We start from the raw sequence: 67,500 nt of genomic DNA on the forward strand, positions 1-67,500 counted from the left end.
CTACCACATGGCTGCCGCCGAGCTGATCTGGTTCTTCGGCTCTGTCGTCTTCTACTGCGGCTTGTTTACCGATCTCCAAGAGATGGAGATGACAGGGTACTGGCTTCAAACCATGACTTACCTGGGACAGGGCTTCTTCAACGTCCTCACCTGTGTGGAGCGATACCTGGCTGTGGTTCACCCCGTCACCTACCTGGGGTTAAGAAAGGGTCTGGGGATCAGGATCAGAAACATCAGCATTGGATGTGTTTGGCTGCTGAGCTCTGGAGAGATTGTTGTCATGACTCGGCTCTTTCCTTCTTCATTGAATGTCTTAATTTTCATTACGTTGTCCATGAATTTACTTACCATAACTTTCTGCAGCTTTTCTGTTCTCTGTGTTCTGATTCGTCCGGGGCCAGGGGAAGTGGGCGGGAACAAGAGGCGAGTCGACCAGTCAAAGCAGAGGGCTTTCCACACGGTCATGGCCATAGCCGGCACGCTGTGGTTTTGTCTCGTCGGGCTCCTCATCGGTCTTGGTCTGAGCTCCTTACCGCTGATCCCTAAGGCCCTCTGTGGGATAAAGACTTTTATGCCCTTCTGTAATCTGCCCAGCAGTTCGGTGTTACCTCTGATGTTTCTACACAGGGCAGGGAAACTAGCATGTTGCCCTCATAAAAGTGGCTGAAGATTATCTCTCTGTGTACTACTTCAGTTGCTTTGACGGTCGAACAAAAACATGGATGGCTTTACATTGTAGTCCCTTGTTTGCCCGGTACGTCTCATACAGACGCTAAAGGGTTAGAATCAGACCGTGAGGCACACGGACAAAGCTTCTGTCGGAAATTGGTTTAATATTTTCCATCCATGCTGTTCATGTTCACTATATGTGTGATTGGTAGGGTTTAGGTTTCTAGAAGGGCTGCAATAAATAATGATTCTCATTGTTAATTACATTGTTTTGTCTTCAAAATGTCAGAATCTTCAAATGTCTTGTTTTACTTAACAGACCAAAACCCAAAGATATTCAGTTTCCTGCCATATAATACAAATAAATGCATAAATACTCAAATTAGTCTCCAATTATTTTTCTGTTCATTGATTAAACCATTTTTGACTATTTGTTGCAGTTTTAATAGATTTTCTTGTTTGCAGCCGTCACAGAGATAATAATACGTCGTGTTAGAATATCTAAAGTTCACATGGGGAAAATGTTTCTAAAGTAGGACAATGTGTAGAATCACCATATTGATTGATGTCAATCACACAGACGAGAACAAGAAGATTTGAATACACACAAGTCTTTGTCTATATGCATCCTCTGAATCCTGTCAAATATATACATGAACATATGAAGAAACATATTCATAGACATCGTGTCTTTTTTATTAAAAATGTACTTTAATGTTTGAGGAAACCATATTTCATTAAATGAGAGGTTCAGTATTCAAATGGAGTAATAAAAGTGATAATAATTACTCTCAATTGTGAATGTGTGTGTTTAGGTTGTGTCGTCTGGAGCAGACGGTGATGACATACTGATGCAGATAATTAATAGTTTCATAGTTTTGGGTCGCCGGCCTCTTGGTTGAACCCACCACGTTCGGGTGTTTGCGCTCTGATCTCCCTGCACAGCAACGAGGACAATACATTTTCCTATCGCAAGTCACCCGCAAAAAACCCCATCAGTTTTGCAACATGCAAAGAAGCTCGGCTCTCACTCGTTTCTGTATTACATACAAACAAAGATATGAACACGCTCAGATCATACATGCGTTATTATATATATATGTGTGAGCCAGATGGCAGTGAGTCAGTGAGCTTGGAGACGCAGAAGAAGGACGATCTCAAACAACCATCGCTGACAAGGTGGGTGTTCATTGTTAACTTAAAAGAGTAGTAGATGACATTCAGAGCATTAGTATAGTAGCAAATTACTATTACTGTATTATCTGCTATATTGTTTTTATATAAAAACTAGAATAAAGAAAGCTCTGTTTACTCTCTTTTGCACTCTTGGCACTGTTTGCTGATGCCCAACCTTTTGCAGTTTTAATGAACTTCAGTTGATATTTTTACCAATTTGGTCCTGACTGAAATATCTCAACACCTCTTTTAGATTGCAATGAAATTGAGTAGAAGCATAGAAGCATTCGAGGTCCCCAGAGGACAAACCCGAGAGATTTTGGTTATCCTTAAGGTTGATATTTTTGTTCTTTAATGAAATGTCCCAACAACTGTTGAATGGATTGTCGCCAACTTCAGTAGAGACGTTCTTGGTTACCTCAGCACGGTTAGTAGTTTTGTAAGTTTGAAATTCATTAGAAGGGTCCAACAATCAAAAGGTGTTGTGTCACTGGTTTTGTTTGATTGCCATCTTCAGAAGTAGTTTTACAGCACAGTTCCTTGTCTTTCTCTTCCTCAGGTCTCCACATACAGTCGATATGTCGGTCAACTCCTCTTCCGCCTCCAACTCCTCCATTGATTCAAAGCCTTTTGATTGCTCCCAATCCACAGCTAGTATTTCCATCAGCGTTGCCTTCAGCGTCACCAGAGTCGCCCTCCTCCTCCCGGCCTCCATCCTGGTCCTGTATCTGGGTCGCCATCGGTCGTCCGCTACGAAGAACGACTCCGACATCTTCGTCTACCACATGGCTGCCGCCGAGCTGATCTGGTTCTTCGGCTGTGTCGTCTTCTACTGCGGCTTGTTTACCGATCTCCAAGAGATGGAGATGACAGGGTTCTGGCTTCAAACCATGACTTACCTGGGACAGGCCTTCTTCCACGTCCTCACCTGTGTGGAGCGATACCTGGCTGTGGTTCACCCCGTCACCTACCTGGGGTTAAGAAAGGGTCTGGGGATCAGGATCAGAAACATCAGCATTGGATGTGTTTGGCTGCTGAGCTTTGGATGGATTGCTGTCATCACTTTGCTCTTTCCTTCTTCTTTGAATGCCTCAATTTTAATTATGTTTCCCTTCTGTTTACTTACCATAACTTTCTGCAGCTTTTCTGTTCTCTGTGTTCTGATTCGTCCGGGGCCAGTGGAAGTGGGCGGGAACAAGAGGCGAGTCGACCAGTCAAAGCAGAGGGCTTTCCACACGGTCATGGCCATAGCCGGCACGCTGTGGTTTTGGTTCATCGGGCTCCTTGTCAGCGTTACCCTGAATTCCTTGCTGCGCCTGAGCCCCAACGCCCTCTGTGTGCTAAAGACTTCTATGATCTGCTTTAATCTGCCCAGCTGTTTGGTGTTACCTCTGATGTTTCTACACAGGGCAGGGAAACTACCATGTTGCTGTCATGAAAGTGGCTAAGGATGAGCACTGGGCCACGTTTAAAGAAAGTCAGTTTGATTGGAGGGTTAAGAGTGTATTGGACTCCGTGGACAGTTTGTTTTGTCATTTAGTGGGTTGTGGTCCTATGAGATAGTTTTGATGACATACAAGACATTCACAAGATAATATCCGGTTATGTATTAGACACAGATTTGTACTGATTTTTGTGTCTGAAACAACCAAAAGCATTGGGATGGAATACTATTCCTTTGTGGGTAAACTTCAATAATTTATATAAAGCTACGTTAATTTCATGGTAGTGTGAAAGGTCTGGGAACATCTTGTTGATGTAATCCGTCAAAATGGAGATGGTGTATGGGAAAGGTGTTTTTGGTGTTGAATTGGTTGCTGGGATTATATACATGTGAACTCAGAGATGTTGTGTCCCTTTTACATGTTTAATGTATTTTCAAAATGTCTTCTGTGTTGTCCAAATGTACAGTTTCTACTCTTTGTATTCATGACACAGGTTTGCTTGTTTTTTTTATTAACTTGGTCAGGTTTGGGACAACAAAAGGTTGAGGGGAAGTTTGTTGTTTGGGTCTCACCATTCGGAGCCCTCCGGATCGCCCTCCGGATCGCCTCCGGATCGCACTCTGTCTCGCATTCCGTCTCGCACTCCGGATCACCCTCCGGATTTCCCTCCGGATCGCCCTCCGGATCGCCCTCCGGATCGCCAAATCAGGTTGAAGGCTGGACTTTATAAGAGCGTCATGAATAACAAAAGCTTTCCTCTATACCAGCTTTCCTGGTATTTCCGGTCGACCGTAAAGATAGTGCAGGTATCGCTTTCGCATGCCATTAAAAAAAAAAGGCGGGAGCAGCAAGGGGTATTGACAAGCAACCGCGGTCAAGTCGGACAGATTTCAGCTGCCTTTGAAGTACACAGGAAGTCACAGAAAACATGACTTCCTGTTAGTTCTGAAATGTAGGCTTCTTGTAGTTAATGGTATCAGCTACAGTAATAGATATGTGCATAACACTTGTAGCTATAACCAGGTGCTGTGAGTAGATTGTAGAATGTTGGCAGGTGGTTACTAGAGAGGTAGAGATAATATTTGTTGTGTGTTCATTATGGTTATTAGAGTATTTGGCTACTGAGATGTTACTTTGTTGTTTTTTTGCATTTTGGCTTTACTTGATGGTTATAAAAGTTTTTATACCAATAGTATGAATTGGAGTTCATAAGTTTATCTTTGACCTCTTTGTAATTCAGAATTTATATTCCCTCCGTATCATTTGATTCAATAAATAAACACCTGTACAAATTGAATTGTTGTTGTTTATGGTAAATTCCAGTCGTTGACAAATGACAAACAATATTCAACCAATAAACTTTTAACCATCTTTTTGTTTGACAGAACTTCATGTTCTTATTGTCATGATACTTGAGCTGAGGCTCATTTTAACACGATAATAATTAATATTTCCAAGAGCTGATCACAATTTGCCTTTGACAGTTTCCCCCAAAGGTTTGGACCGAGATGCAAAGCAGTTGTGTTTCCAGTCTGCAGGTAAAGCAGCTAGTGGCCATGCAAATGATGCGAAATGTCCTCTTTGATTTAGTGTGTGTTTCCTCATGACTCTCATACAAATACACACATTAGGTCTCGAGAATGTTGTTTTTTTAATAATTTTGCACAACACAATCTCACTGTTCCTCACAATCCAATGCAGCAACACCAGAACAATAATTTAGACTTTGTCGCGGCTAATAGTTTCTAACATCATATAGTGAGACACAAAAGCAGACACACGGCAGGTATGAAGGCAAAGGCAGGTTTCCATGAAGCCCTGCAACACAGTACACACACACACACACACACACACACACACACACACAACACACACGAACAACACAAATACCACACATACTGTGTGGTACCAGTACTTTCTCTGTAACAGAGTATTTATACCGTGTGGTATTAGTACTTTCTCTGTAACAGTAGTATCCATACCGTGTGGTATTAGTACTTTCTCTGTAACAGTAGTATCCATACTGTGTGGTATTAGTACTTTCTCTGTAACTGTAGTATTCATACTGTGTGGTATCAGCGGGAAAGGATCTGAAACCCCGGATGAACGGAAACGTTCCATGACGTGTTTCCGGTCGGACTGTTTTAGCGGCTGGACCAGCGGACCTTGAACTCCGGCAGAGTGGACGCTGCCGTTTTATTTACTTCTTTCAGCTAAATAAATACATTAACTCAAGATGTACAACTTCCCGCAGGTCCTCGGCCGCGCGCCCACCGCCGTCGGGAGGCTGTCGCGCGCCGGAAGCGCAGACAAGTGCGCGAGTCTGCGTTTAAACTGCAGGTTTGTGCGCGTGAGCTCAGGAAGCCGAGACGCCACCAGCTCCAGGTGCTACACGCGCGCTTCCGGGTCGGAGCCGGTCCGGATCGGCTGTGCTTCCGGGTTCTGGGGCGACACCGCGGACTCAGGTACCAGCGAGCCGCGCGAGCTCACGTGACGTCATCGCTGCTGTTAGAAACACACGAAGAGTAAATACAACAATCACAACAGAATTATAATTTATATAAAATATACATGTAGAATAAACCATATATATATATATATATATATATATATATATATATATATATATATATATATATATATATATATATTAATGGCTTGGCAAAGTGAAAAAAATCTAACTGAGGATGGCCTTCATCTTCAGACACATCTTCCTTTCACAACATAATTAGAAATTATGTTTAGATTTTTTTAAAATAAATTCACAACAGAATTATAATTTGAATATGTAAATAATAAATACGAAAAATAAATTTATACATATATATATACATATATATATATATATATATATATATATATATATATGTATGTATATATATATATGTATGTATGTATGTATTCTCAACCCCCGCAGTGCCTCAGCTGGTCCACGGCGGCCGGCTGGACTTCCTGGTGTTCGACTACCTGAGTGAGATCACCATGTCGCTGCTCACCGCCGCCAAGGCCAAGACGCCCGTGAGTCGCCACAGACACATGTATGTGTATTTTATATTTGTATATTTATACAGGTATACTTTTACATATGTATATATGTGTACTTCCCGTCAGGCTCTGGGCTTCGCTCCAGACTTCGTCCTCGTGGCTCTCGCTCCGTTCATCAACGACATCCACAGAAAAGGTGAGAGAGCTTTAACCTGAGAGAGGGAGTGATGTCATCGCTCTTCATCTCCTCCTCCTCCTCCTCCTCAGGTATCCGTGTGGTGAGCAATGCAGGAGGAGTGAATCCTCTCTCGTGCGCCGCGTCGATACAGGAAGTCGTGAAGAAGGCCGGTCTGGACCTCAAGGTCGCCGTGGTGACCGGGGATGACCTCATGCCCCATGTGAGGCTGTAGCATCTTCATCATCACCTTCATCACTATCATCACCTTCATCATTGTTATCATAATCATCTTCTTAATCACATGTAATGTAATCACCTATCTCCCCTTGTCTCCTCTCTCTCCTCCTCCTCCTCCTCCTCCTCCTCCTCCTCCTCCTCCTCAGAGGCGCCTCCTCTCTGAAGTAAAGATGGTGGACGGCGTCTCCAGAGAGCCGTTACCTAAATCTCTCCACAGCATGAACGCTTACCTCGGGTACCACGCTCAGCTCCTCGTTCCCTTGTTTCCTTTCCTTGCTTGATAAAAGACTAATGTTTCCTCTAGTTCCTGTTCATAAAGAAAACAGATGTATGAACTATATATATATATATATATATATATATATATATATATATATATATATATATATATATATATCTCTATCCATGCCCTCCCCTCAGGGCGCGTCCTATCCAGCGCTGTCTGGATCTCGGTGCTGACATCGTGGTGACGGGTCGCTGTGTGGACAGCGCTGTGACGCTGGGACCGCTGATGCACCAGGTACTTATACTCTGTTATGTACTTATACTCTCCTATGTACTTATACTCTATGATATACTTTATGATATACTCTGTATTCTATTCTTGAATTTGTGTTCTTCTCTGTCTCAGTTCGGGTGGGAGAGGACGGACTACGACCTGCTGGCCTCCGGGAGGTAAACAGACCCACAATGCACCCTGTTAGCTCCTCTGAGCCTTCAGGTGGACACTACAGTGTGTGTGTGTGTGTGTGTGTGTGTGTGTGTCAGCCTGGCAGGTCACCTGATCGAGTGCGGCGCTCAGAGTACTGGAGGCGTCTTCACCGACTGGCACAAAGTACCCGACTGGTAAATGTGACATTATTTTGAATACATTATAAATATAATGATATTATTATTATATTTATTGCACTAATATTAAAACCTGCAGGAGGGAATGTGGCAAATAAAATGACAAAGAAAAGAAAATACCAACAATGATTTAATAACCCGAAGAATCCTGACTTAACAACCAGTGCTAACACGCTAGAGGGCTAACGTGCTAAAGGGCTAGCGTGCTAGCGTGCCCCCTCAGGGACATCGTGCTAAAGGGCTCGCGGGCCCCTCAGGGCTGACATGCTAAAGGGCTAGCGTGCTAGCGTGCCCCCTCAGGGACATCGTGCTAAAGGGCTCGCGGGCCCCTCAGGGCTGACATGCTAAAGGGCTAACGTGCTAGCGTGACCCCTCAGGGACAACGTGGGCTTCCCGGTGGTGGAGGTGTCGGCTGACGGCTCGTTCCAGCTCTCCAAGCCGCCCGGCACCGGCGGTTTGGTTTCCTTCGGCACGGCGGCGGAGCAGCTGGTGTACGAGATCTCTGACCCGCAGAGGTACCTGCTGCCGGACGTCACCTGTGACTTCAGCCAGGTGGACATCCAGGAAGTAGCAGGTACACACACACACACACACACACACACACACACACACACACACACACACACACAGACACACACAGACACACACACACACACACACACACACACACACACACACACACACACACACACACACACACAGACACACACACACACACACACAGACACACACACACACACACACACTCTCACACACACACACACACACACACACACACACACACACAGACACACACACACACACACACACAGACACACACACACACACACACTCTCACACACACACACACACACACACACACACTCACAGCCCTTGAGGACGTGTCCTCCGGCTGAACTCGTTCCCTTAAACTCTGAACTCTTAAACTTTATCAGTTGTTTATTTTCTGATAAAAGTTGAACAGTCTGCAGCTGTCACATGACCCCTCCTCCTCTTCCTCCTCCTCTTCCTCCTCCCCCTCTTTGTCCTCTTCTTCACACACACATACGCACACATTGGAATCGTCCGCCTAACGGCTAAAGTCGTGCCCAAAGCATCATGGGAGCTGTAGTTCCTCCCGAGGCTTCAGCTCTTGACTGGATGTTAAATATCTGCTGGTTGAAGAGCTCAGAGGACGTGAACCTTTAACGTGGAAATACTTCACTCATCGCCCGGTTTCACCCAGATGACCTCCACGCTCCCATAGGGAGGAGGAGGAGGAGGAAGAGGAGGAGGAGGAGGAAGAGGAGGAGGGGAGGGTTCAGGGAAGGGTGAACTGATGAGGAAGAGGAGGAAGTTGAAGGATGAGGAGAAGAGGGGAGGTGGAGGCTGGTATTGTTGAACTGTGAATTACCAGGAAGTGAAGGGAATAAAGTGTGTGTGTGTGTGTGTGTGTGTGTGTGTGTGTGTGTGTTCAGGTGTAGATGGAGGAGCTGTCAGAGTGACGGGGGCTAAAGGTTCAGCTCCATCACACGACTACAAGGTGAACTACTAAACTACACCTTTTCTGTTCTCTGCATCGAGAAAACTTGCAGAAAAACATCTCCTCCACTTCCTCCTCCTCTTCCTCCTCCTCTTCCTCCTCCTCCTCCTCTCTCCAGGTGTGCGCTACCTTCATGGACGGTTTCAGGGCGACGGCGGTGTGTCCGGTCGGCGGCCCGCGGGCGGCGGAGAAGGCCCGAAGAACCGCAGACAGCATCATCAAGAGGTGTGAGGAGAAGCCCCGCCCACTTCCTGCTCTGCCCGCAGGGCTGGGAGTAACAGTGTGTGTGTGTGTGTGTGTGTGTGTGTGTGTGTGTGTGTGTGTGTGTGTGTGTGTGTGTGTTTAGGACGAGGCGCATGCTGCAGCAGTCCAATCTGGAGGACTTCAGCTCCGTCCACGTCCAGGTGCTCGGAGCCGAGGACTCGTACGGCCCCAACGCCCGCGACTCGGTAACGCAACTCCACTGAAACCACAGGTTTTGGTGTATATATATATATACACAGATATATATGTGTGTGTGTGTGTGTGTGTGTGTGTGTGTACTGTGGTGCAGGGCTCCAGGGAGGCCGTGGTCTGGATGGCCGCTCATCACAGGCAGAAGAAAGCTCTGGAGATCTTCTCCAGAGAAATCGCTCCTGCAGGAACCGGCATGGGTACGATTAGCAGAAACAGAAGGTTCTGCTTCAAGTTTATTCATACTTGGTCCACACACACACACACACACACACACACACTCACACACTCACTCCGATAAGGGGGCCTGTGAGCTGGTGGTCCTTGGGTTGTGTTTATGGTGAACTCCGTGTGACTCCTGGCTCAGCTGCTGCCTGACGTCCTTCCACTAAATCTCTTCCCTCTCAGCTCCCGGTCTGACCGGCATCGCGGGCGGACGACCCCGAGTGTGAGTTCAAAACTCGCTCATGCGCACGGCGGCCAATACATCAAAACAGCAGTACTTTGAGGTGATACTAGTACAGGATAATCAGAGTCCTGTCCTTTTCCAGGTCTCCGGTCCTGAAGCCCTTCTTCTTCTTGCACCCCAAGTCTCAGCTGAAGGTGAGTCCGCCTCCCAAAACAACAACAAACAAAGTGCTGTTTGTCCCACTGCCGCGAATGCCTCGTCCGCTTCCTCTCAGGTGGACCTCCACGTGGGCGGCGAGCTGGTGGAGACTCTGGAGGAGGCGGGGCCAGACGCACCTGAGCAGCAAGCCCCTCCCCCCTCGGAGCAGGACGAACCGGACGCAGGTGAACAAGCTGCACCCGAGAGGGGATTATGAACTATGAACCAACGCGGAGAGGAGGTCCCAGGGTCCTTTAAGGGGGCTTGAAAGACCTTTAGTGGGTTTCAGGGTCCTTTAAGGGGGCTTGAAAGACCTTTAGGAGGTTCCAGGGTCCTTTAAGGGGGCTTGAAAGACCTTTAGGAGGTTCCAGGGTCCTTTAAGGGGGCTTGAAAGACCTTTAGTGGGTTTCAGGGTCCTTTAAGGGGGCTTGAAAGACCTTTAGTGGGTTTCAGGGTCCTTTAAGGGGGCTTGAAAGACCTTTAGGAGGTTCCAGGGTCCTTTAAGGGGGCTTGAAAGACCTTTAGGAGGTTCCAGGGTCCTTTAAGGGGGCTTGAAAGACCTTTAGGAGGTTCCAGGGTCCTTTAAGGGGGCTTGAAAGACCTTTAGTGGGTTTCAGGGTCCTTTAAGGGGGCTTGAAAGACCTTTAGTGGGTTTCAGGGTCCTTTAAGGGGGCTTGAAAGGCCTTTAGGAGGTTCCAGGGTCCTTTAAGGGGGCTTGAAAGACCTTTAGTGGGTTTCAGGGTCCTTTAAGGGGGCTTGAAAGACCTTTAGGAGGTTCCAGGGTCCTTTAAGGGGGCTTGAAAGACCTTTAGGAGGTTCCAGGGTCCTTTAAGGGGGCTTGAAAGACCTTTAGGAGGTTCCAGGGTCCTTTAAGGGGGCTTGAAAGACCTTTAGTGGGTTTCAGGGTCCTTTAAGGGGGCTTGAAAGACCTTTAGGAGGTTCCAGAGTCCTTTAAGGGGGCTTGAAAGGCCTTTAGGAGGTTCCAGGGTCCTTGAGGAGACTCTTGATTCATATCAGTTATTGAAGACAGACTTGTTGTGTAGTTACTGATGTCTGCCTCCAGAGGGCAACGCCTTCCCTGTGTGTGTGTGTGTGTGTGTGTGTGTGTGTGTGCGTGTATGTGTGTGTGCGTGTATGTGTGTGTGCGTGTGTGTGTGTGTGTGTGTGTGTGTGTGTGTGCGTGTATGATTTCTCAAGCATCCTCTCACTCACGCTGCATTCACATGGCTCTGCACACACACACACACACACACACACACACACACACACACACACACATTCCAGGCTGGAGACAGGACGTCCTCTCTCATCACGAGAACAAACCGAGACAATAAAAAGGTTCAGATGAAGGAGACGGAGCGGCTGCTTCTCATATTTATTCACCTGGTTTTACTTTAACAAATAAATAAATAAATATTCAGCTGTGAGTTTCAGTTGAATTATTATTTTTATTGTCAGCATCTGAAACACAAGAGAAGCTTCATTGATCTCTCGTTGTTACAGGAAGTACTCAAAGAAATACACAAAGTAAATGATGAGAAACTAAAGGAGTGATATATTATGTTGTATGACAGTAATAATGAGGTACAGTGTGGATATATAGATATATATATATATATATATATATATATATATATATATATATATATATATATATATATATATCAACATGTAGTTGTGTGTTTTTACATATGCATATATAACTACATGTGTACAGTGCGTCTGTAAAGTATTCACAGCGCTACACTTTGTTATGTTACAGCCAGTTTGTTTGTTTGTCTCAGACCCCGACTGTCTGACACAAACAAACAAACAAACAAACAAACAAACAAACAAACAAACAAAGGCATGTCTTCTTCCTGGTCCTCAGGACTCCTCCCCTCCGGCGCTCACAGCTACCGTCTGGAGGAGCTGGCCTTCACCAGGAGCGGAGACAAAGGAGACTCGGCCAACATCGGTGAGGAGCTCTCCATCCACGAGATGGAGGCTCACGGGCTCACAGGTTTCAGAGGTTTCAGAGGTTTCACAGGTTTCACAGGTTTCAGAGGTTTCACAGGTTTCAGAGGTTTCACAGGTTTCAGAGGTGTCAGAGGTTTCACAGGTTTCAGAGGTTTCACAGGTTTCAGAGGCTCAGAGGTTTCACAGGTTTCACAGGTTTCAGGGGTTTCACAGGTTTCAGAGGTTTCAGAGGTTTCACAGGTTTCAGAGGTTTCAGAGGCTCAGAGGTTTCAGAGGTTTCACAGGTTTCAGAGGTTTCACAGGTTTCAGAGGCTCAGAGGTTTCACAGGTTTCACAGGTTTCAGGGGTTTCAGAGGTTTCACAGGTTTCAGAGGTTTCAGAGGTTTCACAGGTTTCAGAGGTTTCAGAGGTTTCAGGGGTTTCAGAGGTTTCACAGGTTTCAGAGGCTCAGAGGTTTCAGAGGTTTCACAGGTTTCAGAGGTTTCAGGGGTTTCAGCGGTTTCAGAGGCTCAGAGGTTTCACAGGTTTCAGGGGTTTCAGAGGTTTCAGGGGTTTCAGGGGTTTCAGAGGTTTCAGGGGTTTCAGAGGTTTCAGAGGTTTCAGGGGTTTCAGAGGTTTCAGGGGTTTCAGGGGTTTCAGAGGTTTCAGAGGTTTCAGGGGTTTCAGAGGTTTCAGGGGTTTCAGAGGTTTCAGAGGTTTCAGGGGTTTCAGGGGTTTCAGGGGTTTCAGAGGTTTCAGAGGTTTCAGGGGTTTCAGAGGCTCAGAGGTTTCAGGGGTTTCAGAGGCTCAGAGGTTTCAGGGGTTTCAGAGGTTTCAGAGGTTTCAGAGGTTTCAGAGGTTTCAGGGGTTTCAGAGGCTCAGAGGTTTCAGAGGTTTCAGAGGTTTCAGAGGCTCAGAGGTTTCAGGGGTTTCAGAGGTTTCAGAGGCTCAGAGGTTTCAGAGGTTTCAGAGGTTTCAGAGCGTCCTCACGGGTTCCTCAGATAAACCCCTGAAAATGGCAAAGGACACAAAATGGAGGACTTTCCTTTTCTTGTAAATGCCAACTTTGATTTATTAGAAATAAAAAGTCGGCCTGAAGCTGCTTGAGTTTATAGAGGAGGATCTGAAGTATGAAGCACTTACTAAAGACACATTTTTAAAGTTCTATGACTGATGCGTCTCTATTTCTCCTCTGGACTCCAGGAGTGATCGCTCGTCATCCTCTCTTCTTCCCCTACCTGAAGAAGCACCTGACTTCTTCTGTGGTGGAGGAGTACTTCTCCCACCTCATCGAGCCAGGCACCAGCGCCGCCGTCACACGGTGAGCAGAGAGCGGCTGGAATCACACCGACCACTCCTCCACTTCTGCCTGTGTGCAAGAGAGAATGACCTCGTGCGATGGAAGAGTCTCAGCATGTCAACAAAGTCAAGAAACATCTCAGCATGTCAACAAAGTCAAGAAACATCTCAGCATGTCAACAAAGTCAAGAAACATCTCAGCATGTCAACAAAGTCAAGAAACATCTCAGCATGTCAACAAAGTCAAGAAACATCTCAGCATGTCAACAAAGTGCAAAAAGTCAAAGTTTGTCAACAAAGTGCAAAAAGTCAAAGTTTGTCAAAAAAAGTGCAAAAAAGTTAAAGTTTGTCAAAAAAGTGCAAAAAAGTTAAAGTTTGTCAAAAAAGTGCAAAAAAGTCAAAGTTTGTCAACAAAGTGCAAAAAGTCAAAGTTTGTCAAAAAAAGTGCAAAAAAGTCAAAGTTTGTCAAAAAAGTGCAAAAAAGTCAAAGTTTGTCAACAAAGTGCAAAAAAGTCAAAGTTTGTCAACAAAGTGCAAAAAAGTCAAAGTTTGTCAAAAAAAGTGCAAAAAAGTCAAAGTTTGTCAACAAAGTGCAAAAAGTCAAAGTTTGTCAAAAAAAGTGCAAAAAAGTCAAAGTTTGTCAAAAAAGTGCAAAAAAGTTAAAGTTTGTCAAAAAAGTGCAAAAAAGTCAAAGTTTGTCAACAAAGTGCAAAAAAGTCAAAGTTTGTCAAAAAAAGTGCAAAAAAGTCAGTTTGTCAAAAAAAGTGCAAAAAAGTCAAAGTTTGTCAACAAAGTGCAAAAAAGTTAAAGTTTGTCAAAAAAGTGCAAAAAAGTTAAAGTTTGTCAACAAAGTGCAAAAAAGTTAAAGTTTGTCAAAAAAGTGCAAAAAAGTTAAAGTTTGTCAAAAAAAGTGCAAAAAAGTCAGTTTGTCAAAAAAAGTGCAAAAAAGTTAAAGTTTGTCAAAAAAGTGCAAAAAAGTCAAAGTTTGTCAAAAAAAGTGCAAAAAAGTCAAAGTTTGTCAAAAAAGTGCAAAAAAGTTAAAGTTTGTCAACAAAGTGCAAAAAAGTTAAAGTTTGTCAAAAAGTGCAAAAAAGTTAAAGTTTGTCAAAAAAAGTGCAAAAAAGTCAGTTTGTCAAAAAAAAGTGCAAAAAAGTCAAAGTTTGTCAAAAAAGTGCAAAAAAGTCAAAGTTTGTCAAAAAAAGTGCAAAAAAGTTAAAGTTTGTCAAAAAAGTGCAAAAAGTCAGTTTGTCAAAAAAGTCAAAGTTTGTCAACAAAGTAAATCAAAGCAATGTAAACAAGTCATAGTACGTTGAAAAAAGCCACCATAGCCTAGCTTAGCATAAAGACTGGACTTTTTTTTCTTCTTTTTTTGGTGAAGTAAAAATGCAAAAATAATAATTTTTTGAGGCGATATGAGTTTTTCAAATTGAAGCCTTTTTTTCTGTGAGTCACTCATGAAAGCTGTTCACCCCAAAGAGAGCAGCATGCAGGCTCCAGCTGTTCCTGACCTCACGGCCTGTTCTCATGTTCAAACACCGTGTCAGTGCAGAGACCCACAAACACAACGCTGACAACACTCAACACAGTGGTGACGTCACTGCGGCCAGACCGACAACCACAGACAGTCACAGACAGTCACTGACAGTCACAGACAGTCACTGACAGTCACCGACAGTCACAGACAGTCACCGACAGTCACAGACAACCACAGACAGTCACAGACAGTCACAGACAGTCACTGACAGTCACAGACAGTCACAGACAGTCACCGACAGTCACAGTCACAGACAACCACAGTCACAGACAGTCACAGACAGTCACAGACCGTCACTGACAGTCACAGACAACCACAGACAGTCACAGACAACCACAGACAGTCACAGACAACCACAGCCCAACACTGACAGTCACAGACAGTCACAGACAACCACAGTCACAGACAGTCACAGACAGTCACTGACAGTCACAGACAACCACAGACAGTCACAGACAACCACAGCCCAACACTGACAGTCACAGACCAGATACTAAGAACCTTTCCACGGTTTCTCAAAAGAAGAAATACAAATAAGAAATAAGCTCCTGTTCATACCAGGTGTGGCCACAGAGGGCGCCGTTGAGCAGAAGTCACACTTTGACACGTGAAAGCTGCGAAAAAAGAAATAATTTCTTTTGGGTTTGTTTTTATTTTGGCAGTGAAACTAAATGTCTGAGCGCTGACTCGCGTTAGCGTGTTAGCGTGTTAGCGATTAGCGTAACGACGGCGAGCCGCGGGCCGTAAAGCCTCGCTGACCCGAGACCCTGCGCTCACACCCCTGAACCACAAGCAGGCGCTTCATTAGTGAACCGCCACCGCTCGTTAAAGCTGCAGGAGACACACACACACACACACACACACACACACACACACACACACACACACACACACACACACACACATTAACATGTGCAATAAACTGCTGCACCAACACATGGTGCAAGGCTGTGCTGGCTGGCGTCTGTGTGTGTGTGTGTGTGTGTGTGTGTGTGTGTTTCACAGTGAACTGCATGTTTTTGAAGTGTGTGGCCGAAGGTGTGCGTTGCCGTGGTTACGAGTGTAATTGTGTGTGTGTGTTTCTGCAGACACACTCTGCCGGGGATCTGCGCTCTCAACTTTGTCCTGCAGAATTCACTGGGAGGGGGAGGGGTGGCATCTCTACGCAGCGACCCCCAGGTAACACACACACAGACACACACACACACACAGACAGACACACAGACACACACACACACAGACACACACACACACACAGACACACACACACAGACACACACACACACACACACACAGAACTTCCACTCAGTTTTTCTTACTTCCTCTTCCTCGTCCTTCATAGTGCAAAAAAAACAACAAAAAACAGAAATATTAAGCAGTTAATGTTTTGCTTTGAGTTACATCAAATAAAAAATATGATGTCCTTCAACCTCTCAGACTCTTCCTCCTCCTCCTCTTCCTCCTCCTCTTCCTCCTCCTCCTCCTCCTCTTCCTCCTCTTCCTCCTCTTCCTCTTCCTCCTCCTCCTCTTCCTCCTCCTCCTCTTCCTCTTCCTCCTCCTCCTCTTCCTCCTCTCCATCCTTTGTTCGAGGCACTCCTGTAAAGTTTTTTACCGCCTCGCTGGAATCCACTGCACGTCAAAGAAACACACTCGCTATGTGCCAACACACACACACACACACACGCACACACGCGCACGCACGCACGCACGCACACACACACGCACGCACACACACACACTTCACACTCAGGCTTTGACTACACTCACACACTCACACTTATGTGCAAACACACACTTTGGTGTTGTGAGAACAAGCACAGTTTTCAGTCTGGTTTTCCTTGTTTCTCAGGGAAAAGCTTACGGTCAGATGCTGCTGGACGTGAAGCTGGAAGGACTCCCTGACCTCAAGTCACTGGTGGACTGAGGGGGATAGAGAGAGAGATTTAACAACAAGAGTAGAAGTGAAGGAATCTCCTGGTGAGACTCTACAGGACAGAAACAGCCTGCAGAGACGAGGAGAAACCAGACGAAACGCAAGATCCCTGACCAGCCGCCATGTAATGTGCAATAATAATTCAATAACCTCATGAAACCGCATAAAGAGCGTGTTCTGTCTGAAGTTCCAGCTTCATTACCTCAAACCTCACATGAAACCGTCCCAGACACAAGCGTGTTGTTGTTGAAGTTCTCCAGGAAAGACTCTCCAGGTGAACAAAGTCAAATATAATAACTCATAGATGGAATCACGACACGCCAGCTGATTACTGACATTAAGATGATTATTTATTGTATTGCAATTTTTTTTGAAATGTTATGTTTAAATATGCAAACGAGGCTTTTGGTCAATTTAGGACCAAAAGCCTCGTTTGTGTTTTTTCCTCGAGTCGTGGAAGAAAACCAGAAAACCAGACACACGAGTCTGAAGCTCGAGTGTCTCCATAAACACAAGCCAGTGTTTCTGGTCCTGCAAGAAGGCGTCTGTGGGTGAAGGGAACATTTTCTTTTGGGGGAGTGTGTGTGTGTGTGTGTGTGTGTGCGTGTGTGTGCGTGTGTGTGTGTGTGTGTGTGTGTGAGAGGAGGGGGGGTGGGGGGCGGATCTGGACCTGAGCTCCAGCTTCAGGGGAGCTGACCTCTGACCTCCTTGAAAAGGAGCAGCGGTGGTTTGGGTTTCCCCTTCGGAGGCGTCAGGCCTCGGGTCGCCCCCCCATCCTCTTCTCCCCTCCTCCTCCTCCTCCCTCCTCCTCCTCCCCCCTCCTCCCTCTTCCTCCTCCCTTCCTCCCTTCCTCCCTCCTCCCCTCCTGCCGGCTCGCTCACCTCGACGCGACCCGGCTCCGATGTTCGCCGCCCCGCAGGAATGTGCGTCTCCTTCCACCAGAAGAAGTTTCCAGCTCTCTTGTTTGTCTGTAATTGCAAACAGACCGGCGCTGCTCCATGCTGCTCCATGCTGCTCCATGCTGCTCCATGCTGCTCCATGCTGCTCCATGCTGCTCCATGCTGCTCGGTGCTGCTCCATGCTGCTCCATGCTGCTCCATGCTGCTCCATGCTGCTCCATGCTGCTCCATGCTGCTCCATGCTGCTCCATGCTGCTCGGTGCTGCTCCATGCTGCTCCATGCTGCTCCGTGCTGCTCGGTGCTGCTCGGTGCTGCTCGGTGCTGCTCCATGCTGCTCCATGCTGCTCCATGCTGCCCCATGCTGCTCCATGCTGCTCCATGCTGCTCCATGCTGCTCCATGCTGCTCCATGCTGCTCCATGCTGCTCCGTGCTGCTCGGTGCTGCTCCATGCTGCTCCATGCTGCTCCATGCTGCTCGGTGCTGCTCGGTGCTGCTCGGTGCTGCTCGGTGCTGCTCGGTGCTGCTCCATGCTGCTCCATGCTGCTCCATGCTGCCCCATGCTGCTCCATGCTGCTCGGTGCTGCTCCATGCTGCTCCATGCTGCTCGGTGCTGCTCGGTGCTGCTCGGTGCTGCTCCATGCTGCTCCATGCTGCTCGGTGCTGCTCGGTGCTGCTCGGTGCTGCTCCATGCTGCTCCATGCTGCTCGGTGCTGCTCGGTGCTGCTCCATGCTGCTCTGTGCTGCTCTGTGCTGCTCGGTGCTGCTCCGTGCTGCTCCGTGCTGCTCTGTGCTGCTCTGTGCTGCTCTGTGCTGCTCGGTGCTGCTCCATGCTGCTCTGTGCTGCTCTGTGCTGCTCGGTGCTGCTCCATGCTGCTCTGTGCTGCTCTGTGCTGCTCGGTGCTGCTCCGTGCTGCTCCATGCTGCTCTGTGCTGCTCTGTGCTGCTCGGTGCTGCTCCATGCTGCTCCGTGCTGCTCCATGCTGCTCCATGCTGCTCCGTGCTGCTCCGTGCTGCTCGGTGCTGCTCCCGTCGGGCTGAACACTCGTCTCCCAGGTCGTCCCCCTCGCTCGGCTCCCCTCCAGGGGGAGACGAACCCTCTTCAGGGTCCCGGCGACCACTTTGTGAAAAATCTATAATTTTTTGTGGCCGTTGGGTTCGTGAGCCGCTGGCTGGAACCAGAGAAAGTATTTCCTGCAGTGATGGAAGAACCACATGAGACGGTCTGCCGGGAACCAGAACCCAACCACGGGCCTTCAGATCAGACGAACAAAGACATGGACGCCGTGAAACCACCGAGAAATGACAACAACACAAACCCTTCCAGACCAGAATTCAAAGCAGCATTTCAAGAAGATGAAAATCCATCACTTTTTGTTTTTGGTTAAAGGAAGAGATTGAAGTGGTCGGATCTCTTTTGGAGCGAGGTGTTGAAATCAAAGCTCACGGGGAAAACCCGTTGCTGATGATGATGATGATGATGATGATTCACATCTGTCCGCCATATTGACCCCCAGGAAATGATGGAGTTAATTAGTCAGAAAACACTTTTTTTTCCAGCTAATTCTTCAACGGCCAGAAGACATGAATCAGCCGTGATCGTTTGATGGTTTCCCAAAAACACACTGATTGTTTCGTCGTTTTGAACGCTCCCCGTTCGTTTGAAATTCCTTCAGGACATATTTCAGCCGGGCTCGCCGTGCAGCCGCTCTGGCCTCGTTAAACATTTCATTATTTGTGTTCCCGTTTCTTTACAGTAGTGCACGAGGCCTCGTTTAGAGGCAGCCCAGTCTGAGGGAGGTTCAAACGTCGGCTTCTGGTTCGGTTCAGATTATTTGATTCCTATAGAATTTATTTTCCACTTTTTACTCCGTTTGCTCAGTAGAATCCTCTCATGAAAGCGTTTTATAAGAAGCACAAATGTTTGGGCCAAATTTCATGGTGATCTTTGCAGGATTAGTTGAGATGACAGCGACTCCAGAATGGAGCCCTGAGGAACCCCCAGAACCAGCAGCAACATGACGGGCTCACGTATTTAAATACAGTTTATTTATGTGACTCTGATCTACCAAGAGGGCTTGTTTACCTCTTTAGGTGTTTTTTAACTCTCATGACCATAAACATTACAGACACGTTTCAGATATTCCATCCAGGAGTCGTTGAGATGTTTCTGTCAAATGTGTTTCTGTCAAAGGAGTCTGGTTTCCTTGGAAAGAGAAAAGATGGCGACTTCCGCCCGACAGCCAAGAGGCGAACGCATCCTGAACATAGAGGGGAACTTCCAATGATCCGTACTGTCCCTTTAAATCAGCCGACGCCACATCACGCCCGAAGGTTTCCCTCAATGTGTCTGACTGACCGGTAACGACGGAGGAAACGGCGCTTCATGTCCGCTGGTTTCATATTTAATGTCTCTGACCTCCTGACGAGGGCCTTCGGTCCGCTGGATTAGAGAAGTTATGTTCTTCTGTTGGATTAAGTTGTTTCATCACTAATTGCCTTTAAAGAGTTGATTCTGTCGATAATGAACTGAAGAGATTAATAAAGTTATTTTATGAGCAAAGCTTCTGTTAAAGTGTTGTGGTGTGTGTGTGTGTGTGTGTGTAACAGAAGGTGTTGACAACAAGAAAACAGAAACCTCAGTGTGTGTGTGTGTGTGTGTGTGTGTTGGAGCTGGTTTTACAGTCTTGTGGGGACATGAATCTGATTACAGTCACACTGGGACTTTGTTTTCTTATACAATAGAATGAAAACTTGGTTTCAGGTCAGTTTATTAGAGATTATTAGTCGTGTTAAATCTCCAGGATGTCCACAAAAGTCACAAAAATATATATAAAGAAAACCGTCTCATAGACAATTAATATATATGCAAGTAATGAAATGCATAAACAACTTTTTCTCTAAACTATTCAGTGTTTTACCTCAAACGTTATGTTTTTACATTGAGACTCTTCAACATTTGAAAAGTCGTCTTTCTGAAGTTTCTTACCGTTCGGTATCAAAACATCAACGTCTGCGAGTGTTTCACTTTCTGTAAGAAATTCAGTCCACGAAAGCGTCTGAAAGACGCTGGCGAGCGTGAAATGAAGACAGATTCCTGGTTCTGTTCACGTTTGATGGTTTTAATCTCTGAAACTTTGTTTTTTCCCACAAACTGAGGATGAAGGATCATGATTAACATTCATCACATGCAGGCGGCATGAGAACAAGTGTGTGTGTGTGTGTGTGTGTGTGTGTGTGTGTGTGTGTGTGTGTGTGTGTGTGCTCATTAATCAGTGTGAGAGCTGCATGTCTTTGTGCAACTGCTTCCAGCCTCTTGCCTCTCCGTCACGGAGGACAAAGGGAGATGAACGACGCTCAGGATTCATTATGATTCTCTTCAGTAAAGCAGTCGCTCTTTGCGTCCGTCGTTCAGATGAATGATCTTCAGACGTCTCGTGACTCTTTTCACTTTGTTTAGGTCAATAACTTTATTCATGGAGCACGTTTGATAGATGAGCTGCGATAGAAACTTTACAGTTAGATAAAAAGACATCAAATAACACCATGTGGAAGTGAAAGTAGAACAGTGAAAGAGTTAATTATGAATCTTTAGGGAGACAAAAATCTACATTTCACACAAACTGGAATTTCAAGCGCGAACAAGCTAAAATATCAGCAAAGCATTGTTGCTAATAGCTTAGCTTAGCCTTCTGCTAGCCTCCGCTAATCTTCTGCATCCAGTGCAGCATCAAAGTAAGGCGGAGCCAGCGGCTTGCTGCTACCTAAAGCTACGCGCTAGCTCCACCGTGATTTCATGCAACTGGTGACACAAAAAGATCCCAAAAAGGTCGTAGCTCATCTGGAGTTAGCGATGTTTCTTTCTTGCTAACCGGCCGCTGGTTGCAGAAAACCAGCCCAACAGCAGCTGCTGCTGCGGCTAACAGCCAGCTAGCTAGTGCTGGAGATGAGCGAGCTAGCTCGCTAACTAGCCAAACCGTGTGTTTGCATGGTTCTTAATGATGTTGAAACTGTTTAAATTTGACAAACTGTTGGCACAAAGTCAGAAGAACTCTGTATTATTTATTGTGTTCTGGTTTCACAGAGAAAATACTGTTAAATAACATTTAATTAAAAGCACAAACTTCCAAAACCTCATTATTCTGAACTGTTCACTTGTTAAAATACTTCTGCAACCGCCAAACAACACGTTTGTGTTTATTATTTAAAGTTCTGATGTTTCTGATACATTTTTACAGCAATACAACCAGAAAACAGGAAGTTTAGTTTGTTGAATTCAGGAAAAAGTCGACGACGTCGAACGTCAGCGATGAGTCGTCAGACTTCTTCTTCTGTGGTTTCACCTTAATGCTGATTCAGCTTTTGTTTGGAATGAGCTGCGGGTTTTATCCTCTAAATGATTCATCCCCAAACAGCTGGAGGCCATTAACACACACACACACACACACACACACACACACACACACACACACACACACACACACACACACACCTCGTCCTCTCACGCTGTCACTCAGCTTCTTCACCGGCTCAGTCGGGGTCACATCAACACTCATCTCGTCCTCACAGTCATTCAACACCAGTCAGGCTGCTCAGTGGGGGCTCAGTGTGTGTGTGTGTGTGTGTGTGTGTGTGTGTGTGTGTGTGTGTGTGTTTCCATAATCCAAACCCTTAATCCCCCCAAATCCTCTTCTTCTCTGTGAAGGGAAAACAAAAAAAAGAGCAGCAGGGGAACAAATGTGTGAATGAGTGAGTGACAGAAAATCAATGAATTACCCAGAATGCTCGGGGTGTGGCGTCCCTCCAGCAGCATTCAGACGTTTGGTCATTTAGCTTCCTGTTCAGAGTGAACATGTTTCACTTTTTACCTTTTTATTCCACCGATGAAACATGAAAACACGCTGAAGTGAACTTATTGTTTTTAGGGACTATTTTCAGCGGCGGATGAATCCGCGTTCAGAGGAAGATAAACCAGACTTCTGCTCTCTGACGGTTTAACCAACAGGAGCTGAGTCTGCAGTTCACTGTGTGTGTGTGTGTGTGTGTGTGTGTGTGTGTGTGTGTGTGTGTGTGTGTGTGTGTGAAGCCATTTGGTGGTTTTGGGGAAGATAAACCGCGGTGACCTCAGCATTGCTCCGTTTGAGTGTCGACCACTCGCTGCAGAATTCCCATGATGCTCCAAACTCACGTCTGTGTGAGAGTGTGTGTGTGAGTGTGTGTGTGTGAGTGTGTGTGTGTGTGTGTGTGAGTGTGTGTGTGTGTGTGTGTGTGAGCGACATTTGCTGTGGTGGAAATTCTGAGTGCATTTGGTTGGCTGTGGTTAAGTGTGTGTGTGTGTGTGTGTGTGTGTGTGTGTGTTCTGGTCCTCCTAGCGTTGTGAGGACATGTTTCTCTTGCTGTCCTGAATGTTTGGAGGAGTGTTTTCATTCATGTGTTCATAAAGTAAAGCAAGTATTTAAAACACTTCCTCACATGTATTTTACACTGTGGTATTAGTACTTTTACTGCAGTAAAGTTGTACTTGTAGAGGAGTATTTTCCACTGTGGTATTAGTACTTTTACTGCAGTAAAGTTGTACTTGTAGAGGAGTATTTTCCACTGTGGTATTAGTACTTTTACTGCAGTAAAGTTGTACTTGTAGAGGAGTATTTTCCACTGTGGTATTAGTACTTTTACTGCAGTAAAGTTGTACTTGTAGAGGAGTATTTTACACTGTGGTATTAGTACTTTAGAACAGAGCTGGAGGATTTCACAATAAAGTTCTAGTGGAATGTTTGTAAAGTATGTTTTCTGTAAACAGGAGAGATTACAGGTCAACAACATCCAGATCTCCTCCTTGTCCTTCCTCCTCTCTCTCTCCTCCTCATCCTCCAGTCCGCCATGACGTCACACGGTCCTCCTCCTGCCTCCGTCTCCAGATCTCCCTGAAGGACCCGAGACCTCCAGAGAGGAGAGCGGGGGACCAGCGCGCTCCTTCTTCTTCTCCTTCTCCTGCAGTGGTTCTCCTCTTCCTCCTCTTCGTCATGCTGGACACGCTCACCTTCCTCCTGGAGAAGCTCTTCCTCCTCGCGCACGTCAAGCTGTCCAGCCTGCTGCCGCCGCCGCTCACGAGGCGCTGCGAGCGGGACGAGGCTCCCCCGCAGCCCGCCGCCGCGGCCCCGCAGCCCGCCGCCGCGGCCCCGCAGCCCGCCGCCGCGGCCCCGCAGCCCGCCGCCGCGGCCCCGCAGCCCGCCGCCGCGGCCCCGCAGCCCGCCGCCGCGGCCCCGCAGCGCTTCCAGCGCGGGGACCTGCTGGAGGTCCCGCGGACCCTCTTCACGCACTTCGGCATCTACCTGGGCGACGGCCGCGTGGCGCACCTCATCCCGGACGTCCTGCCGGCGCTGACCGGCGCCGACGGCCGGCAGGTCCGGGAGATGGTGACCAACGCGCGGCTGCTGCTCGGCGTGCTCTCCAAGCGCGCGTCCGTACGCGTGGACTCGGTGGAGGACTTCGCGTACGGCGCCGGCATCCTGCTGAACGCCATGGACCGCGCGGCGCGCCGCCGCCCGCTGCCCGGGGAGGAGGTGGCGCGGCGGGCGGAGCGGCTCGTGGGCTCCGTGTCCTACAGCCTGCTGTGGAACAACTGCGAGCACTTCGTCACCGACTGCCGCTACGGGGCCGCGCAGAGCCTGCAGACCGACCAGGTGAGGACCGGGGGCCCGGGGGCGCGCGCGGTGGGGACACGGTGGGGACGATGGTCACGCGCGTGACTGGAGGCGCTTTGATGTCGCCGCCTCTCACAGCAGAAGCCGTGAGTTCCGGAGAGATCACAGGAGCCGCTGGTGGGGCGTTCAGGGACATGTCCTTTACTGCAGGAAAGTTGTACCTCGAGGGGAGTATTTTACACTGTGGTATTAGTACTTTTACTGCAGGAAAGTTGTACCTCGAGGGGAGTATTTTACACTGTGGTATTAGTACTTTTACTGCAGGAAAGTTGTACTTGTATAGGGGAGTATTTTACACTTATTCATATTAGATGTGACGGAGCTGTTTGTACCAGAAGGAAACATTAAAATAAAACAATACAGCAAAGCGTCAAATAACACAGAATGAAAAGAAATACATCATCTGGATGGTTGATTCATATATATATATATATATATATATATATATATATATATATATATATATATATATATATATATATATATATATATATATATATATATATATATATATATATAGTGGTCTGGAGCAGCAGATGTTTCCAGCAGCAGCGGTGAGGTGTAACTTGGTGTAACTTGGAGTAACTTGGTGTAACTTGGTGTAACTTGGAGTAACTTGGTGTAACTTGGTGTAACTTGGAGTAACTTGGTGTAACTTGGAGTAACTTGGTGTAACTTGGAGTAACTTGGAGTAACTTGGTGTAACTTGGAGTAACTTGGAGTAACTTGGTGTAACTTGGGGTAACTTGGAGTAACATGGTGTAACTTGGAGTAACTTGGAGTAACTTGGTGTAACTTGGGGTAACTTGGTGTAACTTGGTGTAACTTGGAGTAACTTGGTGTAACTTGGTGTAACTTGGTGTAACTTGTAGTAACTTGGTGTAACTTGGTGTAACTTGGGGTAACTTGGTGTAACTTGGTGTAACTTGGGGTAACTTGGTGTAACTTGGTGTAACTTGGAGTAACTTGGTGTAACTTGGTGTAACTTGTAGTAACTTGGTGTAACTTGGTGTAACTTGGGGTAACTTGGTGTAACTTGGGGTAACTTGTAGTAACTTGGTGTAACTTGGAGTAACTTGGTGTAACTTGGTGTAACTTGGTGTAACTTGGGGTAACTTGGTGTAACTTGGAGTAACTTGGTGTAACTTGGGGTAACTTGGTGTAACTTGGTGTAACTTGGAGTAACTTGGTGTAACTTGTAGTAACTTGGTGTAACTTGGTGTAACTTGGTGTAACTTGGGGTAACTTGGGGTAACTTGTAGTAACTTGGTGTAACTTGGAGTAACTTGGTGTAACTTGGTGTAACTTGGTGTAACTTGGGGTAACTTGTAGTAACTTGGTGTAACTTGGAGTAACTTGGTGTAACTTGGTGTAACTTGGGGTAACTTGGTGTAACTTGGTGTAACTTGGTGTAACTTGGGGTAACTTGGTGTAACTTGTAGTAACTTGGTGTAACTTGGGGTAACTTGGTGTAACTTGGAGTAACTTGGTGTAACTTGGTGTAACTTGGAGTAACTTGGTGTAACTTGGTGTAACTTGGGGTAACTTGGTGTAACTTGGAGTAACTTGGTGTAACTTGGTGTAACTTGTAGTAACTTGGTGTAACTTGGTGTAACTTGGAGTAACTTGGTGTAACTTGGTGTAACTTGGAGTAACTTGGTGTAACTTGGGGTAACTTGGTGTAACTTGGTGTAACTTGGAGTAACTTGGTGTAACTTGGTGTAACTTGGTGTAACTTGGTGTAACTTGGTGTAACTTGGTGTAACTTGGGGTAACTTGGGGTAACTTGTAGTAACTTGGTGTAACTTGGAGTAACTTGGTGTAACTTGGTGTAACTTGGTGTAACTTGGGGTAACTTGTAGTAACTTGGTGTAACTTGGAGTAACTTGGTGTAACTTGGAGTAACTTGGTGTAACTTGGGGTAACTTGGTGTAACTTGTAGTAACTTGGTGTAACTTGGTGTAACTTGGAGTAACTTGGTGTAACTTGGTGTAACTTGGGGTAACTTGGTGTAACTTGGAGTAACTTGGTGTAACTTGGTGTAACTTGTAGTAACTTGGTGTAACTTGGTGTAACTTGGTGTAACTTGGAGTAACTTGGTGTAACTTGGTGTAACTTGTAGTAACTTGGTGTAACTTGGTGTAACTTGGGGTAACTTGGTGTAACTTGGTGTAACTTGGTGTAACTTGTAGTAACTTGGTGTAACTTGGGGTAACTTGGTGTAACTTGGTGTAACTTGGTGTAACTTGGTGTAACTTGGGGTAACTTGGTGTAACTTGGTGTAACTTGGAGTAACTTGGTGTAACTTGGTGTAACTTGGGGTAACTTGGTGTAACTTGGAGTAACTTGGAGTAACTTGGTGTAACTTGGTGTAACTTGGTGTAACTTGGTGTAACTTGGAGTAACTTGGTGTAACTTGGTGTAACTTGGAGTAACTTGGTGTAACTTGGTGTAACTTGGGGTAACTTGGTGTAACTTGGTGTAACTTGGAGTAACTTGGAGTAACTTGGTGTAACTTGGAGTAACTTGGTGTAACTTGGTGTAACTTGTAGTAACTTGTAGTAACTTGGTGTAACTTGGAGTAACTTGGTGTAACTTGGGGTAACTTGGTGTAACTTGGAGTAACTTGGTGTAACTTGGGGTAACTTGGTGTAACTTGTAGTAACTTGGTGTAACTTGGTGTAACTTGGGGTAACTTGGTGTAACTTGGAGTAACTTGGTGTAACTTGGTGTAACTTGGTGTAACTTGGAGTAACTTGGTGTAACTTGGGGTAACTTGGTGTAACTTGACCCCCGGCTTCTTTTTCACTGGGAAGCTTTTCAGGTGTAAAAGCTGTGAAATGAAAAACAGGCTCCGCCTCCTCTGCTGCTGTTTTCCTTCTTTTAAACGAGAGGAAAATCTGGGTCGCTCTTTGGAAAAAAGAAGGAAAAAAAGCCCTGAGAACAAGAGCTGCATTGAGACCCGGAGCCGTCTGCCAGAACCCAGCACGATGAAGGTGATGATGATGATGATGATGGAGGAAGGGCGGGGGCAGTTTGTACCTCTGTTGTTCGCAGACCTTCAAGGTCCTTAAAGCTCCGGCTTTATTCCAGAATCCTTAAAAGAAGAAGAAATATGTTTTAAAAAAAGAAGTAAAACAAAAGAGTCGTTCAAATCACTTTGTTGGGATTTAAAAACGTTAAAGTATGTTTAAAATCTGTTTCTATGCAGACGATTAAAACTAAATTAAAACTCACTGATGGACACGTTTCCTGTGTTCCTTCACAATAAAAGCCTTTAATATGATGAAATACAGTTTTTATTTTCCACGTGCGACTGCGATGTTTTAAAACATGGAAGACGCTCATCTGGACGGTTCATTCATGTTTTAGTGGTTTCGGGTGTTAAAAAGGGGCGTGGCCTGTTTCTGGCCCTGCAGACTCTTCCCCGATCGAGTTTCACTTCCTGTAATCGCCAACGTAAACATCTGACCTGCAGTCTGGAAGTCTGCTTCCTAACAGGCCAACAGGAGTTCACACACACACACACACACACACACACACACACACACACACACACACACACACACACACACACACACACACACACAGTAAAATAAACAGCAGGTCATTTATATTCTGGATTCCTCTTTTTGCTCAGAGAGAAGTAGACGTTGATACGAGGAGACAAATGTTTAAGAAGCAACGATAAGGAAACGGAGGAACGATAAGGAAAGGAAAGATAAGGATAGGCAGGAAAGGAAAGGAAAGACAGGAAAAGAAAGACTGAAGGTCACAAAGGGTCGTTTCCCTTCTGCACCTCCTGGTCCCCGTGTTCAAGTAGTTCAAGTAAAAGTACAAAACCCAAATAAGTTCTCACACTTGTTATGCTAGTACTTATAGTTGTAATGCTTGTGTTATTTTATGTAATTTTGTATGCCTAATCACAATAAAACGATGCATCAGCGTTTAATAGGATTGGAAGGGTTCCTCCATTGAGTCACATTATTAAAACAATGATTGTAAAAAGTGCTTAATATTTGAAAAGGTATCAAAGTTTGGAAAAGGTTGAGTGACGGCAGGAAAGTCCTCCGTCAGGTGATTGTTTTGATAGTTGAATGTTGGTTGTAGCTGAAAGTTTGCAGAAGTTGGAAAAAGAAAATCTACTTCAAATGGATCAGTGACCAGTTATGAAGAGCTTCAGTCTAAAAACTGTCCTTCGGTTCAACAGTAGAAAAAAAAATACTTATTTTATGGCAAAACTTAGTCTGATCGGGGCTTGAAATGTTCAGGCGCTTCCACACTTGTCGAGGTTTAGCAATGCGGCCGACCAGGAAAGCTTCAGGAGTCAGAAGAGTCCGCTGGGGGAAAAAGCCGTTTTGTGTCTTTACAGGTTCTAATCCCACCAGCGTCTCTAATCTGAGTGTGTTCAGCTTTGTGTTACCGGACAGTGAGCTCGTCTGTCGACACAACAAATATCACTTTGTGTGTAACGTTTGTTTCCCGTCCTTCCAGTTCTGCGCGTGGCTGAAGTCTCTGATCCGGGACCCGCGCGGCGCGGCGCTGGCGGCGCTGCTGGGGCTGCTGGCCGTGGCGTGTTGGGGCGTGTCCCCCGGCACGGCGCTGCCCGGCCTGCTCGTGCCCTTCACGCTGTGGATGGCCAGCTAGGAGGCGGGCCGGGCGCCTCGGCATCGCCGCCGTGTTGGAAAGACCGACCGACGGACAGCGCGTCATCGTCTGCAAACGGGTTGACCTTCAAAAACACACCGCCGACTTCTCGGTGCCGCTGCGCCGGAAAGGGATGCGTCTAGAAGTATGTATGTTTGATTTGAGTGAACAGAAGAAGAAGAAGAAGAGAAAAAAAGACATTTAGAATGACACGAAAGACAAAACACACTTTGTTTGATTGACAGGTGGTGTTTTGAGCGCTTAGAAACCAAAACGCCTTAAAAGCCGTTAAACCAGGGGTGTCCAACGTCAAGGCCTCATGCTGATCTCAGGCGGCCCGCCCAGTAAAACCACGGCATAATAACGACGATGCGTGTCTGTTTAAATCATGAGTGAAGGTTTTGGACGTTTGAGGTCTTTCTGCTCCAGAAACATAAAGATGCAGAGTTCCTGGCTTTGTGCCGCTGCCTCCATGACAACGTAACTGCGACTGTGGATCAGTGGATTGCATGCGTGTCCATCAATATGAGGATCGGTGGTTCGAGCCCCTGGTTGGTTCTTTTTTCAGCAGTCCTTTTAACAGTCAGCGGGCCGTATGTTTGACACCCCGACGTTAAACGCTCCGGCGTCAAAGAGACCAAAGATCATGTAAAGAATCGCCGGGTACTTACTGAAGCTGCAGCTTTTATTTTGAAGGTGTTGTTGAGGAAATCACATTTGTGGTCTACCAGTATGGCGGCGTGCCACGACGTCACATGACACGTCGTTATTTGTCTCACAATATGATATTCAGCAGTTACAACAACATGAGTCTTGTTTTCAGACATCTTAATGTGGAAAACTGGTTATTTTTTCACAGTTCAGCTGAACTCAACTTTGAGTTTCATTTACTGCAAAGTGCTGGAAAATGTGTGTGTGTTTGTTTGTTTGTTTGTTTGTTTGTTTGTTTGGTACTTCTTCCAGTCAGGACTGTCTCACTGTGGAGCGGCCATCTTGACTGTAGTTTCCTCTGCTTGTTGTAAATATCTGTAGATATCTTTCGCAGCCTGATTGTTTCCTAACGGTCAAAACCTTTGAACAGAATTTATTTTGTAAGACGCTGTAACACTTTAAATGTGTTTTGATGTAAATAAAGTCTCTGGACTCCTTGAATTCTTGACTTTTCCAACAGAAAGCTGACAAAAGATGCTGAAGCTGAACAAATGAAACCAGACGCTGGAACTTGAATGCTGAAGCGTTTATTGTTGCAGTAAAGTTAAGAGCTTGTGTTTGCAGGTTGTCATGAAGCAGACTGGTCCAGCTGCAGCTCAGCTGATCAGCTGTCCATGTCCACACTGATGGACAGCCTGAAAGCAAACATCAGCTGCTGATGATCACTTTCTCTTCACGCACACAAAGTCTCTCTTCACATAGCAGAGGTAGTCGTTCCACTTTCCCCACTCCTCTGGAAACAGGAAAAGGTTCATTATGTTTTATGTATGTAGTGATGAAAGTCACATGATCAGGTGTGCTTTAAGGATGAGTCATCATTAGCGTCATCATTAGCGCCATCATTAGCGTCATCATTAGCGTCATCATTAGCGTCATCATTAGCGTCATCATTAGCGTCATCATTAGCGTCATCATTAGCGTCATCATTAGCGTCATCATTAGCGTCATCATTAGCGTCATCAGCGCTACGTGATGCCGTCACACGGCCACATGTTTACTTGATGTTGTTTATTCATAGTCTTTCATGAAAGGTTCCATACTGAATAAACTCAATATTATTATTTTATACTCGCTTTTGTACAACTCGCATTCAGGAAAATGTCAGCAATAATAAAAAAAAAGAGAATCAATAGAAATGGAACCAATTTAGTGTTAGTAGTATTTGAGCTTCATAAACTTTGCAGTTTAATAAACAGACTGAACAGTAAAGTCTGTAAAGACTCAGCAGAGCTGGAGGGAACTGCAAGGTCGATGTTCTTCAATTATTCACAATGAAATACAGTTTTTCATGTTCAAAAGGTACTTTTCTATCGTCCGTGTTCTCTTACTTCCAGCGTTTATCTCCACGCAGCCCTCTCTTCCTCTATAGTTGTCTGGCTGACGGGTGCGCCATTTACCGTACTTGAACTCAGTTCCATCCAAGTACTTTAACGCTCCCTGAAGGACACACAGGTGAGGATCAGTGACGTCATGTGACACGTTCAGGGTCTTTGAGTTCATAACCAATCCGTCAATGAGACGTTCAGTGCTCACCCCGACTCTGTGAGCTCCGATCCAGAAAGACACGGCGTGGATCGGGTTGCGATAGTAGTAGCTCATGCACATGGCGTTGTTGTTCTCCTCCTCGTTGTGGACAGACAGCAGCTCGCTGTCCATGCAGTGGCAGCACTCCTGCCATCAACAGAGATGTGAGACAATGCTGTGTGTGTGTGTGTGTGTGTGTGTGTGTGTGTGTGTGTGTGTTGTATCACCAAAGCCTGGTGGAAGGATTTCGGGGTCCTGAAGTATTTCATACAGCGAGAGCCTCCAAAGCGGATCCATCCGGGTTCGTCACATTCTGACTCCTTCAACTGTGCACATGTTTCCACAGGAGGAGCTGCGGGACCACCAGTGTTTAGTCACCAGGTTTCTTTAGTTTTAGTTGAGTAGTATTTAGCTGGTAGTCGTGTACTTACCGGTGCTTAGTGCTGTCACTGTGCTGATGATGCCCACCAACAGCAGGACAGCAGTGAACACAGCTGGACGCATGACTCAGACCTCAATAACTCTTAATGCTCCTCAGCTGGAATACGACCTGGACATGTGACAGTTTGAATGTAGAAGAACAGAAATGCTTCATGTGGTTAAGATAACATTATCTCATCTCTCCAAGAACAAAAACAGTAATCTTCTCTCTCAGAACTCAGAGTTGCTGGTTGACCGATGCCTCTATCTGTTACTAATGAAAGAGACAAACTGAGTGATGGAGGCAGCGTCAGACCAGCAACTCCTGTGTTCTGTAAAGTTTACTCACCACAGATGTGTTCTGGCTTCTCGTTGCTCGTCTGACTGTCAGGTGGATCTTCTTCTCTCTCTTATACTCAACTCTCATGCCCTGTGGACAATGTCAATGTTCTCCCAACGTCCCCAAATGGATCATTTCCATGTGATTATCAGAATAAACAGTCACAAAGCGTTCCCATGTCTCTGAGAGACAGACTCTTGTTTCAGGACTGAGAACAAAATGTGTGTGTGTGTGTGTGTGTGTGTGTGTGTGTGTGTGTGTGTGTGTGTGTGTCAGGATCCATCTACGAGCAGCTCAACCCAAATCTGCATACTTTGAGCACGTTGCCCAAGCAGCAACACCTGTGGGAGCACAAGTGCTGTAACACAAAGACGTTTAGAGTTTTCTGACTGCTTTCAATGTCAGAACGGGTCAAATATGACGCTGAAGCTGGATCGTTCCAACAGCGTGACAGGGTGAAGCTGGATCGTTCCAACAGCGTGACAGGGTGAAGCTGGATCGTTCCAACAGCGTGACAGGGTGAAGCTGGATCGTTCCAACAGCGTGACAGGGTGAAGCTGGATCGTTCCAACAGCGTGACAGGGTGAAGCTGGATCGTTCCAACAGCGTGACAGGGTGAAGCTGGATCGTTCCAACAGCGTGACAGGGTGAACAACAGCGTGACAGGGTGAAGCTGGATCGTTCCAACAGCGTGACAGGGTGAAGCTGGTTAGTTTACCTGCAGTCCAGACGGGAAGCAGGCGGCCGCTGCAGGAGGCGTTCAAGAAACACTGCCATCAAGTCGGAGAGTTTTCCTCTGCGATCAGAGCCTTGCACATGTTATTCAATACATCACGTGTTCATTAGTTTGACACAAGGTGCTCACTCAGCGTTCACTGAGCCAGCTGGTCAATGAGGAGTCGACATGATGCAGAAAACAACAATCTCACCACCGTGTGTTGGCGATGCTCCTCTAGCTGCTTGTCAGGAGGCTCCTGCTCTCACGGCTCACCTCCCAACGTGTCTGCAGCACTGAACAGCTTTTAATACAAGATATTAAACAGGTCAAGGTAGAGCATCCTCTGATAGCAGACATGCAGCAGGTAAAGTTATAGCTCCACAGAGAGCAGACCCCTCTCTCTCTCTCTCTCTCTCTCTCTCTCTCTCTCTCTCTCTCTCCTCTCTCTCCCTCTTATGCAAACCATTCAGATTTTTTGAGGAATATGTCTGAGGCTTAACCGGGGCTAAACGAGATATTATGGGATTTCAATACAAGTCATTTCCCCCCCAACAAACACATGTTGTTGTCTCTTTTTAAACAATGTTCATGACTTTGCTGAGTAACAAGATGAACTTGTAACTTCTCTCTGAGACGATGGAGTCCAAGTTCGGTTCAGGCCTTCGACACCGCCTCAGTCCTACAAGCTGTTCAAATATTAGAGGAGCGTATTAGTCGAAAGTGCACGAACATTTCGAGCCAGAAGGGAGTTCACACTGAAGAGAACCGGTGAAGGTAATAAATTGAAGGGTGCGGTCGGCAAATACTATTCAACTGACTCAAGTCCTGGTATGAACTTTAAATGTCCCTTTGGTTCATGTCGTCTCATCGCTTACTGCAGCACAGGAATGAAGAAATGCTCTCGGTGGGTCAAAGCATTTGGGACACAAGAAACTCATAAAAAAGTGTACGTTGTATTAATATTGTGTTGATATCGAGTTTGAGTAAAACAGAACAGGTGAATCTTAGAGTGAGTGACATGCAGGAAGTGCATGACACCACTTTCTCTAAGCAGCAAAATACACACCCATTAGAACTCAGAAAAGGATCTGAAGATGGCATGAAACTGCGTAAAATAATACAAGACAAAAACAGGCGGTAAGTTCAATATTTCAGCCTCACTGAAAGTGTGCAACAGGAGACAAAGTTCAAAGTGGAGTTAAAAAAACCTTGAATTTGTAATTATATATAAAAACACTAAAAGCCTTGGGAACTGTAACGGCAGTAATGTATGTTTCTTATTACACAATCACGCTTAAGAGTCCACTTTGTATTGTATACTTTGTTTTTATTTATTTTTTTCTTCGGTTGGATTAACTGTAATTTTATTTATTGTTCTGTTCGCTATTGTAAGGTTATGAAATTATAGAAACGATTATATGTTCATGAAAAAATAAAAATAAAAAAGCTGGTATCGTGTAAGTAAGTACTTCCGGGTCATTTCACTCAGCAAAGTAACTTTCGTCTAACATCCCGCGGTTCTTTTTTTTTCCTCTGGAAAAACAACATGGCGGCCGAGACTCCCGTCGGCCTCGGCAACATGTCTACGGTGGAGATGCTGAGAGGACTCGTCGTTGAGAAACTGACGACCGCCGCGCAGGAAATCTTCGCGTCTGTCGAGAGAACCGTGGTCGGATACGAGGAGGAGGCTTCGGGTCTGAGGCAGGAGATCGACCGGCAGAAGACGCTGCTGGAAGTGCTCGTGCAGCCGAAGATCAAAGTGGAGACGACAGGTCTGAATGCTCCGCTTGATAAACCGCTCACAATGGCGAACACCGTTGACAAAAACATGAATTTGATAAAATGTAATTTTATTTGTTGAAAAATAACCTAAAGCGACACCGGAGAACTTCACGTCACGAAAGTCTTTGTCGATAATGAATTCGGCCGTATTATAAACTCCCTTCTGCGGGTACAACGTGTACTGCGTGTACTACCACCAGGAACAACATCCGGGTCTCTGACATCCTGTCGAGTTCAGGCTCGTTCGGCCGCACATGCGCAGAAACGATCACCATCGATCGCTGCTTATTTCATGTTGTTTTTCTTTACTTTTACACATTTTTAATGCAGAAAACATTCCGGTGAAAACGGAGCAGCACTTTCTGAATACACAATGGTAGATTCATACAGATTAAAAAGTAATAAAAATACAGGATTATGTCTATGTACGCATGTATGTACAACACACTTTATTTTTTAACTGTTACCTGACAAGGTAAAACTCCCAGCAATCATCGCACATTTTCATTGATAGAAAAATCTAAACCTTTTTTTTCTTCTCTGATCTGCAGTAATGCTTTAGTGCAGTATTAGCATGTATACTGCATCACTCTCTTTATTTGTTTCTTTGTTTAGACATTGAGGACTTTGGGATCCGGGACGTCGTCAGCTACAATGAAGAAGAGCGGGGTGAAGAGCGGGGCGAAGAGGAGAAGAGGAAGGAGAAAGAGGGGGAGGAGCCGGTCCAGAGCGTTGGTCTGGAACAGGAGGACCTGAGGGACCCGGCTCCTCAGCCGGCGTCCGTGGAGAGGAAGGGGGCTCCTCTGAAACTGCGAGTCGGTCTGATGCAGACGTCTAAGACCGACTCGCTCCTGGAGGACGGTGAGGCCAGCGGGAGGGTAACGCTGGACACGCACACAACACATAGAATGTGACGTCTGTGTGAGTTAAACTTGTGTCTCTGTAAGGGCTGAAGTCCCCGCTGCAGGAGGTGCGGTGCCCCCGAGGCCTGCAGGAACCGGACTTCCTGGACCTGCTGAGGTCCACCTTCCCTCAGCTGACCGGCCCGTTCAAAGCCTTCACGTCCGACACCACCGGGAAGTCCGCCCTGTTTATCCGAGTGAAGGTAGACTTGTTGGACTGAGTGAAAGGTCTGCTGAGTTGCTTTGTGATTCAGAAGAAAAACTCCTGATTTCTTCCAGGCGGCAAACAAACCCCAGAAAGGCAAGAAGAAGCTCCATCCTTCTTCTCCTCTTCCTCCTTCTCCTCTTCCTCCTCCTCCTCCTCTTCCTCCTCCTCCTTCTCCTCCTCGTCCTCTTCAGAAGAAGAAAGACGACAACGCAGAAGAAGGAAGGTGGGCAATAAACAACATCGCTTCATCGGAGAACGGTTTCTGTTTACATGCTGTGAGAAATGAAAAGATGATGTCATGAAAGCAGCAGTGTTCTCATGGAACCTTATTTCCTGCCTGCAGCTCCACCAGCTGTCCTTCAGACAAGAGGGAGGGATGCAAAGCCCGTCTGTCCAAGAAGATGAAGAGGAAACGACGAGCGGAAAGCGAAAAACGCCGGAAGTCTGGAGGAGGAGAGCCATCTCCTGCTCATGAGGAGGAGGAACAGAAGGAAGAGGAGGAGGAGGAGGAGGAGCAGCAGCAGCAGCAGAAGAAGAAGAAAAAGAAGAAGAAGGAGGAAAAGAAGAAGAACAAGGAGGAAGAGGAGAAGAAGGCAAAGAAAAAGAAGAAGGAAAAAGAGGGAGAGGAAGAGAAGGAGGAGAAGGAAGAGGAAAAGGCGAAGAAGAAAAAGAAGAAGAAAGAGAAGGAAAAGGAGGGAGAGGAAAAGGAAGAGGAGGAGGAGAAGGAGGAGGAGGAGGAGGAGGAAGAGGAGGAGGATGAGGAGGACAAGAAGGACAACGACTTGCAACCAGACAAGAGCGCCAAGAAGCAGAGGGACATCAAACTTGCGAGGAGGAGGAGGAGGAGGAAAGAGAGGAGGAGAGAAGAGAGGCGGATAGAAGAGATGAAGGCGCTCCAGAGCAGCAGTCTGGATCAGGAGGTTCTGAGGGATCCGGGTCAGAAGATACCCAAAGCAGACATGAAACAGGAAGTGATGTCACCACTTCAGAAGTGTCTTCTGGGAGTGATGCAGAATGGTGGATCGTCGGATTGTTCTTCTTCTCTTCCTAACGGAGCGCCGCCTGAGAAGAGGAGGCGCAGCGAGAGGATCAATCCAGAACCCCGCGCTGATCCAGAACCCTGGCCTGATCCAGAACCCCGGGCTGATCCAGAACCCCGGGCTGATCCACAACCCCGGGTCGATCATTCGGACCGGGCCGATTCTCTCCCGGACCACGGTAAGAGTCTAACAGGAAGTTAACAACAGGAACTTATTAACGTCAATAACAAACAAGAAACATTTAGTTTTCCCAAAATCAATCATGCTTTGAGCGTTCTGTGGGTCACAGCCTGAAGTACGAGTGAATCGTAAAACTAGTGCTGCATACCTAGTAACTAGCCCTGCGTGTGTTGTGTTAGGGTTCAAGGCCCCGCTGCAGGAGCGGATGCGAACTCGAGCCTCGCCGGTACCAAACGTCCGGGTCCTGCGGAGTCGCACCTGCTTTCAGGGCCCGCCGTACCTCAGGGTCCACCAGTGCACTCAGACCAGACAGAAGGAGGAACCGCTGTGACTGCAGGAGCCTGTTCCCTGAGCGACGGCCTGGAAGGCCACCGGCGCTCGTCGGCCACGCTGCTTCGTCGCCTTGAACATTTTGACGAAGACTTGGCTCCCCGTTGAACCCCAGACAATGATTTAATCACAATAACCGGAGAGAAGGGGAGCTGAAATAACTGCACGATGATGCAGATTTGTAAAAAGTTTCAGTTCATGTTGTGTTGGTTTTCTTCACGAGACAACAAGCAGGCAATTCTTTAAACGCTTATTTTCTAAATGGAGTTTGGTTGGTTCGATGCTAGGCTAAGCTAACATCATGGCGTAGATGTGTACTAAAAGTGAGGTATCGTTGAGACTTTTTTTGTCACTGTTTTAGATCTTGTGTTGTACAAAAGAAGCTTATTTTAATTTTGATAAATTATAATTTGTGTTTAACTTTAGTCTCTGAAGTCTTCACACTTGAATAAACTTGTAAAAAAACTTGTAAAAAAAGAAGTTGTCTCTTGTTTTTCTGTCCTCTTTAGGTTTTACTTTTCTACTTTTTTGATGACGAGGACGATGAAGGTCTAACGGCTGTATTTCTTTAACGTTTATGGTAACATATTTTTACAAACTTAATTTATTAATTGTATTTGTCTTTTTTTTACACACATTTCTTTACTTTGGTATTTTATAGAAAAAAATGTATTCATTTATTTTATTTTTCATTTGTTTTCTTTTACATTTTATTATTTTACATTTTTTATATATATATATATATATATATATATATATATATATATATATATATATATATATATATATATATATATATAAATACTTTTGTTTTCATGGTTGAACTTGTATTTATTTTTTTTGTTTACATTTTTATATTAATTATTTTATTGTTTTTATGTACATCCGTGTCCACAGGTGGTCCCGCCCCCGTGCCTTACACACGCACGCTGATTGGCTCCAAAGGGCTTGGCCTCGCGTCAATCAAAACGTCTGCCGGTCGATCTGCGTAATAGCGCAAGTTTCTTTCCAGGTGAAGGTTTAATTGTAAAAAAAAAAAAAGGACGTCAGTGACGTAACTTTGTCTTTTGAGCTGTTTCTCGTTGATATTTTAAGCTTCTAAAAATAAATCGGGAGAAGAAATGGCGGCAGAGAGATCCGGTAAGACTTGAATTTTTGTTTTAACAGTTTTAACGGTAATTAACGGCAATTTAATCGAGCCGTTAGCAAGAAAACCGGGTCGCTAGCTTAAATGCTGCGGCGCTAGTTTTAGCTCGCGATGCAGTATTCCTGGACGTTTAAAATACTTTAACATTATTTATTTCGCTTTTTAGTCTGAAGTCGTGACGTCACTGTGGCTCAACGATTGGTTCCCGGGACCTTTCAGGGTCATTTTGAACCGCATCGACGACGTCCACCGGAAAGGAAGTCAGCTAGCTAGCAAGTTAGCATGTTGAAGAGTAACGTTAGTCACAAAGGTCTTATGTTTTCTGAAGACCACGAGATCATCATTGTGAATGAGAATTGGTTCTCATCTGATTTTACCTGGTTAAATAAATATCTAATAGTAATAAATAATGTTTATTGATGTTTTATATGATGTATTGCTCTATTTTATCTGTTGGCTTACATACGTAAGAGACAAACTTTTAAAAAGCTACTTCAGCTTAGCTAACCTAGCAATGCTAACTTGTACAAAGTTATGACTTCAAACTGTTAAAGTAAATGTAATGTAAATACTACGCCACAAGTACAACCTTACTGGAGTACAAGTACAAGTTCTTATACTGAAGGGGTTGTACTAGTACTCCACTGAGATAATACTATGCTAAAAGTACAACCTTACTAAAGTACATGTAAAAGGGTCCTACTAATACCACACTGAGATATCATCAGTACATGTACCTCTAGTAAAAGAGTCCTACTAATACCACATTGAGATATTACTACACTGCGAGTACAACCTTACTTAAGTAAAAGTACATCATGATAGTAAAAAGGGTCGTACACTGAATTGAATTCATTAAACGAGCCGTCATGTACTGAGTTCCTTCCTCGCGGCTGTTTGTGGCCCTGTATGTCTGACGTAACTGTGTTGTTGTTGTTGTTGTTGTTGTTGTGGACAGACGGGGACAGGGACTCAGACGGGGACCCGCAGCCCTCCGGGTGCGTCAGCCCGCTGGGCGGCGAGGACGAGTTCAAGGCGTCCTGCGCCAAAGAGATGGCTCTGCTGGCGCTGATGGAGGAGACCGGATACAACATGGTGCAGGAGAACGGCCAGAGGAAGTACGGGGGCCCGCCGCCAGGTGTGTGTCTGTGTGAGGGAGGGTTTGTGTGTGTGTGTGTGTGTGTGAGGGAGGAGGTGTGTGTGTGTGTGAGGGAGGGTGTGTGTGTGTGTGTGTAAGTGAGTGTGTAAGTGAGTGTGTGTTGGTCGGTTGACCTTCGTGTCAAGGTTTTTGTGAGAAGAAGTTGTGACAAATCCAATTGTTCATGAATGCAGCTCATATATCAACATTTGAATCAATAACAAATGAATTTGTTTACTTTCTGTTTTACAAAGTCATGAAGCAACGTTTAAGTCAAACCAACAGATTAGCTATGAGCAATGAAAGGTGTGTGTGTGTGTGTGTGTGTGTGTGTGTGTGTGTGTGTGTGTGTGTGTGTGTGTGTGTTGCAGGCTGGGAGGGCCCGGTCCCCCCGCGGGGCTGCGAGGTGTTCGTGGGTAAGATCCCCAGAGACCTGTATGAAGACGAGCTGGTGCCGCTGTTCGAGAGAGCCGGCCGGATCTACGAGTTCAGGCTGATGATGGAGTTCAGCGGGGAGAACCGCGGCTACGCCTTCGTCATGTACGTCACCAGGTGAGGTCTTCGCACTCGCACCCGGCAACTGTTTTTGTTGTGTCTGCATCACCGCTGCCAGAGGAAGTCGTCCGCTTGACGGACGCGTCGGTGTTTGGCTGCAGAGAGGCGGCGCAGAGAGCCATCCAGATGCTGGACAACCACGAGATCCGCCCGGGGAAGTACATCGGAGTGTGTGTGAGCCTGGACAACTGCCGCTTATTCATCGGCTCCATCCCCAAAGACAAGAGGAAGGACGAGATCATGGAGGAAATGACCAAGGTACGAGGAGGAGGAGGAGGAGGAGGAGGAGGAGGAGGAGGAGGAGGAAAAGAAAAAGAAAAAGGAGGAGGAAAAGAAGGAGCAGCATGTGTGAATCTTTGCAGGGAGACTGTAGTGTGTGTGTGTGTGTGTGTGCGTGTGTGTGTGTGTGCGTGCGTGCGTGCGTCTCTCTACAGGGAGTCTGTATCATGATCATCATGTGTAGACACAGGAAGTGGGTTGTGTAGACACAGGAAGTGGGTTGTGTAGACACAGGAAGTGGGTTGTGTGGACACAGGAAGTGGGTTGTGTGGACACAGGAAGTGGGTTGTGTGGAGACAGGAAGTGGGTTGTGTGGAGACAGGAAGTGTCTTGTGTGGAGACAGGAAGTGGGCTGTGAACATTGTCCCCCAGGTGACGGACGGCGTGGTGGACGTCATCGTGTACCCGAGCTCCACCGATAAGAGCAGGAACCGTGGCTTCGCCTTCGTGGAGTACGAGTCCCACAAAGCGGCCGCCATGGCGCGCAGGAAGCTCATCCCAGGTAGAGCAGCTGCTGCTGTGGCCTCCGGTGTGTCCAGCAGGGGGCAGCAGAACTCTGATGCTGATGCACGGCACCTTTTCATTGTGGCCAGTTTATTAGGTACAAGCAGCTTCAGCCGTCCTGCAGGAGATGCTGTGCTGAAGGCTACATGATAAATATTCCATTATATTTATTTCATTCATGTCCATCCCATTTATATTAAATTATATTTATTCAATGTATTACATATTTATTATATTTCTATCAATCTCATTTAATTAAATCATTCAATTATATTTATTTAATTTTTGTCAATCTCAATTTCAATATTACAATAGATTTTTTAAATTTACTACATATTTATTTCATTCCTGTCAATTTGATTTAAATATTTATTTTTAAGATTTTTCTTTTGTTTGATATTCTGTATGAATATGAATTCATATAAGTCATCATAATTGTAATTGTTATGTGAACACACCAGGAACCTTCCAGCTGTGGGGTCACTCCATCCAGGTGGACTGGGCCGAGCCCGAGAAGGACGTGGACGAGGAGGTGATGCAGCGCGTCCGCGTCCTCTACGTGAGTTGCAGCTGTTTCCTTCCTGAGCAGGACGAGGCCTCTGGAGTATGCAGCGCCGTTGTTGGGTCAGAGTGGAGAGCGAGCGGCTCAGCAGGGGGGAGGAGTCACGCACACAGCGGCTGCAGGGGATCAATTACTGGGGAGGGCTTTTATTCTGAAGGGCTGAGGCCTGATCTGAGGGAAGCACTTTACAGAGGGAGGAAAGCAAAGTGTGTGTGTGTGTGTGTGTGTGTTTCACTTTCAGGACTTTTCTTGTTTAAATACTCATATTTATGAGATCAACGCCAGCTCGTGAGCGCTTGTTGTTAGCTCACGAGTTAGCAGAAAGCACTCGCGAGCTTGAAGCGTTAGCTGTTCTCTCCCACTACAGCGCTAGCTCGCAGCTTTAGCTAGCAGTGTGAGCCAGCAGTGCAAGCTAGCAGCAGTAACCAGACCCCAGTATAGCCAGTATAACCAGTGCCCTCTGCAGGTGCGTAACCTGATGCTGAGCACCGGCGAGGAGACGCTCCGCCAGGAGTTCTCTCGCTTCAAGCCGGGCTGCGTGGAGCGCGTGAAGAAGCTCACCGACTACGCCTTCGTGCACTACCGCTGCCGGGACGACGCTGTGGCCGCGCTCGGCCTCATGAACGGGGCGCAGATCGACGGCGCCGCCGTGGAGGTCACGCTGGCCAAGCCGGCCGGGGTCAAGGACGGGGGCGCGTCCGGGGGGAGGAGGTACAACAACAACAACAACAACAACAACAACAACAACAGCCGGGGATACCTGGGGAGCAACGCAGGAGCAGCAGGAGCAGCCGGAGGAGACGGCGGGGCCTTTTTCCTGCACAGGAGCGATGGAGGAGCCGGGAGAACAGCAGCCATGCCGCCTCGCCTGGAAAGCCCCTTCTACACCGGAGCAGGTGAGCCAACGTGACCCTCGCTTCAGTATTCATAGAATGAAATACATTCCATTTACTTTAGAGGGAGAGAGAGAGAGAGAGAGAGAGAGAGAGAGGGAGAGGGAGAGAGAGACAGAGAGAGAGACAGAGAGAGAGAGAGAGACAGAGAGAGAGGGAGAGGGAGAGAGAGAGAGAGGGAGGGAGGGAGAGAGGGAGAGAGAGAGAGAGAGAGAGACAGAGAGAGAGGGAGAGGGAGAGAGAGAGAGAGACAGAGAGAGAGGGAGAGGGAGAGAGAGAGAGAGGGAGGGAGGGAGAGAGAGAGAGAGAGAGAGACAGAGAGAGAGGGAGAGGGAGAGAGAGAGAGAGGGAGGGAGGGAGAGAGAGAGAGAGAGAGAGACAGAGAGAGAGGGAGAGGGAGAGAGAGAGAGAGGGAGGGAGGGAGAGAGAGAGAGAGAGACAGAGAGAGAGGGAGAGGGAGAGAGAGAGAGAGGGAGGGAGGGAGAGAGAGAGAGAGAGAGAGGGAGAGAGAGAGAGAGAGAGAGAGAGAGAGAGAGAGAGAGAGAGAGAGAGAGAGAGAGAGAGGAAAAAACAAAGCATATTGATCCTGATCCCTTTGACTTGTTGCCCATCTAATGAACCCTGAGAACATCTCACGGTGTTGAGAACACATTGAACATTTTCAGGTTCTCTGGTGGACTAAACTCACGCAGGCTTTATAGAATTGTTCAGCTTCTCATTCAGCTTTTCTAATACTTGATATTCATGGTAGATACATCAGAAATACTACAGAGTTATGGATCCAGCTCTTCTTAAAACCCCCAAAATATGTAGTTTTACTAACTTTAAACAGGACAACCGGCAAGTCTCCAATAAGGAGTGAATTCTAGCGTCATCATGATGCGTTCACGTATAAAATACATTAGAGAGGAATTATGTGAGCTCGTTATTAGACTTCATTAATTCTCAGGACAACTATATATTAATAAAGATTTTCTTAGATTCATTGTCATAAATGAACTTGATCACAATATTGTGGTTCCTCGTCCTCCGGGTGTGTTTTTATTAGATGACGTCATCTCATCGGATGAAACTGACGTTGACAAACTGAATCATTTGCAAGTAAAAATAGGCAATAAATCACATTACATCATGATGTTAGATGAGATAACATGAACGTGTTTGTCATCTCCACCATTAAAATGTAAATATACACCAGTTTGACGTTGATGCTCACGGATGTGGAAAGAGCTTCTCATGCGAACTAAAAGGTCAACAAGGACGTCGTGATGACTCCATCTGTTGAAGCAAAGGAAGTACATGTTCATTTAAACATGGAAGTCAGCGTTTGACGGCTTTATTATTATTATTATTTTTGTCATTATCATTATTATTCTAATCTTCACAGAACGTAAAGACAAGTTCTGAGTGATGTCTCCAAGTTTGGCACAAAAATAATGAAGACTTTGGAGTTGGTTGCTAATCAGCAGTCTTCCCACAGTGCATTGCAGTCGCTGCACAGCGGCTTCCCTCCGGATGAGCGAGCTTCGTCTTAACGAGGACGCAATTATTTTCTCTGGGATTAAAGAGTCGGTTGATGAAGTCAACGGATAGAAGAAGATCGGGAAGCAGCACGTCCTCACTCTGTAAACGCTGAAAAATATAACGCCACCGAGCTACGGCTAACGGCACCAAGCTACGGCTAACGACATGAAACTACGGCTAACGACATGAAACTACGGCTAACACTAATCCTGTGTGTGTGTGTGTGTGTGTGTGTGTGTGTGTGTGTGTGTGTGTGTGTCTCCAGAGGACCAGGACCGGTGTGTGTTCCCTCTGTTCCCCGGCATCCCGCTGTCGCCCACCAGCGTTCTGGCCCTGAAGCAGAGTCAGATCTGCTCGGCCGTCAGTCTGCTCGACTTCCACTGCCGCAAAAACTACTGGTCGCCTCCCGAGTACCACCTGTACTCCACACCTGGACACGACGGGAAGCTGCTGCTGCTCTACAAGGTGGCACACAACACAGACACACACACTACCATCACTACTTTCTTCACAAAATCACAAAGAACACTAAAGTAACACACCTCTCACTTGGCGTGTGTGTGTGCGTGTGTGTGTGTGCGTGTGTGTAGGTGGTGATGCCGTCAACACGCAGCACCTTCTTCCCAGACAAGCTGTGTGTGATGCTGGATGACGCCAAAGAGCTGGCTGCTCAGACCACCCTGTGGAACCTGGGTACTCACACACACACACACACACACACTCATATATGTGTTGATCCGGTCGTGTGTGCTGGCAGGCTTACTTGCTGTGTAAATAAACACAGTTTATAAGTTCTGTATGAGTAAACAAGGAGGTGAGGAGCTTCATAAAGAGCCCTGTCAATCACTCTGAGAGAGAGAGAGAGAGAGAGAGAGAGAGAGAGAGAGAGAGAGATTCTCCTTCACTTCCTTATTCTTTAGCTCCTTCTTCTCCTCCTTCTTCCTCCTCTTTGTGTGGTTAAGACGAGTCAACGTCTTCAGCGTGTTGGATAAAAGTTTTTATTCCCTCAGATTAAACGTTCTCTTCATTCACAGCTTAAAGCCAAAAATTCATCTTTTGGATTTATTACATTTTTACAATCATCACTTATTCATAATCACATTATTGTTTCCTCGGCTGCTGTTTGACATTCAGATCCTGCAGAGGGACCTTTAAAAAAGCTGCTTTCTCCCTCCTGACCACCAGGGGGCAACTCCTCTGGTTGTATAGAAGTCTATATAAATGACTCTATAAGGTGATTGACAGGTCAAAACCAGAGGGTGATTTCTTTTTTAAACTCCCCTTCTCACCCTCTCTCTTTCTCTTCCACCCTCTATCTTCTCCCCTCTCCCTCCCCCTCCCCTTCCTCCAGACTCGTCCTTCCTGAGCGTAGCTTCCTGTGACTCCCCCAGAAGCTCCTCCCCCCCTCTCCCCATCTCCCCCTCTGCCGGCGGTCCCGGGTTGCTGACCTGCGGTGGGCGGGCCTTCGCTTCCTGCTTTCCTCCTCCTCCTCCCCCCCCTCCCCTGTCCGCCCCCTTCACCCTGTCCTCCCCCCCCGCCTCCCAGTCCCAGAGGCTCTACATCAGCTCCCAGTCTCCTTTCTACTGATGGTGAGCGGCTCAAACTGGTTCCAGGTTCTTTAAGGTTGTTTAGAGTTTGTATAGCTGACCTCTGAATGCAGAATCATAGAGAAACCACGTCACTGTGCACCTCCAGACATTAATGCACTAATCACAGAGAAACCACGTCACTGTGCACCTCCAGACATTAATGCACTAATCACAGAGAAACCACGTCACTGTGCACCTCCAGACATTAATGCACTAATCACAGAGAAACCACGTCACTGTGCACCTCCAGACATTAATGCACTAATCACAGAGAAACCACGTCACTGTGCACCTCCAGACATTAATGCTCAATCACAGAGAAACCACGTCACTGTGCACCTCCAGACATTAATGCTCAATCACAGAGAAACCACGTCACTGTGCACCTCCAGACATTAATGCTCAATCACAGAGAAACCACGTCACTGTGCACCTCCAAACAACAACCTTCTTTATTCGCCGCTGGACTTCCTGTCCGCCGGCCTTAAAGGGGCACTTCTGGAGGTTTAACTTCCCCTTTTAAGGAGACGAGTTTCAGCCACTTGAATGTTCAGGATCTGAAACAGGGAACTCGTCGTGAAGGTTTCGGCCACTGGAGGGCGGCAGAAACAACAACACTTTAATTCAAGACGTCAACGTGTCGTTGCAGGAGGTCGATTCCCGTCTGAGGAGTGAGGACGCGACCCGAAGACGAGCTGGAGGGAGGAAGAGGAGGAAGAAGAGGAAGAGAAGGAGGATCTGTGTTGTGATCCCTCCAGAAGGTTTACCTCCTCCTCTGATCGGAGAGACGCTCAGAACAAACATGGAGCTGATAACATGTCTCTGTTAAATGTCAGCCTACTCTTCATCCTCCTTCTCTTCCTCCTCCTTCCTGGTCTATTTTCCTGCAGCTAAAGTTCACCTTAAAGAAAATACCCACAATGCCTCAGCAGCTCACCTTTGTTAGTGTTTCTCAGCAGTCAGTTCTCTCCTTTTGACCTTCTTCCACTTCTTTTTTCTTAATTTATCTTCTTAATTTTCTTTTTTTTTTCTTACTTTTCTTTATTTGTCTTCTGGTTCTTTATCTCCTCTCTTCTCCCTTTCCTCTCTTCCCACTGTGTTCAGTGTTTTTGTGTATTTATACAATGTTTTTGTGTATTTATACAATGTGTTTGTGTATTTCTACACAGAAAGCGTGTTTTAAAGTTTCTGAGGGTTTAGTTCAGAGTAAAGTTGTAACTTTAAAATGACCTTCAGGTTAATAATCTGTTTATTTCATTAAATGATAATTTACTGTTTTCTGACAGAAATTAACCCTAAAATATGAAAACTATTTAACAAAAGATCTATTTATTACCAATAAACCGGGAGATCTGTGACCTTGTTTCTCTTCCTGTGACCTTCAGGAACGACCTGAAGGTCACAAACTGATGAAATTTGAGCTGAATTTTGAGATTTCAGCTTATTTCACATTTTAGGGACAAAACGCTTTTATTGTTTACAAAGTTTTCGTTGTATTTTTTCATCTCATCCAGTAAAACTTTGAGCCAGAAAAATTTGAGTCATCATATCTGTGGTTCGTCAATACGCTGATGACATACCAATCTATAGTCAGACACCAGAAGCAGGAAGCAGCGTTGCCTCAACGAGCAGTGAACCCTGATCCAGCTGATGTGGTCCAGAGGTCAGTTGGCTGGACTTGGACTGGAGTTTATTCTCCTGGTCTAACTCCTCCCGTCTGGGACTCACAGTGGAATAAAACAAGCTGACCATCAGCTGAAGACCCACCAGGTTGAAGGAGCCGACGCCCAGCTTCACGCCGCCGTCAAACTGCTGGAACAGGTCGGACATGGAGGTGAGTCGCCTCGTTCTCCTCTTCGTCATCCTCTGTTCCTCCTCTTCATCTCCTTTTCTTCTTCTTTTGTTTCATCCTCTTCTTTCCTTTCCTTCTCTCTTTCCTTTCCTTCACGCAGCAGCTGCGTCCTGTCAGTCTTGATTTCATTTCATTGTAATCCTAATCCAGGAGCAGACGCTTCACTGTGATTCTCCTTGTTCACCAAACTCAGAACTCATTCTGTTTTTTTATCTTCTTCATATTCATATTTATTTTTTCCATGAAGAATAAATGGAAACACTTTGAACCAAAGAGACGGTGAAGAAGGTCTCATTACTTTGTGTTGTACATTCACACAAAGATGCTCTGAAAAGGACCAACACACACACACACACACACACACAATGGAACTATTCACAACGTACACAAAGCTTTTACAATAATTGCGTGTTGCTGAACACAGTGTCATAATGTTGTCATCGTTCACTTTGACCAAACACCAGAAACGATGTATGATAATAATAATAATCTATATTCTAACAAACCAAAAATATATGTGACATCAAATCACTACCTTTCTTCTCTCTCTCTCTCTCTCTCTCTCTCTCTCTCTCTCTCTCTCTCTCTCTCCCTCCTGTATTCTCTCTCTCCCCCATGAACGATGCATATTTGATAAATGTGAAGCTTTGTGTTCATGGATCTCTTGTATTTAAAGCTACGGCGCAGCGTTTCTATTGGATGACGACAGGCTTGTCCTCACTACCTTTCCTCACTACCTTTCCTCACTACCTTTCCTCACTACATAAACCCCGCCCCCGGCCCCCTGATACGACCTCTTGACCTCCAGACGACCTCTCCCGGCAGCTGTTGCCTCTCTGACGTCACCGTTGAAGCTTCTCGGTGAAGCGGCGGCGCCTCGATGTGAAAGTCCTGCTTAAAGTATTAAAAAGTGAATGTTTATGACGGGATTATTCTCACAGCGGCGGTTCAACCTGCAGAGTCCTCGCTGAAAGCTTCCTGACATGAAGAACGATAATAATTCCTCCTTGTTGTCCTGCTTTGAGGTTTGTCTGAGCGCTCGAGTCGCTCGGCATCAAAACACTTTGAGTGAAGAAGAACAGCTGGAGGCGTCCTGCTCCTCCTGCGTCTGTGAGCAAGAGAAACCCAACGAGTGCGTCGCCGAACCGCCTCCGTAATCTACCTGAAGCTCCGGATGTCCTGGGGCTCCTGAGGAGTTGCTGAGAGTACGTCCTCATATTAACCCTTCAATCTGCAGCGTTGCCGCTTTGTTTCCCCTGAAGCAGCTTCAGGAAGAATCACTCATCTGCTTTGCTTCCTACTTCAAATTTGAGTTTTATTCAAATGAACTCGGATGAAACAAACACAAAACATTTAGCAAAGCAAACAAAGGAAATACTATTTTCAGCAGAGAAATGCATTTCAGTATTATTTTAATTAATAAATAATGAAGTTTCTCTTCAAACCCTCCAGTGGTTTGACCTGAATGACGTGAAACAAAAGAGAGCATTTATTCTCATAACTCCTCCGCGTTGGGTCTTTTCATGAGCCTTCAGGTCTTTGACTTCTCCTGAAAGCTTAAACGTCACCTCAACCTCTCGTGCAGATTAAACCGCCGTGGAAGTCTTTCATTTCACGGCCTGTTTGCTGCTCCGCTCATGTGTTCCTGCTCCCTTCAGCCCCTGAACGCTCAGAGAACTGAACAATCTCTGCTTCCTGTAATGACTTGGCCGCGCAGAGCAAAACGAAACGGCTTTGAAGAACCTCAAAGGAGCCGAAGACGCCGACTGTTCACTCAGATTTACAGCAGAATAAGGAAAGTGCTTTGACTTCTTCTCCCTGTGGCTCCAGAAGAAGCTTCTGCAGGCAACAGGAAGTCCGGGTGTCGACGTGTCGCTAGCTTTTTAGCCTTTTTTAGGTGGCAGAGGAGACTTTGTCTCTCGTTGGCTCAGAACGTCATTCAGCAGAGATTTGCAACGGTGTGAATATTCTCCCAACACGCTGGGTTTGAGGTGAGTTGGACCACATCTGTTTTTCTTTGTGGCCTTTGTGAACGGGCACAAAGCTCCGTGAGGCCGGACGCGGGATTAAATTGAACTCTGAAAGCAAACAATAATGAAAACCCAGATTGCCCAGACACCGTGTGTGATTGAGGCAGAAATAAGCGGCTCTCTGCTGAAGAGACGAGTTCAAACAGCAGAAGAAAATGTCTCTTTATGTCAGGAACGCGTCAGGATGCCGAGCCGCCTCTCTGCAGCTCGGCCGCTGCCCGAGACCAGAGAGCGAAGGTTCAGACGTGGTCCAGAGCGCCGGCCGAGGACGACTTTATCACGGGAAGGAAAGCTGTTTACCGGAAGTCTGTTTAGAGACGAGCGCCGCTCCCCCGCATCGCTATCGGATGTTTCCCAAAGCAAACCTCAATCTCACGGGAATGTTTGGCTCTCAAAGCGACGCGTCAGACTCACGGCGGCTGAAACGGATCCGCTCTGTTCTGCGTGGCGCCGCCGCACCTCCTCCCTTGAAGGAATGTAAATATGTGTCGGACGGAGATGAAAGCACGAGTTCGGGACATGAAAAGTGCCGGCGGCGGGTTGTTACCTCTCGTCTGTGCCCTTGCATGGGGCTAAAAGGCTGCAGAAACAAAATGGCCGCTGATAAGCAAATACCTCGTCTGGTCCAACTTTCTAATCTTCTTGGGCAAAGTAAATACTTCATGAATTCAACCAGAAATACTCTTTAGATTAGATCCGGCTCCCTCGTGGGATTCAAAGGTGTATTTTCTAAATAGACGTTAGAGACCCAACGGCGGGTGCAGGCTCCATCTCTTGGGAACAACTGGGGAATATTTGCATAACTCTGCTTCCTTCTTGGCCAAAAGAATCACGTGAAAGCAGCAAAGCCCCCGTGGAGGATGAGTAAGAGGACTCGGTGAGACCGCACGGCCTCCAGAGGATGAACGCTGCGTCAGGATGCTTCTGTGAAACATCTGAGAAGCTCTCGGATGGACTGCCATGAAGTTGGTTCAACTTGTGCTCTAATCTGTTGACGGAGACGCGTGAAGCTCGGTTTCTATTCTGAAAGTGTTTTTCTTTGTTTGTATTTAAGTTTTCGCAGAAGCTTCTGGGACATTTCTCTCTCTCTCGGATTTAAAGATAAAGAACTTCCTCCCGGAGAAGGTGCCCTTGACGAAGCCAGATAAACAAAAAGACCCGGCAGCCGCGTCAGCTCGTCTGTCCGGTGGGGTTCTGTCACCTTTTCCTCCACAAACACAGATAAAGATGATGGAGTGTGTTCCTGCTGCAGGAGACTCACCGAGAGAGAAGGTTCCACCTCACGCTCCGGTTCAGAGAAACACAGAACCAGACGAGCGCCGGGGAACAAGCGTCAGCAGAACATCAGTGACGACTATCTCTCAATTACTGTCCTTATCTAACACACACACGCACACACAGACACACACACACACACACACACACACACAGATATAAAAGTCCCCCGCTGTGACAAGACAGTTTCTCATTCAATCCTGGGTTAGATATAAGCTCTTTATCTCCCTCATTTTCAGAGACACACACACACACACACACACACACACACACACACACACACACACACACACACGGCTGTAAATAAACCAACACACACACTGACACACAGGTTCCTCACAAACAGCTGCAGCAGGCGTGTGGTTGCTGCTGGACGCCGTCAGAGTGAAAGGACCAAAGGTTTTGGGGCCGAGTGTAACTCTGGGCGCCGCGATGCAGCCAATCAGCAATCAGAGTCCCGTGAATTATTTTCACTGTCGGAAAAACAGGAGTGTTATTTTGGCGAGGAGCTCTGCGGCGCCGTGAAAACGTCCTGAACCCAGAAAACTGTCCCATTAGAACCAGAATGTGGGAGTTATTTAGTTTTCCACCAGCTTGAGGCTTTTTCTCACACGTGCAACGCAGCAGGTGTCCACTAGGGGCGCAGCTGCTGTATTATGGAGAGTTGGGGTCGATGTCGGTCGTTTAAAGAGCTACCGATCTGAAAATAAAAGGTTTTCAGTCTTTATGATGAGGACTGGCGCTGGCTCAGAGTGAGTCAAACATCAGAAGTTTTGCAGATTTGCGCGAGTCTGAAACTCAGGTTTTGATGGTGTAGGAGCTCTTCTAGGATGATGAGGTCTGTAGGGATGTGTTTGTGTTAGCTCAGATGCTAATGCGATGATGAATGCGTTGACTATCTGAACCTGGAGCTTCATGAGAACCAATCAGAGCGCAGCACAAAACCTCCTTTCAGACTTTTGGATAAACTAATTAGAATTAATCATGAAAACAGTTTTCCTCTGTTTCTGAAAGCGTGAACGTTGAGTTTGTGTGTGGAGGCGTACGACTGTAACGCTGTAATACTACCAGCTTCTTCATGTTTTTCTGCCTCAAAGTTTCACGAATGTTTAGAAAAGTTTAAACGTTTAAAACTCAGCATGTTGAGCAAACTAGTGTGAAGGTTTGTGCTTTAACTCCTGATGAAGACGAGGAGGCAGAGCGGACTCCTGCAGGGTCGACTCGACCAGAACGTTCTGGTTCGTTCCGGACGCTTCGGGCCGATGCCGACCTCTGAGAGCAGACGAGTGTGTGTGACGCAGCCGCCCACGGTGTGTGTCCACTATACTTCTGAGGACCTGACCCATGAGATCGTCCTGGAGGACTCGGCCCTGACGTCCTCCTTCAGTCCTCCACCAGCATCAACGCTGGTTCCACTGGTACTGCAGACCTCCTCTCTGGTTCTGAGCTGGTTCTGACTTCGTGGGTTTGGCTTGAAGCTCAGAGGTGATGCACGAGGCTTTTTGACCTCTTATGTCTGGAAGCCACATGCAGGGTTTTGTTGAGCTGTCGAGTCCTTTAATTTAAACGTTCCTGAGACGCTCCAGGAGCTTCACAACGTCTCCTTGGTGGCCCTGAACGTTCTGCTCAAACCTCCAGGGGGAAGTCGACTCTGGTATTTTGATCTGTGCTCGTTTCATCCTCTGTGTCTGAAGCGGAGCCGAGCGCTCAGGCTTCTCTGCTGAGAGGGACGAGTCCTTCCTGGTGGGGATCCAACCACCGGCCAGGCCGTCACGCGTCTCAGTCATGACATCATTCATTTTGCCTCGTCTCCACAGGAACTCTGTCATGAAGCAAACGTTTCCTCAGTGTTTCTCCATTCACGTCCATTTCATAACCGGCTGATGAGCTGGTTATGAATCTTCTGCATCTTCTCTTGGCTCAGGATGAGGCTCCATGCTCACAGGTTCTGATGTCCAGTCCATCAGTCACATTTATACTCGTCTGCAGCCAAATGCTTGCAATAAATGTTCTGGCGGAAATACAAGTATTTAATATTTTCAAACTTCCATAACTCTGTCAGCAGCTCTTGAAGTGATTCAGACTATTGAGTCCCTCAGCTCTACAAACATACATGTATGAATGCATACATGTATGTTTGTAGAGCTGAGGGAGTCAGAGCGTGAGAGGAAGCGTCTCCTGCCGTTGAAACAGGACTCGTCTGAAGCGCCGTGACCTCTGGCGACCCGGGAACCTTTCCCTCTGACATTATCTTGCTGGCATTTCTCAGTAATCCGGCAGCGGATCAACAGGAAGTCAGCGGCAGACGGATGGGAGCCGACACGCCGGAGGAAAGGTGGCGCGATCCGGGAATCGAACCCGTGACGTCGGAGGCCGAGTCGACCCGAAACACACGTGAAGAAGAGCTGCAGAGCTTCACCTCCTCCTCTTCCTCTTCTGCTGCTGCTTCATGTCGGGAACCTTTGAGGAGCGAGCCGGCTTCTGATTGGCTGAGGAGACGGCGGGGAAGAGAAATGTCACAGCTGAGTCGTGTGTGTGTGTGTGTGTGTGTGTGTGTGTGTGATTCATCATGTCTGTCCTTCAGCATTGTTTGTTCTCCGTCTCTGGTCCTCCTGAAGCCTTTGTGTTCTCGTCCTGAGCTGCTGGAGGCTTTGTGGGAAACACGCTGACGTCCATTCATCCACGTTATTATTAATACTGATAATACTGATAATACTAATAATACTACAGTGTATTTGTAGTGAGCGCTTTAAGAAGGTTCTCACACACCTTACAAGGTGAAAACATGCTAACACATGCTAACAGCAGGTGCCTTCGTCAGGGACAAACCCAACGACACGCCTCATTAGTATCACACACGCTCTGTTCTGTCCATTTAATAATAATAATAATAATATAGTTTAAAAAAAGGCATTTTCCTTCTTTCTTTGCGTTCAGAAATAACAGCACAAAAACACTTTGTACTGAAGAACAAACGTAGATACGAGCAGAGCGGCAGCAATTAAATGACTTTAAGCTGTGAGATGTGTTTCATCTCTGTCTCTCTCTGTCTCTCTCTCTCTCTCTCTCTCTCTCTCTGTCTCTCTCTCTCTCTCTCTGTCTCTCTCTCTCTCTCTCTCTCTCTCTCTCTCCCTCTCTCTCTCTCTCTCCGTCTCTCTCTCTCCGTCTCTCTCTCTCCGTCTCTCTCTCTCTCTCTCTCTCTCTCCGTCTCTCTCTCTCTCCCTCTCTCTCTCTCTCTCTCTCTCTCTCTCTCTCTCTCTCTCTCTCTCTCTCTCTCTCTCTCTCTCTCAGCTCATCGTTTGAACTTCTGCTGATTTACAGTGTCTCAATCTCTAGTTTCTAGTCTTCTTCTATACAGCCTGATGTCATTTATACATTATGGTCTGTCAGAGTCAAACAGACCATAATAATAAAGACGCTTCAGGGCGTCACTGGCCCTTTAAGTGACCAATTACAGCCATCGGTTACAACACCAACACGCCAGGTGACGGAGAGCGCCATGCTAATGGCGCTGTGAGTAATAATCTGTGGAGCTCTGTAATCTCAGGTCAGCGCTCCAGTAAAACCTTCTGAGCGATGGGGTCGCGACCCCAAACGGCTCCAGTGGAGCAGCAGATTACTAGAGAGTGTCCAGAGTCCTGGATGAAGATCGTTCCTGCCCATCGGCTGACGAGACGCCACGAAACAAAGTGTTTATCGCTTCACTTAAATCAGTGGCACTGTCAGAAAAGGCCATTTTAATACCCAGCATGCCCCATTCAGACAACCTTCTGTCTTAAAATACGTCATTTTTCCATTATTGAACCGAACAACACAGTTTCTTGACTGAAGCTCCTTCCTAACAGGACAAGTCTTTGTTTCATTGTGATTGTTGTTCAGGTTCTGGTTCTTTAGGTCCTAATCTTTCCATAAAGGTCTTATTGACGCTCCAGGAGGCTTTCTGGTGAATCTGGCTCATATCATGCTGGATGTTCATAGTTACCATCAAAATGTCTTTTACAAGTGATTTTTTTTTGCAGATATACATTTTTTCCCAAGATTTTTCTGGACACATACAAAGTGTAGAGGCTGAGCGGTATGTTCTGGGTAAAATCCCTTTCATGTGCCTTCCTGGTGTAGGAGGTAGAGTGCAATGAACTCTAATCAATGACCATGCGTCTGGGATCCATGTATAAGGTTGTATTTCTACCCGTAAAGAGGTGGAAAGTGTGTTGAAGACAAAACATCATACACAAAGAAGTCTCAGAGAGATGCCACATTGTTCTCCTTGAACGCTGCAGATGAGCGAAGGGATTGAACCTGACGGATGAGTCCTCTGGGCGTTGGAGGGGATGAAGGGCTGAAGCTCTCCTCCCTGAAAGCTGCTCAGCCGACGTCGTGGATTTGTTAGCTTCTTAGCGACAGATCGGCTGCTCTGGTTCCTCAGCAGTGACGGCTGACGGCGGGTTGAAGGAACTCGGCGGCGTCGCTTCGCCCTCGGGCGGCGGGCGAGTCGAGGACTTTCTGCAATGTCTCTGAAAAGGCGCTCAGTCGAGCGTCTTCCCCGACACCCCTGAGTGTTTCTGAAGTTAGAGCGGGATGTTTGTTTGGTATTCGTCGCGCAGTCAGACGTCTCGTTGCCTGGAAGTCTGAATCTCATCACAAGGGTCTGAAAAACATTCGCCTCTCCTTTCCACTTCAGTGAGCTGCAGATCCTTCTGTGTTTGTTGTTAAAGGATCCGTGTCTCAGGTCTGAGACGCTTCGGATTTGACTCTTTGTTCTGGGAGGATTCTGCTCTCTTTGCTGGCGACGCGTCGCTTCAGATCTTCCTCACAGTGTGCAGCCTTCAGCCCTCCGGCGGCTGATCTGCATCTTTTGCTTTACAGACGTGTCGTTCTTGATTTAAAACAATCATTTGTGGGCTTTTCAAACAAAGTAGATTTCATTTTCCTGAAACGTGAACAAAAACAGCCAAAGACATATTGCAAACGATCGTTAGCGTCTCGTAGGAACCTCGTAGTAATGGACTAAAGGTTTTGGTCAATTAAAAATAATGAGCTGTGCGGCGACCATGTGATGTCATGACTTCATGAAGCATCACTGGACCACACTGGGGGTCTAAACCCACTCACAGTGGTGCTTTACTTTAGCTTCAATGCTAACAACAGTGACTATTAACCAGCTGACGTTAAGCAGACATAATGTTCACATTCATTATGAATGAACACAAAGTACAGCTGAGGCCGTTGTGAATGTCCTTTGTTCTGCAGTATTTTATAATTAACACAAGTATTGGATGTTACATAATGTTGACCTGATGGTTTGTGTCTCTCCAGTTGATCCAGAATGCTGCAGCTCGTGTACTAACGAGGACCAGAAGGACATTAGCTGCTCTCCACTGGCTTCCTGTAAGATCAATAATCACATTTAAAATGAATGATGGTGGACGGGCGGTGGACGATATTTCATTTCAAGAATAGAGAGCGTAGAATCTTTCCACGTCTCCTGTTCGAGGCGCTAAAATGTTCCTGTTGCTCTCGATGGTAAACAACGGCGTCATCTGCATACGAATGCATTATGCGTCTGGTTATCTGCTTGAAAATATCATTCATGAAGATCGCAGAACAGGAGTGGCCCACGCATGCGTCCCTGTGGTGCGCCAGGGAAGTAAAATGGACTTTATTGGTTTGGACTTGTGTGGCTTTGATATGCGTATACCAGCAAATAGCATACAAAGCTAGCACGAGTGCTAAGCATAAGCGATTCAGAGGCTAATGGAGAGGGTAACCGCTAGCGTTCATGTCGTTTAAACTGAGTAGATAAGAAGTCTGAGGTGACACCAAGCCCAGCAGTTTGTGGTCTCCTTTAAATACTTCAAGTGACGTATGAACGATGTTTTGTGTATTTGAAACGTGTGAAAGTTAAGAATACTCTAATAGAATGAAACGTATGTTAATACTAGACAGTTAAACCAATCAGCTCACAGCCTGGTTCTGCAGGCACTAAAACATATCTCATTTAACTTCAGAGAAACAGCTTTTTGCTCTTGTTTTTCTGGATGTTCACACTCACAATGTTTTCATTCCTCATGTAGATTTAAGGGGCTGAAGGAAGCTGTGGGACTTTTCCAAGAAAAGACCGAAGCGGACTCCTCCGTGAATTTAAAATCCTCTGTATCCGTGTGCATCAGACACGAGGCTGACAGGCGGCGTTCACGCTCGGTCAACTCTTCCTCTTCCTGGAAAGGTTTTTGGTTTGAAACCTCCGGCCTGCAGCGGACAGACGGGTCCGCTCTGACGGCAGCTTTTCAGTTTTTCTGACAGCAGGTTTTCTGATAGCAGGTTTTCTGATAGCAGGTTTTCTGATAGCAGGTTTTCCGACGGCAGGATGAATTTCCTGACCCGATCCCTGGAGTCACGACGACGACTCGCGACTGCAAATCATCCGGACGGAGACGGTGAGCGCAGGAAGCGTTTGAGAGGCTCTCGCTTGTGTTCTGACAGCAACGATCTCCGTCTCTCTGGGGTCTGTGGAGGCTTTCAGCGGCCGTTTGAACCGCGGATTAGCATCCGATCACAAGTGGGCGGCTCGGTTCCCAGCCGGCATCAGGATGCGTCTCCACGCTCTGCGGCGCGTGATCGGACATCACTTCCATGCTCTAAATGCAAACGTGGACCTCCGTCGTGTGTTTGAGACCGAACGCGTCGTGGAGTCCACCTCCAGGAGGACCAGCCCGGCCTCCTGACGCGGCGGTGACGGACCGTCCTGGGCCTTCGCGGTGGGGAAGGCGACCGAAGGACCAGAAGGTTCTTTCACCGTGTGGAGCTCCGTGTGTTGCATTGTGGGTCGGGTCTGTCCATCAGCAGATGTGATGCCACGTATGAACGCGGCTGCAGTCTGCAGGTTCGGGCTGAGCCGGATCAGGATGCAGACCTTCGGGTCCTGGAGCGGGACTTCACTGACCCGGACCTCCGGCCCGGTGGGACGCCCGGGCCTCCAGGAATCCTGGAAAGAGGATTAGAGCCTTTTCTCTTCTCCAGCTCGTGATCCGTTCCAAGAGTCGAGCTTCCTCTTCCTCGCTCATTTCTTCATCTTCTCAGAATGTAGGACAGCTTGTTTTTTAGTGAAGTTTCTGTTTGATCGAAGCGGCGGTCGCTCTGGAGAAGCTCGCCGGCTCGATGCCGCGGCTTCTGTTTCCTGTGAAGACGGAAGTTTATTTTGAAAATACTGTGTTCAGGAAACCGTGAAGCGACGCGTCCTGCTGGACTTCTGCTGCAAAACTTGACTTATTGTCTGATTTGTGCTTCAGAGCCTTTGAAACGATAATACAGTGAAGATAAGTCATATTTATAACTTGGATGCAATAAGTTACCGTTTCTCATCTTTTCTGTATGTTACAGGAGAAAAGACCCGACGACAAGGGGATTCAACAACATGGATATTATAAAGATATTACTTCAAACTGACCGAAACGAACAGACTCAGCATTTTAATGACGGCCAGTTATCTGTATTTCATAAAACTAAGAAACAATACAAGTTACATACGCAGGTTTTATGAAATGATATTCAGCTGCAGGAACATTCTGCACCGATACAGCAGAATGTATGATGCACTGTGTGTGTGTGTGTGTGTGTGTGTGTGTGTGTGTGTGTGTGTGTGTGTGTGTGTGTGTGTGTGTGTGTGTGTGTGTGTGTGTGTGTGTGTGTGTGTTTACAGTACATGTTCTCTGTAATAATCTGCACAATATTGTAAATTATTCACAACTCGTCTCCAACTCACCAGAGAACCTCGTGCGTTAAACTCACCGCTCCTTTCACAATAAAAGCCCCAGTCCTTCAGACTGCCGGTGTCCTCGCAGGAAGCTCACATCCAGGCTGGAGATGGATGTGCAGCTGCTTCCTGTGTTCAGTGTTGTCTCGTGTTTCTGTCGCGGTGTAAAAGTCTAGAAGACGTTTAAAGATCTGAGACGTGATGTTTATTATGAAAACCAGTTTTCATGCAGGAAGCGTCTGATGGATCTGCAGATCAATAGAATAAAAGCTGCTCTGATCAGAGGAAGCGGCTGCGAGGTCGTCCTGATTGATCACATGACAGCGTGATCAGCTGATCAGAGGCTGAAGATCTGAAGCGTGAACGCTCGTCCTCATACGTACAGACGTGATGAAGAGGATTCTAGAGATCTGTAGATCTTTCTCACCGATGATGAGCTCATCTTCTTCTTCATCTCCTCTTCCTCACGCAGTGTTGTCCTCATCATGGTCTTCTTCACAGCATTGAGGGGTAACAAGCTGCTGTTTGAAGTTTTAAATATAAAAGTTAATGTTTTAAATCCTCACAGGAAGAAAAGACAAAAACCTAAAAGTGAGACGAAAAGTTTAAATTATGTTTAGAAATGAAATTCTGAAGCAATAATGTTTATGACATGAAAATATATCTGAGACATTCTCATCCAGCTGCAGCGCGCAGAGCAATCATTTAATACTGTGTGTGTGTGTGTGTGTGTGTGTGTGTGTGTGTGTGTGTGTGTGTGTGTGTGTGTGTGTGTGTGTGTGTGTGTGTGTGTGTGTGTGTGTGTGTGTGTGTGTGTGTGTGTGTGTGTGCGTGTGTGTGTGTGTGTGTGTGTGTGTGTGTGTGTGTGTGAGGGTATGAAAGATGAATGGATGACCTCCAGTGTCGGCGAGGTCAGACTGTGATTAGAATCTGACTTCATTTAATAGGTTTTTAGTTTTTATCTACACACACACACACACACACACACACACACACACACACACACAGTTTCTCATTATAATTGGTCCCTTGTTAATTAAAAACAGTTTTTAAGGTAAACGTGTCATAACAAGTGGCTGAAGGATAAATCTGGTGATATTTGACAAAGTGATTTATTCAGAGAGAATAAATATTAATGTCCTCATGTTGAAGTCTTTATAGCAGGACCGGTCCCCACGAGAGCAGCAAGACAAACACGTGTGTGTGTGTGTGTGAATGACGGATGAGACGGTCTGGAAAGAAAAGATCAACAATCTGACAGATGTTTGGAATCATAACTGATGTTTATTTTGTTGCTTTGTTGTTTCTTCTGTTTGATTTGCTGCGACGCAAATTTCTGTTTTACCTCCTCGAGGAGCTCACACGCGTCCTCACACGCGTCCTCACACGCGTCCTCACACGCGTCCTCACACGCGTCCTCACACGCGTCCTCACACGCGTCCTCACACGCGTCCTCACACGCGTCCTCACACGCGTCCTCACACGCGTCCTCACACGTGTCCTCACATGTGTCCTCACACGCGTCCTCACATGTGTCCTCACACGCGTCCTCACACGCGTCCTCACACGCGTCCTCACACGCCATGAGTCCTCCACACGCGTGTTCTCAGCCGCTGGTCATGTGACTTGAGTCCATCTTCCTCTCAGGTCTTCTTCAAACTCGTCGCCTCCAGAGGAAACTCAAGAACCCTTTATTGTTCCACAGGAGCTGAAGGAGCTGAAGGAGCTGAAGGAGGTGATGGAGCTGAAGGAGGTGATGGAGCTGAAGGAGGTGAAGGAGCTGATGGAGGTGAAGGAGCTGATGGAGGTGAAGGAGCTGAAGGAGCTGAAGGAGGTGATGGAGGTGATGGAGCTGAAGGAGGTGATGGAGCTGAAGGAGGTGAAGGAGCTGATGGAGGTGAAGGAGGTGAAGGAGCTGAAGGAGGTGAAGGAGGTGAAGGAGGTGATGGAGGTGAAGGAGGTGAAGGAGCTGATGGAGGTGAAGGAGGTGATGGAGGTGAAGGAGCTGAAGGAGCTGATGGAGGTGAAGGAGCTGAAGGAGCTGATGGAGGTGAAGGAGCTGAAGGAGGTGAAGGAGGTGATGGAGGTGAAGGAGGTGAAGGAGCTGATGGAGGTGAAGGAGGTGAAGGAGCTGAAGGAGGTGAAGGAGGTGATGGAGGTGAAGGAGGTGAAGGAGGTGAAGGAGCTGATGGAGGTGATGGAGGTGATGGAGCTGAAGGAGGTGATGGAGGTGATGGAGCTGAAGGAGGTGATGGAGGTGATGGAGCTGAAGGAGGTGATGGAGGTGATGGAGCTGATGGAGCTGAAGGAGGTGATGGAGGTGATGGAGGTGAAGGAGGTGATGGAGCTGAAGGAGGTGAAGGAGCTGATGGAGCTGAAGGAGGTGATGGAGGTGATGGAGCTGATGGAGCTGAAGGAGGTGATGGAGGTGATGGAGGTGAAGGAGGTGATGGAGCTGAAGGAGGTGAAGGAGCTGATGGAGGTGAAGGAGCTGATGGAGCTGAAGGAGGTGAAGGAGCTGATGGAGGTGAAGGAGCTTATGGAGGTGATGGAGGTGATGGAGCTGAAGGAGGTGATGGAGCTGAAGGAGGTGATGGAGGTGATGGAGCTGATGGAGGTGATGGAGGTGATGGAGCTGATGGAGCTGAAGGAGGTGATGGAGGTGATGGAGCTGAAGGAGGTGATGGAGGTGATGGAGCCGAAGGAGGTGATGGAGGTGATGGAGCCGAAGGAGGTGATGGAGGTGATGGAGCTGAAGGAGGTGATGGAGCTGAAGGAGCTGATGGAGCTGAAGGAGCTGAAGGAGGTGATGGAGCTGAAGGAGGTGATGGAGCTGAAGGAGGTGATGGAGGTGATGGAGCCGAAGGAGGTGATGGAGGTGATGGAGCCGAAGGAGGTGATGGAGGTGATGGAGCTGAAGGAGGTGATGGAGCTGAAGGAGCTGATGGAGCTGAAGGAGCTGAAGGAGGTGATGGAGGTGAAGGAGGTGATGGAGCTGAAGGAGCTGATGGAGCTGAAGGAGCTGAAGGAGCTGATGGAGCTGAAGGAGGTGATGGAGCTGAAGGAGCTGATGGAGCTGAAGGAGCTGAAGGAGCTGAAGGAGCTGAAGGAGCTGAAGGAGGTGATGGAGGTGATGGAGCTGAAGGAGGTGATGGAGCTGAAGGAGGTGATGGAGCTGATGGAGCTGAAGGAGCTGATGGAGCTGAAGGAGCTGAAGGAGCTGAAGGAGGTGATGGAGGTGATGGAGGTGATGGAGCTGAAGGAGGTGATGGAGGTGATGGAGGTGATGGAGAACCGTTCTCTCCATAGAAGCAACCATCTCTATGGCAACGGAGCCATGAGTGAGGACCTCGGGTCAAATCCTGCTTCTCTTTGTTTACAGTACCACACACACACACACACACACACACACACACACACACACACACACACACACACACACACACACACACACACACTCTGCAGTGTTAAAAATACATTTTAATCTTAAAGCTCACAACATCTGTCTCATGCAGATTATATTTCATAACCCTTTCATACGACTTTCATCAATGTAAAACACACACACACACACACACACACACACACACACACACAGCACGTCTGTCTGAGTGCTGTCATTAGTGAGACAGCGATAGAGTCTCCGTTTACTGTGTTGACGTCCAACCAGCTGACTCTTTAACTGTCAAGCGCCTCACACACACACACACACACACACACACACACACACACACACACACACACACACACACACACACACACACAGAACCGAAGCTTCCTGATGGAGAAACCAGACGGCTGGTGAGTCCTGCAGAGCGATGACTCATGAGAGCAAACGCTGAGACTCGTTCACGCTGATGAGCTGCATCCTGACCATGGTGCTATATATACATATACCCTAACCCTAACCCATGGTGCTATATATACATATACCCTAACCCTAACCCATGGTGCTATATATACATATACCCTAACCCTAACCCATGGTGCTATATATACATATACCCTAACCCTAACCCATGGTGCTATATATACATATACCCTAACCCTAACCCATGGTGCTATATATACATATACCCTAACCCTAACCCATGGTGCTATATATACATATACCCTAACCCATGGTGCTATATATACATATACCCTAACCCTAACCCATGGTGCTATATATACATATACCCTAACCCTAACCCATGGTGCTATATATACATATACCCTAACCCATGGTGCTATATATACATATACCCTAACCCTAACCCATGGTGCTATATATACATATACCCTAACCCATGGTGCTATATATACATATACCCTAACCCATGGTGCTATATATACATATACCCTAACCCTAACCCATGGTGCTATATATACATATACCCTAACCCTAACCCATGGTGCTATATACACATATACCCTAACCCTAACCCATGGTGCTATATATACATATACCCTAACCCTAACCCATGGTGCTATATACACATATACCCTAACCCTAACCCATGGTGCTATATATACATATACCCTAACCCTAACCCATGGTGCTATATATACATATACCCTAACCCTAACCCATGGTGCTATATATACATATACCCTAACCCATGGTGCTTTATATACATATACCCTAACCCTAACCCATGGTGCTATATATACATATACCCTAACCCTAACCCATGGTGCTATATATACATATACCCTAACCCATGGTGCTATATATACATATACCCTAACCCATGGTGCTATATATACATATACCCTAACCCTAACCCATGGTGCTATATATACATATACCCTAACCCTAACCCATGGTGCTATATATACATATACCCTAACCCTAACCCATGGTGCTATATATACATATACCCTAACCCTAACCCATGGTGCTATATATACATATTTTATTTATTTTTTTTTTTTCAAAGCTCCATTTTTTTCACAATTAAATTCTGAAAACAAAGATATAACTTGGAGCTCATTTTGGGTTCCTATGACTTCCTCAGTTCTGGACTCGTCGTCATCTTCATGACCACACTCTTCCTCTCCTGGCTGCAGGATGCATGTGGACCTTTTTAAACCTCCATGTTTAAATCACCTTTGATCGGACAATGATTACGCAACCAGCAGAAATCTCCATCCCTTCGTCTCCTTCGTCTCCTTCGCCTCCTCCTCCCTCGTTGCCTTCTGTTTCATGTCTCCTCTCCGGTCCCTCCTCTCTCATGCTCTTGACTTCCTGTCAAAGGAAGCAGAATCAGGCAGCAGACCTGCAGGAGTCCTGCTCGACCTCGCGTCCCTTCAGACGCCGCTGTGAGCCGCTCTGCAGGCCGTTGTGTTATTCATGGCTTGTGTTGCTGCGGCGCGTCTCCTGCAGGACTTCAGTTCCAGCCTTTAAGACGATAAAGACCCAGAGAGCGGCGCGGCGGCGGCACCACGGTCGGCATGTTGCGCAATTTATGCAAACAGTGAGCTGAGCGTGTAAACATGTCCGACAGGCCGAGGCGTGAGAAGTCAGGAAGGTTCTGAAGGATACTGAGGACTCACTGAAGGAACGTGTTTCAGGTAATGAACAGTCCATCTCCTCGAGCCGATGTCCTTTCAAGGTCAACACGTTACAACTGCGAAAAGGCAATTTTGCTGATTTGGAAGGAGGAGCGATCCTGTTTGAATGAGATTCGCCTGCTTCCTGTTGAATAACGACCACTTCCTTCTTCTCTGATCTAAAGCAGGAAGTCAAACAGTCCATTGAAGTTAAAGCTCGCTGCAGCGCTTCAGTTATCTGTTCCTTCTCTTTTCATCCCCCTCAGGCTCCGGCTGGACGTGAGGCTCCAGTGAGTCCTGAACTCATGGTGACTCATCCTCTGGTGCAGCAGACTCATGACTTTATTGATTTGAATGTTTCCAATTCCAGTTGTTAAGAACTCTGTTGTGTTTGTCTGTTTGTTGGCAGGAAGTCTCAAAAACAGCCTCTGCTCGTGTGAACAGAAGACCTTTTGGTAAACAATGTCCATCACCCAGCGTTTCATCCACAAGAGTAAAGTTATGTTTTTACAAGAGATGTCTAGGATTTTAAAAGCTGAGCTTCATATTATCACTGTTTTTAATAATTCTTTAAAAAAACATGATTGAACGTTCAGCTGTCTGTAGCTCCACCCTTCATGTCGCCATCTTGGTTCCAAAAAACAAGATGGCGACGGTCTAAATGCCGCATCTGGGTGTCGCCTCCCGTCTAAACTCAAACATCCTGCACTTTGTCCTCGTGTCTCTGTTCTCTCTCCACAACACGTCACGGCTCTCTGTTCAGGGTTTGTTTGAGGTTTTCTTCTCAATGTTTCCCACCAGGATCAATATCTCCTCTCTCTTCTCCTCCTCTCCTCCCTCCTCGTCTCCTCCCTCCTCGTCTCCTCCCTCTCATCCTCTCCTCCCTCTCCTCCTCTCCTCCTCTCCTCCTCTCTCATCTCCTCCTCTCCTCTCTCCTCCCTCCTCATCTCCTCCCTCTCCTCCTCTCTCCTCCCTCTTTTCCTCTCCTCCTCTCCTCCCTCTCCTCCTCTCCTCCTCCCTCCTTCATCCACAGGGTTTCTCTCAAGCTGCATTTCTTTGCATCCTCTTCTCATCCTTCTGCCTCTAACTTCTCTCCTCTTCCTCATTTTCTTCTCACTTTCTTTCTGACGAGGAAACAAACATCATGTTTATTTCAGAGCTTCTTCTGTTTGAGGGATCTCTCACCGACGAGCTGTTGAGGTCCAAGTTGTTGGTTTGTTGGTTTGTTTGTTTGTGAAAACTGAGCCTTTACTGAAGAGAAGTTTCCTCAATCTGGAAACTGAAACGCACGATTATAAAAGAAAGGAGCAGCAATAATCACAGCGCGGGAAGTTTCATTGTTGACGGAACGTCTTTGAACTTGTTGAAAGTCTTGAGTACTTTTATTAAAAGCAACTAATGCCGAGCTGCAGGCGGCATATCTTCCAACCAGCTCTTCCTGCGAGCACGTCTGTTCCTGCTCCCTCTGGACCGTTTATTCAACTCATTAAAAAGCATAAATCTGCAGAGATGAATCTCTAAAGCTCGTCTCTCCGCCTCTCAGCCGCCGGCGTTCGACTCTTTCTTCCTCCATCAGCTCCTCTGCAGCAGCTCACAGAGGAGGATGTTTCACCAGGTTACCTCTGATGCCTCGAGTCCAACCGTCCAACCTGCAGGTGTCTCTGAGCCAACGAGAAGGAACCAGGCCTTTCTGAACACGTGAACATGTATGTTCACACGTGAACATGTATGTTCATGTGTGAACATGTGAACATGTGAACATGTGTGAACAGAGGTCTTGAAGTGGCTGATTGAAGGAAGAGAAGGGCCAGCACGTCTTGTCTTGCCTCCTTTGAGGATAATTCGTCCTCAGGGACCAGGAGAGCCGCCTGGTCTCAGCGTGATGAAGCAGAGTCTTCATCCTCCAACTCTCTGAGTCCTCAGGAGAACCTCTTTGTCTTCTGGAGTCTTCTGGATCTCACCAGCATCCGGGTCCTGTTTCATGGTTTGGGTCGTGACAGGAGGGAGTTGAAGTCCTGCGTCTGCTCCTGTCCTCCACTGGGACCAGGTGAGCAGCTCAGGGCTGAAGTCCTTCAACCAGCAGAGTGAAACACTCTCGTCGTAGCGGAGGCCTCCTGTGAGCGTGAGGAAAACACCAAATGTGTCCAGATGAGTTCCTCTGACCTTCTGGATCCATACTGAGCTGCAGGGAAAGAGTTCTGGGAGCTTACGGGCAACTTATTGATTCAGTGCAGCTCATCTAGAACACCTGCTCATCAGCTGATCTCTGGTCATGAAAAGCCTCCGTGCTCACACTGACAGCCGCTCAGTCCCAGCCTCCGGCTGGCACTGCCTCAAACCAGTGTGTGCACTCGTCACTGCACTCGTCACTGCACTCGTCACTGCGCTCGTTCACTGCACTCGTGCACTGCACTCGTCACTGCACTCGTGCACTGCGCTCGTTCACTGCACTCGTGCACTGCACTCGTCACTGCACTCGTGCACTGCACTCGTGCACTGCACTCGTCACTGCGCTCGTGCACTGCACTCGTGCACTGCGCTCGTCACTGCGCTCGTGCACTGCACTCGTGCACTGCACTCGTGCACTGCGCTCGTGCACTGCACTCGTCACTGCACTCGTGCACTGCACTCGTCACTGCGCTCGTGCACAGCGCTCGTGCACAGCGCTCGTGCACTGCGCTCGTGCACTGCGCTCGTGCACTGCGCTCGTGCACAGCGCTCGTGCACAGCGCTCCTCATCAGTGGACCTGACCGCTCTGCCTGTTGGACGCGTCGCTGTCGGGTCAGAAGATGACGGACAGCAGCTGTGCATCCAGCTTTCTGTCTCCTTTCACATGTGTAAGTGTTCCTCTTCCTTCCTCTGTTCCTCCTCATCATCATGTTTCCTCCTCATGTTTCCTCATCATCATGTTTCCTCCTCATGTTTCCTCCTCATGTTTCCTCCTCATGTTTCCTCATCATGATGTTTCCTCATCATGTTTCCTCATCATGTTCTACCCACTCGTTTCCTCCTCTGACATTTCCTCACTGCTCACATTCCTCCATCGCTCCTGTTTCCTCTTGTTCACATCCACTATGCTTCCATCTGTCCAGATATATATATATATATATATATATATATATATATATATATATATATATATACACACACACACACACACACACACACACACACACACACACACACACATCTGTCAAACGTTTCATACGTCAGTCCATACCACCTTCCTACCTGCCTTCCTTCCTACCTACCTACCTTCCTTCCTACCTTCCTTCCTGCCTTCCTTCCTACCTTCCTTCCTACCTACCTTCCTACCTTCCTTCCTACCTACCTTCCTTCCTTCCTACCTTCCTACATCCCTGCGTACCTAACCCATACCTGCCTGTCTATCTGCCCATCCATCTATGTCTTCATGCTCCTCCATGTCTCCTCTTTATCCGTCGGTGCGTCCGTCCTCCTGCAGCAACTCATCCGTCACACTCTCTTTATCTCTCATGTCCACCCTGAAGCCATTCCTTTTGGTTTGGCCTCCAGACTCCGGCACCGGGTGGACTGATGGAGGCTCTGAAGGCCTTCCTGTGTCTGTGGAGCAGTTCAGGAACAATCTATTGAGGCTGATTGGTTTTGCGGGGGC

The 67,500-nt window shown here is 46.8% G+C and overlaps 5 protein-coding genes across 9 annotated transcripts; 4 read left to right on the forward strand and 1 right to left on the reverse strand.

The window, feature by feature from the left end:
- Nucleotides 1-5,461: 5,461 nt before the first annotated feature.
- Nucleotides 5,462-20,274, forward strand: lratb.1 (lecithin retinol acyltransferase b, tandem duplicate 1). 3 transcript variants are annotated; one of them, XR_011078065.1, is made up of 21 exons: nt 5,462-5,755; nt 6,208-6,308; nt 6,402-6,471; nt 6,543-6,673; nt 6,837-6,925; nt 7,111-7,210; nt 7,322-7,365; nt 7,459-7,536; nt 7,917-8,113; nt 8,997-9,061; nt 9,180-9,286; nt 9,408-9,510; nt 9,615-9,714; nt 9,923-9,962; nt 10,066-10,117; nt 10,198-10,306; nt 11,992-12,078; nt 13,263-13,380; nt 15,981-16,071; nt 16,742-17,099; nt 19,918-20,274. XR_011078065.1 is itself a non-coding variant. In XM_068587173.1 (20 exons), the coding sequence occupies exons 1-20, from the start codon at nt 5,527-5,529 to the stop codon at nt 16,814-16,816; spliced, it is 1,986 nt and encodes a 661-aa protein (XP_068443274.1). In that variant the 5' UTR covers nt 5,462-5,526; the 3' UTR covers nt 16,817-17,450. The 3 variants fall into 3 exon arrangements, 1 of the variants encoding a protein (XP_068443274.1); XR_011078066.1 differs by having other exon boundaries at nt 16,742-16,949; XM_068587173.1 differs by lacking the exon at nt 19,918-20,274 and having other exon boundaries at nt 16,742-17,450.
- Nucleotides 20,275-23,688: 3,414 nt separating this feature from the next.
- Nucleotides 23,689-30,174, forward strand: LOC137792308 (lecithin retinol acyltransferase-like). Its single transcript, XM_068587934.1, has 3 exons — nt 23,689-23,869; nt 23,972-24,406; nt 28,922-30,174. Exons 1-3 carry the CDS (start codon nt 23,747-23,749, stop codon nt 29,072-29,074), a joined length of 711 nt encoding a protein of 236 aa, XP_068444035.1. The 5' UTR covers nt 23,689-23,746; the 3' UTR covers nt 29,075-30,174.
- A 122-nt stretch (nt 30,175-30,296) lies between these two features.
- LOC137792346 (C-type isolectin Sp-CL4-like) lies at nt 30,297-32,227 on the reverse strand. Its single transcript, XM_068587989.1, has 6 exons — nt 32,079-32,227; nt 31,741-31,859; nt 31,537-31,661; nt 31,319-31,456; nt 31,114-31,222; nt 30,297-30,518 (listed from the first exon to the last, which is right to left on the reverse strand). Exons 2-6 carry the CDS (start codon nt 31,811-31,813, stop codon nt 30,448-30,450), a joined length of 516 nt encoding a protein of 171 aa, XP_068444090.1. The 5' UTR covers nt 31,814-31,859; nt 32,079-32,227; the 3' UTR covers nt 30,297-30,447.
- Nucleotides 32,228-34,295: 2,068 nt separating this feature from the next.
- Nucleotides 34,296-37,743, forward strand: LOC137792244 (RNA-binding protein 25-like). Its single transcript, XM_068587818.1, has 6 exons — nt 34,296-34,559; nt 35,185-35,430; nt 35,517-35,674; nt 35,751-35,902; nt 36,023-36,897; nt 37,079-37,743. The coding sequence occupies exons 1-6, from the start codon at nt 34,334-34,336 to the stop codon at nt 37,228-37,230; spliced, it is 1,809 nt and encodes a 602-aa protein (XP_068443919.1). The 5' UTR covers nt 34,296-34,333; the 3' UTR covers nt 37,231-37,743.
- A 455-nt stretch (nt 37,744-38,198) lies between these two features.
- On the forward strand, nt 38,199-46,955 carry rbm46 (RNA binding motif protein 46). Of its 3 annotated transcripts, none has more exons than XM_068587820.1 (11): nt 38,199-38,369; nt 39,335-39,514; nt 39,886-40,054; nt 40,171-40,327; nt 40,721-40,850; nt 41,314-41,411; nt 41,881-42,310; nt 44,097-44,296; nt 44,422-44,524; nt 45,183-45,420; nt 46,070-46,955. In XM_068587820.1, the coding sequence occupies exons 1-10, from the start codon at nt 38,351-38,353 to the stop codon at nt 45,416-45,418; spliced, it is 1,722 nt and encodes a 573-aa protein (XP_068443921.1). In that variant the 5' UTR covers nt 38,199-38,350; the 3' UTR covers nt 45,419-45,420; nt 46,070-46,955. The 3 variants fall into 3 exon arrangements, with proteins under 3 accessions (XP_068443921.1, XP_068443920.1, XP_068443922.1); XM_068587819.1 differs by having other exon boundaries at nt 38,203-38,369; nt 39,886-40,066; XM_068587821.1 differs by lacking the exon at nt 45,183-45,420 and having other exon boundaries at nt 38,205-38,369; nt 39,886-40,066.
- The last annotated feature ends 20,545 nt before the right edge of the window (nt 46,956-67,500 follow it).

The sequence above is a fragment of the Clinocottus analis genome, unplaced genomic scaffold, assembly GCF_023055335.1.
Source record: "Clinocottus analis isolate CAN_PGR_092001 unplaced genomic scaffold, fCliAna1.0.p SCAF_21, whole genome shotgun sequence".
NCBI classification, from domain to species: domain Eukaryota; kingdom Metazoa; phylum Chordata; class Actinopteri; order Perciformes; family Cottidae; genus Clinocottus; species Clinocottus analis.

Excerpts from the sequence above, each read along its gene's own strand:
- lratb.1 (XM_068587173.1), top strand. The coding sequence starts at position 5,527 with ATGTACAACTTCCCGCAGGTCCTCGGCCGCGCGCCCACCGCCGTCGGG. Across the intron at positions 5,756-6,207 it reads GGGCGACACCGCGGACTCAG|TGCCTCAGCTGGTCCACGGC; the intron begins GTACCAGCGAGC and ends CAACCCCCGCAG. Across the intron at positions 6,926-7,110 it reads AGCATGAACGCTTACCTCGG|GGCGCGTCCTATCCAGCGCT; the intron begins GTACCACGCTCA and ends CCCTCCCCTCAG.
- LOC137792308 (XM_068587934.1), top strand. The coding sequence starts at position 23,747 with ATGCTGGACACGCTCACCTTCCTCCTGGAGAAGCTCTTCCTCCTCGCG. Across the intron at positions 23,870-23,971 it reads ACGAGGCTCCCCCGCAGCCC|CCCGCCGCCGCGGCCCCGCA; the intron begins GCCGCCGCGGCC and ends GCGGCCCCGCAG. Across the intron at positions 24,407-28,921 it reads AGAGCCTGCAGACCGACCAG|TTCTGCGCGTGGCTGAAGTC; the intron begins GTGAGGACCGGG and ends CCGTCCTTCCAG.
- LOC137792346 (XM_068587989.1), bottom strand. The coding sequence starts at position 31,813 with ATGCGTCCAGCTGTGTTCACTGCTGTCCTGCTGTTGGTGGGCATCATC. Across the intron at positions 31,223-31,318 it reads TCGGAGCTCACAGAGTCGGG|GGAGCGTTAAAGTACTTGGA; the intron begins GTGAGCACTGAA and ends TGTGTCCTTCAG. Across the intron at positions 30,519-31,113 it reads CGTGGAGATAAACGCTGGAA|AGGAGTGGGGAAAGTGGAAC; the intron begins GTAAGAGAACAC and ends TCCTGTTTCCAG.
- LOC137792244 (XM_068587818.1), top strand. The coding sequence starts at position 34,334 with ATGGCGGCCGAGACTCCCGTCGGCCTCGGCAACATGTCTACGGTGGAG. Across the intron at positions 35,431-35,516 it reads CGACTCGCTCCTGGAGGACG|GGCTGAAGTCCCCGCTGCAG; the intron begins GTGAGGCCAGCG and ends TGTCTCTGTAAG. Across the intron at positions 35,903-36,022 it reads GACAACGCAGAAGAAGGAAG|CTCCACCAGCTGTCCTTCAG; the intron begins GTGGGCAATAAA and ends TCCTGCCTGCAG.
- rbm46 (XM_068587819.1), top strand. Across the intron at positions 40,851-41,313 it reads GCGCAGGAAGCTCATCCCAG|GAACCTTCCAGCTGTGGGGT; the intron begins GTAGAGCAGCTG and ends TGAACACACCAG. Across the intron at positions 41,412-41,880 it reads AGCGCGTCCGCGTCCTCTAC|GTGCGTAACCTGATGCTGAG; the intron begins GTGAGTTGCAGC and ends TGCCCTCTGCAG.